This window comes from Sylvia atricapilla, chromosome 2 (assembly GCF_009819655.1).
Source record: "Sylvia atricapilla isolate bSylAtr1 chromosome 2, bSylAtr1.pri, whole genome shotgun sequence".
Classification (NCBI taxonomy): Eukaryota; Metazoa; Chordata; class Aves; order Passeriformes; family Sylviidae; genus Sylvia; species Sylvia atricapilla.
Window position 1 is genome coordinate 66,937,659 of NC_089141.1, and position 72,089 is coordinate 67,009,747.

Below are 72,089 nucleotides of genomic sequence, written 5' to 3' on the forward strand. Positions count from 1 at the left end.
GCCTTCTGTGCCACTATAAATTATTTTATTAATAACTTATCTAGGACCTGCCACTGTTTTTGTTGTATCTCTCAGACAAAGTAGTAAATTGGCTCCATGTTGTTCCATTCCCAAATCTGACATTTTTTATTTTTGAGTTGCGGTTGTATGAGTTGCATTCCTATGTTTCCTGTTTGGAAAGACTTATATTTCCATTCCTTTGGAATGTTATTAGTTTTGGCCCTCCAGTGAATGACATTTCCATCACTAGCTTCTCCCCTGCCTTTGAGTCTACAGAAGTAAATTAGACTTGCCCCCTAGAGCTTTCTGAGACAGAGGTAATCTTCTGGTATATTTCAAAGTGAGGTTCTTGTATCTGATGGAAGGCTTTAGTTGTGACAGCAAAACAAATAGTGAATAAGTATGCTTTTGGGCTTGTAAGTGGATGTCAAGGAAAACAACTAAGAAGCAAAATCACCTGCAATGACACTGTCCCTTTCATTTTTACTGGGAGACAGGGAATCAGAGAAGGGAAAACTCTGGAAGCAAAAAAGAGAGCTGAGCATCTGTAAAGACCTGCATCTGTGTTAACAGCTTGCCAAGGAAACCAACGCTTGTACATTAATCTGAATTATCACAGTCAGTTTTCCTTTTGTAACCAGCTCAGTCGCAGCATCATGATCTCATTCTTGAACTGGAGGTGAACTGAGCACAGCATGCTGACAGCGTTAGGAAACCTAGAGATGGAGACAATAAAATTTACTGATACTAGACAACTCAGAAACAGAAAAGACGGTGGGGACCTTACACAGCTTTCTCTTTGCCTAGGTATTAACATCATAATCCTGCATTCTTCAATTGTCCAAGTTCTCTTTTTTCCAAACAAAAACCTCTGCATCTTTGGAGTGTCTCTGTTATGTCAGTTTTTCCTGGCAATTAATGGTTATTTTCCTCTTTACGTGAGGGGTTCTTTTAAGATCCCTTTTATGAGCTTTCTAACTTATGAGTAGCAACTCACAAATCCTATCTTCCTAGTCATGTGTGTGAATGGTATATTGTGTTCAGCAAATATAATCCCTTGATATGGGATAAGCATCATAACAAATTATGAGCATTTTCAGAATCATCCAAAAGTTTTTGAGAAGACAGGAGACTATTTGACAGTGCAAATACTGAAGATTTTAATTGGGTTTTTTTTTCCTTTTGAACTGCTAAGACTCAGTGATTGGTCTTGAGCTATATCCAAAATGGAGGGATTTTATTCTTCCAGGATGAGTATGTAGTTGTCTACTCCTTTCTTTCTAAGTAAAATTGATAAACTGGCTACCCACAAAGTAGCAACTGGATTTGTTGGAAAACTATGTTGCATGGCTGAGCTTAGGTGCTAAAGGCCCATTGGGAAAAATAACAGATCTCAGATGATTTCTCAGTGCAGGGTAGAAATACTTTTTCCTGGTTTCAGAAATGCTTGGGGATTTTTTGTCTTTCTGTTTGTGTGAATGTTCAGGTCTCCTTTCCTTAGGCAGATACCTGGAAAAGCTGGAGAAGTGGGCCCATGGAAACCTCATTTGGTTCAAATCCAGGTGCAGGGTGCTGCAGCTGGCTCTGGGGTAATCCCTGGTGTCAGCACAGGCTGGGGCATGAACAGATGGAGAGCAGCCCTGCCCAGAAGGGCTTGGGGGTGCTGGTGGGTGAGAGGCTGGACATGACCCAGCCATGGGCACTCCCAGCCCAGAGAGCCAAACGTGTCCTGGGCTGCATCCAAAGCCCCGTGGGCAGCAGGGCCAGGGAGGGGATTCTGCCCCTCTGCTCTGCCCTGGTCAGACCCCACCTGCAGGGCTGCATCCAGCCCTGGGGTCCCAGCACAGGAAAGTAATGGACCTGTTGGAGTGAGTCCAGGGGAGGGCCACCAGCATGATTTAGAGGGATGGAGCACCTCTCCCATGAGGAAAGGCTGAGGAGAGAATTGAGATTGTTTTGCCTGGGAAAGGAAAGGCTTCATGGTGACTTAATTGAAGCCTTCCAGTACCTGAAGGGAGCCTACAAGAAAGATGGAGAGGGACAGCTTACAAGGACATGTAGACATAGGAGAAGGGGGAATGGATTCAAACTGAAAGAGAGTAGGTTTAAATAAGACATTAGGGAGAAATTCTTAATTGTGAGGTGTTAAGACAGTGGAACAGATTTTCCAGAGAAATTGTGGATGCCCCATCCTTGGAGGTGTTTGAGGGCAGGCTGGATGGATCTCTGAGCAACCTTACCTAATGAAAGGTGCTCCTGCCCTAGCCCAGGAATTAGATAATCTTTAAAGCCTATTGCAACTCAGAACATTCTATGATTCTATGACACTCAACAGAAAGGTTTTCAGCGTCAGCCACTGTGAAGTACCCAATCCCAAAATGTGCTGGGAAGGCTTGAGATGTTCCCTTCATCTCAGAGCTGTTAGGTAACTCTTCGCTGCCTATGTACATGTTTTTGCTTTGCTTTTGAGTTTTTCATTGTCCTGCACTATTGTACCGTCTGACCTCCTTCTGCACAGGTGAGCCAGCTTCTCAGCAGCATCTGCAGTTTTGAACTGTTTGGGTTGGTGGCAAATATTTTCCACTGACATATGCCAAAGGACTTTGTTAAGCATGGAAATGTACTTGCAAGAAGTACTTGCAGGCTGAGCTCAATAGCACAGGTGGTTGGGGTTTTGCAGAGATTTGGAGCTGGATTTTTAAAGGCACTTGGCACACACCTCATGCCTAGAGAGATTTGCCAAATCAACTTGAAGTAACAGAAACAGGTCATTTGTTTTTACCCAACTTTGGCTGTTAATCAGCTGGCTGACTGGACTTTCTCTGCAGAGACGTGTGAGGACTTGAAAAGAATGCTTGCTTGTCTCAAACACTGTTAAGACCACAGAAGGAGTTTGCCATGAGACAAGCACAGAAGGGAGTGGTGGGATGGTGCTGATTCCAGGCCTGGCAGAGGTGAGACCTGGTTAGCACAACGTGACAGCCAGACAAACATTCCCACTGTGGCAAAATTTGTAAAGAAGCAGCTGCTTATATGCATATCCCTGGTCAAACAAAGATCAAGCCAAAGTTATGGGACAGATGTTGTCTGTGACTACTACCAACCACTGAACTGTTCCCCCATCTCCCCACCCCTTCAAATATGCCCCTCTGGATACCTGGAACTTCGACTGTAAGATCAGATAGCACAGATAACATGAAGGTGATACAGTTGTCTGAGTTTTATCTCAGACCTAGGGGGAGGATAACGATACTCCAGGAGAAGAATGCATTACTGATAATGGACACAAAGAATGCAGAATTTATGGGCCATAAGGAAAGTCAGTTCAGCAACTGTGCTGAAATCAGATCAGAATGGGTAAAAAGTAATTCCAGCAGAGGGAGACCATGATCACCAACTCTTAATCCATCTACCCAAGAAGCCCACCAACTCCAAAGAAAAGAAAGACTGAACATGCAGACTGATTAGCGTTAGAGTCAAGGAAATAAATTAACCAATATCCAGAGAGAACTGTGTAGGCAAGGAGCATTAATTTCTTTGTTTGCTAAAATGTATAAGTAGTGAAAAGTTTTGAACAACCTTGGGGTGCCCCACCACTGAGAAGCACAGAGTGAAGAAGAGCCCATGGAATGCTGCTGAATCCACATATTGTGACTATCTTCTGCTTAATCTGTCTGTCTCTCCCTCTCTATCTCCTCTCTTTTCTATTTCTTTCTCTCTACCTCCCATTCATGGTTAACTTAAATCCATACTGTTGGCCTATGGCTGACTTGGGCCTACGGTCTTGTTTGCAGCTTATTTCAGGCAGAGGCATCTCTCAATAACTGTATCTTAACAAGAGACAAGAACTTCCAGATTTCATCCCAAGCAAAAATAGCTGCCTAAGATAAATGGGTTAGACCAGTCTCTCATATCCCACTGGGTGATGACAGTAAGAGAAAGTTAATTTGCAAAAAAACCACTTGTATTATTACTATCAAGACAAAACCACGGAATTATGGAATTGTGCAATTTGGAGATTATGGAAAGGGCTAAACTTGTTGAAATACATTTTCTGCCAAGCTGGTTTTTTTGTGGGTATTGACTCCGGCCTCTTGTTCTACTCCTAATGTTTACCAACCAAAATACTTGCTGCCATGCCTAATATCAATGAGTATTTCTAGTTGAAGGATAATACAAACAAATGTAAATTCAAATATTATGATTTTTTTGGGGTTGGTCTCATAAAACTGTACCAGACAAAAACCAAACACATTTTTTAAAAGCTGGCATATATTCAAGTTACATTTTGTGAAAACTCATTTTTTTCTTTTCTTTCACAATGACATATTATATCAAACTTTATTTATTTTGAGGTGATTGAACCAGCAAATAAAGCATGAATGCTTTGCAGAGATCTGTAACCCAGTTATAGACTACTTTTTTGAACTACTTACAGTAGCTTTGCAGGATGATAACTACTTTTAGTGTTTATGGGGGTTTCACTAGCCTGAAAAAATCCATTACATTTATTTCAAACATGAGCAAATTTTGTAAGTACTACATCTATGCTGCTAAATATCATTGGAAATCTTTCTGCTCATGGTTCTGGCCCGTGGTGAGTTATGGTATCTCAAACTGCTCCTGGGGATGATATGGGAGCTTATGAAGGACATCTCTGATTCCCAGCAGGCAGCTTGGATAAGAAGGCCACTTTGTTACAGTGAATAGTAGAGTTTGGAATTAAACATGGTCACCTGGGCTGTGTGCTGCAGGCTGACTGACCACAGTGCAAGTGAGTGCACCAGGGAGTATCTGATTGCTGATGGACCTGTGGCTGCACAGCAGTAAGTATTTAACACAAGCCAGAAAACAGAGAAGGAAAACCTCCCTAAACTGATATTCATTCTTGTAAGAACACAGATAGATACACAGATGAATCTGGTGGCAAGGTTATATACTTAGTCACAGTGATTGTAACCAGGGTTCCAACTCGTTCTATGGTTATAAGTGGCGTTTATTTGTTCATTTTTACTGCCATGTCCTGTTACAGATGACAAAATGCAAACAGACATTTTAGAAACCTATGTCCCAAGCTGCACTTCATGACAATTTCTCCTAATGATGACTGCCTTGGACTCAAAAAGACTCCCTTCTTTCTGGAGTTTCATGTTCTTCAGTTTCAGTGGTTTTGTGAGGGAACGTTGTTCAAGTCTGTCTAAATGCGTTTTGGCTGTGTTTCCTTTTTCTCTTGCATTCATATGGAATATTCTTTACACTGTTTAATATTGGCCCAGTAGTTTCAGTATATATTTCATTTTGTTTTAATTTTCACCTCATTTGAAATTTTTCAGTGTCTTCGGTTAAGCTCCTCATGTCTGGCAGGCTTAATGGATGACCTCATTCTTGTGCCAGACAAACTGGGTCTCTCACAAGCCCACCCAGTCTAAGTAATTACTTCCACTTTCAGACAACAAATTGAACTCTTTAACTTGCTACTGTACATACCCTTCAAGAGCAGCTATTGAGCTAAACATGTTCTTCTTACTTCTAAATGGCTTTAATATAGGAGGCAAAAGAGATTAAAACAAAAGGTTTTGTAGAATTAAGCAACTCTCCTCATATTTGCATTTAGGTAAGTAGGTAGGTAGGTAGGTGAAAAGTACTTTTAAATTAACAGGCTTGTTATTGTTCATTGCATAAACAAAAACTGTGTGGGTTAACGGAGAGCAGGAAGGAAGGAGTGAGATGGTGACTGCATTAAAAATTCTCCTGCTTGGAGCATCTTCTGTCTCTGGGTGTCTCCCACGCCTGTGTCCTCTGAGCCTGGAGCATCTCTCATCTGTTAACTTGCCACAGTCATTTTCACTCTGCTTACATAATGGTTTATGGTTACACCATAAATGTTCTCTGTCCAAAATACATTAGATTAAGAAATATACCATATCTCTGTAGTGGATGATATATTCTGAATTTGTTCAGGTAGGAGGTATTTTTAGTTTGAATACTGGTTCAATACCAAAGATCCTCCATCTTGAGCACAACCTGTAAAATCCGTGACTTTATTGTGAGATGAAATACTATACATTCAAGTGGGAATATGTCCTCTAGTAGGAAAAGAAAGTAAATGGAAATCTTGTTTTATTGTTAATTAGAATTAAAATGGTAAATACCTTATTGTCCTAGTTTGAAAACTTCATTTTAAAAATGCAGCCTCTGACCCATGACTGGTGCACACAGATTTTTTTTCTTTCTTTAGAAAAGGCTATTTTTAACGTTTTAGAAATCCATCACAACATGGGAGTTGTTTTGAGCTCTGTGGTGCTGCTGTTCCACTTACTTCTGTTTGAATGCAATCAGAAGAAAGGCCTTGGGTTCTTGGGTACAAATTGAGCTTGAAACTGAAGAGCAAAAGTATATATTAGGTCTTTGATCTTTTACATGTGTTTTTCAACCCCCTTTTCAATTTATTTGTTTTAAAGTCACGCTTTTTTTTTTTTTTTTTCTTTCTTCTTGGAAAGTTTGCTGAGTCAATTGCATGGCTTTCACAGCGATGGGCATTTATTTCCCAATTAGTCCCACTGAGCCAGCAGGACTATTTGCCTGAGAGCCCTCATCACCATGAAAAAACCCCAACCACCCAACACAAAACAATGAGATCACAATCTGGCCCTTTGCAATTAGCTCAACGCTGTCAGGGTTTCACTTTCCTGCTTAAATCCCATAATGAGGAGCCATCAGAAGAGGAGGTAAATAAAGCTGTCATGCATATTGACAGTAATACAATATCACTGCTCATTTTTTCTCCCAAAGTTAAAATTGCAGAATTACTGTGGCATATGATGTTCTCCCCTCTCCAGCAAAACCAGACCAGCTGCAGTCTTTTAAAGTCTCCTATCATTTTGTTAGCACGACTGCCTACGTGAGCAAAAAAACATGGAAACTGCATCCTACCACAGTTGACAAGATTTTTTATTTTCATGATTACTTCTCTGCCTTTTTTTATTTTGCCTGCAGGCAAAGGTTGGCATACATGTCAAGAGAACATTCTCCAGCTGGGGCCTGCAGTATAGAGAATTGTATACTCCAGAGGGCTCATGGGACCTTAGGCAGATTATTATGGTAATATTGGAGACTGCTGTCCTTTCCCTCCCACAGCTGGGCCGCCTCTCTCATTGTAAGTATTGAAGCAATATGTTTTGCAAATTATACATTGGGAACAACAGGGACCTGGGAAAGTGAGGGAGAAAGAGAAACATGGCAAAATGTTGCTTTTAATATGATATTTTTCTTGTTCATCAGGCAAAAATAAATTAGAGCTTTAATTTTTTTTAATTAAATGAGGATCATATATTGGGAAAAACCAGCTATAATAGTAAAAAGTTAATATTGATTTTATTGAGAGTTTTAAGAAAATATTGTTTATTAGAGGGAAATTTCACACAGTAATCTGATGCAAGAGAACTGGAGTAAGATTACATAATAGCTTTTATTACAGATTTCAGAAATCCTTTTGAGTCCAATGAAGCTGGATTAACAAAAACTGCACAAAAAAATATCATTTTAATTAGTGCTAATGTGATCTCGTCATGGTCCAGCTGTTTCACACAGGATGAAATCTGTGTTGCTTTATTAGCAATTCACCCTCCAAAATAATGTCACTTCTGATTTTTAACATTTCTTATTGATGTATATTTTAATAAAATAGCTGAATGATTTGGTGATTACTGTCATAAGACAATTGATGGTTCTTGACTTGCTTGTTTTTAAATAAAAAAGAGTTTAAAACATAACTGGTAGATAAAGAAATATTTCAATTTTTGGCCTTTTGCAGAAACATGACTGTAAAATCAAATTAAAGTTTTTATTGTAACATTTTAAAGATTATTTTGTATTTATAAAACTAATAAGAAAAGTAAATATTGCTAACTTGGTAACAAGTTGAAATTATGTCTTACATGGGCCACATGCTTTTCCTTAAAGGCTTGGTTTTCTCTCTTTTTGAAGTAAGTATGGGCTTCAAATCACAGTCTTTAACCCATATTCCACTATTCTGTTAACCAACAGTAACTTTAAATTTAGATCTCTGTTCATTTTTGACAGGACTGTTTCACAACTCAATTCCATTTGGAGGTAACTTCAATTTTAATCTAAATAATTTTCAAGTTACTGAAACTTACTGCTTCGTTTATATATGAAGCTGTAGTATATTGCCTTATATACCTGCCTGAATTCTACATTAAAAATAATAAAATGTAGAAAACCTCAGTACTCACAGCTCAATTTTCTTCTCCATTATTTTTATGTGCTTTATTACAGTGGAGACCTCTTGCATATACCATTGTAGAAAAAGTCATTTATATTTTAATAACTGTATTCATTTTCCCTATGTTACTTAAAATATTTCTTTATGCACTGTTGGTGATAATATATTTATCAGCTCTCTAATTTACCTTAGACTTTGCTAATGTGTATGAGGATTATTATTATATACAGTTCTTGTATTTTTTCTTAAACACTGTAGTTTCTTTTCTTCTTTTTAGACTGTGATTTTATATTAAGCACTTTATATGTGGAAACAGTTTGCAATCTGGTGGCAATTGTTGTAAATTAAAGTCGGATTAATCTATACCAGTGGTGGATTTTTAATTATAATTTTCAATTATTATAATAATAGAAAAGGTTACTAAAGAAAGCAGCACAAGGACTGTGTTGCACTGTATTGGTTGCTTGCATTGTAGAGTCTTAAAAAGCCACAGATAATACCATGACAGCATTTATCTTTCTCTCCTCTGTAGTCTAAAACAGCATTAGCAAAGCCACCCTTTGCAAAGAGGGAAATCCTCCAAATAACAAGGAGTTGGTTCTGTGTGTCTCTGGGAACCAGACACTTGCTACTCCTGAGCTTATACAAAGACTTGTATTTTAAAACATTTGATGCAAGGTTGTGTGCAGCAGGATGAGATGAAAAGGAAATTCTAAGGGTAAAGGATGTTGTTTCACAGGATAGAGAACTCAGTGCAGTGATGCATTTTCTATTTGGTTCTTTTGAAAGTCAGAGGACCCCCAAACCTGAGCTACCTTCCACATTTCCTTCTTCTTCCTACCCTGCATTCCTCCTTCCAGATAGCACATGCTGACTCCCACTTTTCTGGATTATGGTAACTCACCAGTTGAGGTATATTACTCCTGAAAATTGCAGCCTTCTCTTTTTTCCTCGTTATCTTTGTGTTGGGTAGTTTTGACCAATATACTTGAGGTTTCTCAGGTGTTTTCAACTGCTGTTCTTGCTTTCAGCATTGCTAACTGCAATAGATAGACTGCATTTTGCAACCCAGTGTACACAGTTTGCCTCACACCTTCCTAACAGAGAATTTTTCTTCATTTGTCACACGTGACCAAAGTGCGACATTTAAAAAGACAATCCAAACTGTCTGGCTTATTCCTATCTTTTCTCTGATGAAAAATCCCAGTGGAAGGAAGAATTGAAGAAATTCTGCTTTTCTCCATTGGAACTAGTATCTAAAGCTAAATCTCTGCTGCCAGTGCACACATCTTGGATAGAATACAAGGGACTTAGATATTGTCAAGGGTTGCTCTAAAAAGGCAAAATGGAAATAATTACTTTAAGGATAATATTAAACTGTGTTGTTGAGTGAAGGAAATTCTACATGTTTCAGCAGATCCCATGATTTAAACATGTCAAAAAATTAATTGGTGTGTAACTCTTCTGTCAAAGTGTCAAGACTTAACCAATATAAAATTGTAAAAGAGTAATCCCTCTACATAATACCAAAGTCCCGATTTGTATTTTCATCCAGGATTTAAGTAGTGAAATCCTAAATCTCTTCAGGTGAACTGGATTTTTCTTTCACGTATTTGCCTCACAGACAAGACTTAGTGAATCTTCTGGGGAAGTTCACTAGGCAGTGATGGATACACATGCTTTTCTGCTTGTGGTTGTCCAATGCATGTTCAGTATTTGTTGCAACTACCTTCTGCCTTGAATCTCCTTGTCCTTATCAGCAACCAGGCCCTGGCCAGTGAGATATGATAGGGAAGACTCATAATACACAGGTTTTGGTGGGGTATATATGAATGGTTTTTATTGTGATATTTTTATTCTTATACAGCTGAATAACCCCAAATCAACTGTGTGTCTCCAGACTTTTAATCTCTCATGAAATTAGAGTTATCTAACCTTTTAGCATGTGAGAAGCTAGAGGTACACAAAAGCTTTGACAGCAGATGTAGAGATGTCATCATCATCATAATCAAAATGTGAAGTGTAGCAGTCCGCTGTTTCTGCCACAGTGGAGGCTTTGGTATTTAGACATACAGCACGACTTCCACTTTGCTTTCATGAGTGGGTCGGGTCTTGTAACAGACGCATTGTACCAATATGGCAGACGGTTACAAAAGACGTTTATTAAATAAAGTTTTCAGGTTATATACCCTCGGGTCTACTACTACGTCAAACAGGATATTGCCACACTTCCTGGGTTAGTAGTTGGAGTGGAAAAGTACTGGCACATGTTAGTAGAGGGTCTACATTCCTTTCAGGGGTAGCTTATCTTGAGAGGGGGATGGGACTTGCTCTTTTCCTCTCCGTTACAGCCCGAAATCTTCCGCGCCGCCTGTCCCTATCTAACCACAGTGAAGGGATACTGTCTCTAACTCTTGTGAGCCCTTATGTATTGCATTCATAATTTCATTATGAACACACAGAACACACAGGAGCCAACGTATAATGGAAGTAAGGGCAGAACCATTTGTTCTGGAATAGGATTTTCTGTCCTGTCTACATCAGCTTTGTGATAAATTTATTTTTATTCCCAAATTCTCTTCCACTCAGGGAGAGACAATGGAGTACTTGGAAGCTTCTCCCCCACAGGCAGTTTTTATTAGGAGTTTAGTAAGCTTCTGTAGTAAGGAACTCCCTCTGCTGTCATGTGCACTTTTCCTCTGAAATCTGCTTCCTTAGTCTTCAAGCTTTGTGAAGGCCATTCCAAGAAAATCTTGATCACTTTTGTTTGATAAGATTCACAGCCTTACTAATTTAGAATAATGATATTTGTTTGGAGTTGCTTCTCCTTGTATTTGGAGGCAAGTTATTGGGATAATCTGAAGTGTGTTATGTTGTTAAATTTATTAGCAAAATTTCTTACATATTTTGGGATTTTGTGATGACATTTCCAGCTACTGTTACATGCTCTTTTTTTTTTTTCTCAGAATAAAAGGGTGGGTAGAGTTCATCTCACCTGATTTTAGAGAGGGAAAAACAACATAGAAATCTTATTCAAAGTTTTTAGAAATCTTATTTTAGAAAAAGAGAAGACCAAAAAGCAACTTGAACCCTTGGGTGTTGCTTCTGATAAAATGAGGCTTCACTGTTATTGATTTCTAGTTCCCAGTATAAAGGTTGATTATATTTCTGTTTCTTTGTGCTGGTTACTTCATTAATTATATTTAAAATGTAGATCTGAAAGCTGTTGTTACCCTTTTATGGTTTGAAAGTGGGAGCTAGTAGCCTATCTTCTTCAACCAATACTCTGTATTAAGGATTTCATCAACAAATATGAAGACCTACTGAATTAAACATGAAAATGCTGCTGTAGGTAATTTGCTTAAATTTTTTTTTGTGTATACATTGGAGCCTCCGCTGGAATATATATGAGGGATTTTGAGTATGGTAAAAGTCTGGAAACTGCTGTTGTAGAAAACCACATTCTCTAGATATTAATCTTTAAACTAGAGACAGGCCCATCTGTGTGCACCACTAAATTGGAACTGGGAGATATAACTCAAGTGTGGGCCTCATGATACTCCTCCAAAGTGTAAATTTCACTTGTTTTCACATTGTGAAAACAACATTTTGAACATTAAAGGAAAAAAGTGTTTTGTTCTATTGGAAGTCCAAAACTTCACAGGTACTAAATAAAACAGAAGTCAAAATACTGAATTTCAAGAGCTTTGTAACTTTAATATTCCATCTGCAGTATTTTAAATAATATTTTGGATGAAATACATGATAATTCTAATACATTTTCCTGTACGAAGATGCTTAAAATTACATATGTAGATAAGTATTCACTTAATATAGTGAGGCATTTTAATAATTTGTTACAAATCTTGCATTCCTGGAAAAAGGAAATATTATTTTTCGAAGAGAAAAATTAGCTCAACTATTTTTTGCATCTACTTTTGTAAGAAATTAATATCCTCTGAATGTGCTTGAATTTCTCCACTAATAATAGACCAAAGCCTGGAAAAGCATCTTAAACTAAACAGTGTTTTAGGTGAGATTCTAGTCTATTGCTATGGGCTCAAGTTGGTCATCGATATATCGATGCCTTCGTCCCCTGTAAGTGCTCTGAAGTATCTCAGACCTGTACATGGGGCTGGCAGACATGACACAGGAGTTGTGGGACACCGGTGACCCTCTGTAGTAGCAGCAGAAGTGCAGGTAGAGTGTTCTGGAGCATCTCAAATGTCTTCAGGTGCTTGCTTGAATCAAACTAAAGGGATCGTCTCAGTTTTAGTAATGTAAACTGATGACTGGCCATTCCCTGAAGTCCTGAACAAGTAGAAGTACTTTCTGAAATTTTGAGAGCACCAGTACTGTTGCTCACTGGTTCTTCAAGTCAACTCTTTCCTGGCATGCAATAAACCAGATTATATATTTAGGGTCCCTTTAAGTAATTCTAAATGTGTAAGTACCACCCCATATTCCCTATCATCCCAAGCTTGTGCCAGCAGCAATGGCTCCAAGGTCTGTTACCTGACAATGCCACAAGAGTATGGTATAACAACACTAGAAAACCTCTATAAGGCTATGAAGCATGTTTGGGTAGGCACTTGTTTAGAACCAAAAATCTATCAGAGAACAGATCTTGTTAAAGTTTCTTACGTGATCTTAAGCATAACTTTACTAATGCTGGATCTGAGTTAATGATCCTTCATAAGTGCTGACCATTAACTTGTTCTGGAAAAATCTGAAACTGCTTCATATCAGTTTGTCTTGTAATTTCAGAAGAAAGTGAATTTTTGTTTCCTGCTTCTCAAGCGTGGTGGTCTTGGAGGCAAGCTGGAAAGCAACTTTCACAGTGCATCTGCCAGCAATATTCCAGAAATCACAAACAGAGACATAAGGCCTTAATCAGGGATACTGAGGGAATTTTCATGCTCTATGAAGTCAAGTTCTTTCCACTGCTAACTAGCAGATTGTTTTGCAAGACCTTATGTTTGATGAGTGTCAGAAATAGTGGAGATGTTCAGCTTTGCTCACCTATCATTGCTGAAAGGGTGTATTTAAACATCTCTGTTTAAATTTGCAGCTTTAATGTTACATTAATGTTGCATTTCATTATGGATGCAGCAATGACTGAGGAAACAGAAAGGAAACTGTGAAGAGACTCCACTTCTTGGTAGCAGCCTAGGAATCAAAATGACAGCATTAATTATTTATGCTGTAAAACATCTTCATTGGCAGGTGGTGTGAGGAAAGGGGGGAGGTCAAAAAACACATCTCCTTATATTCTTATGGTGAAAAAGCTGAATAAATAAAAAGCAAGCAGTTAACAATTGCATGTATTTGAAATCAAGGTATGTAGTTGCAAATTGGTTACTGCAGTTTGTTGTCCCACACATAATAAAGTACTGTGATCCTAAATCTAAAGTGGTTGTATTTGAGGACAACTTTTAAGACAAAATAATAAAAAAAAGGCCTAATAATGACCTCCAGGAAGCAGCTTAGTGTTTAATAGATAGAAAACACAGGACGTCACTGGAGGTGGCTGGACTTCTACAGATTGCTTTTGTCCTTTGAACACTGACTGCCGTAATCTTTCAATCCATGGAGATGGATTCTTCAAACTGCCCTGTAAATGGTGAAAATGCATGCAGGTAATATACTCCATCTGTTATTACAGCTTTTGTTTCTTTTTTTGGAAAAGAGCCTCTGCTTTGTATGACTTAAAAATAAGACCGTGAGAAGATATTCTTAAGATATTTGGGTACATCTTTGGTAGATAAATAGATAGAAAATGTCATATAGATACAGACAATAAAAACGTAAGCTGTCAGTGCTAATGCAAACATTGCATTTCAGGGGAAGAATTATAACATTATAAGTTGTTTGGGAATAACATCTAATTTAAGGAATAACCATGAAGAATAGAAATACTTCAGAATACTATTATTTGCTCTTTGTATCACAGTAATGTCTAGTGGTTCCAACTGGAAGACACCATATCATACCAGACATTGAATAATACAGACAAAAGATAATCTCTTTCCAGAAAACTTAGTTTTCAAGCAGGCAGGCTAGAAATTGGTGGGAAGACAGGCTGCAACTTGTCTGGGGTCACAGAGCAGCAATTCCTTCATTGCAGGTCTAGTCAAGCATTCATAAAATTATATTGCCAACAAGTTGAACGTATCTGAATTGTCCCAGTCTCAGCATTGTGTGCAGTGATCTCGAAACAACTTTTGACCTGAAAAAGTGCTATTCTTTTCTTTAATGACAGAGGAGCTGGCCGTTGAATTATTTAATAGTTATTTTTATAGAGTCATAGAATGGCTTGGGTTGAAAAGGACATTTAAGGATCATCTAGTCCAAACTCCTAGTCACTCTCATCCTTGTCCCTGGCAGGCATATCATTAACTCAAGTTGCTCAAAACCCCTTTCAACCTGGCCTTGAACACTTCCAATACTACGTCATGTACAACTTTTCTGGCTAATGTGTTCCAGAATCTCACCAATATCATCCTAAAAATTTTCTTATCTTTCTTTCAATTTAAAACTATTATTGCTTGTCCTGTTACAACAGACCTTGGTAAGAAGCCTTTATCTTTTAAAAGGACCTTTAAGTTTCGAAAGACCTTAATTAAAGTCTTCCAGAGCCTTCTCTTCTTCAGGGTGAACAAGCCCAACTGTCTCAGATTGTCTTCATAGGAGCGGTGCTCCAGCCCTTTGATCATTTTTGTGGCCCTGGACCTCTTCCAGACCTGCTCAAATGTCTTTCTTCTGCTGGAAACCATGAGATTTCTTGTGCTCTCTATGTCTTTCCTGTGCTGGAAACCCTGAGGCTGAATGCAGCTCTTCGTGTGAGGTGTCACAAGGGTGGACAAGAGGGACAGAATTACCTCTCTTGACCCACTGGCTACACTGCTTCTGAAGCATCCTGAAGTTGCCTTTCTGGTCTGCAAGTGCACATTTCTGGCTCAGGTCAAGCTTCTGCCTCTCCAAAGAGTGATCCAAGCCAGGATCCAGATCCAGTACTCTAAGCCAGGTCCTTGCATTGGGTGTCCACAGCAAGGTTCTGGCAGTGGTGTTTTTCCTGAGAATACACCAGAAGCTGCCTTCAGTGGCAGGCAGAGCCAGTTCCAGCTGGCTCCAAGGGAGACCTATTGCTGGCCAAAGCTGAGCTGATCAGTTGATGGTGCCTCTGTGATAACGTATTTAAGAAAGGGTAAAAAAATCCTGCAGAACAGCAACTGTGAGAGAGGAGTGAGAAAATGTGAAACAACTCTGCAGACACCAAGGTCACTGAAAGATTAGGGGAAAGAAGTGCCCCACAGTGGGGCAGGTATCCTCTGCAGCCCTTAAAGAAAGCCATGGTGGACCAGATACCAAACTGCATTGTATAAAGACCCTGGGCCAGAGCAATCTCTTGGCAGGAACTTCACCTCATGGAGAGAAGCCCAGCCAGCAGCAGGTTTTCCGATGAGACCTGTGCCCTGTTGAGGGGACCCACAGTGGAGCAGTGTGTTCTTGAAGTACTGCACCTCATGGAAAGGACACAGAGTGGAGCAGTGCTGAAGTACTGTAGCCTAAAGGAAGGACCCAAGCTGGAGCAGAGGAACAAAGAGAGGAAGGGGCAGGAAATAGAAACTGTTATGGACTGAGCACAAGCCCCCTTCCCCATCACCCTGTACTACTTGGAGTGAGTGGAGTGGAGCAGTTGGGAATGACGGTGAAAACTTAAGCCTTGGAAGAAGAGGAAGGAGCAGGGTGGATTTTTTAATCTTCCAACTTAATTTCTATTTTAATTTTCCCTAATTGAGTTTGTAATGCCCATTAGGGTTATTTGTAAGTGATCTCTGTCTTTATTTCAATCCATGAAGCTCTCATCCTGTTTTGTCACTCATTCTGTTGAGGAGGAGTATGGGGAGAGCCTGGGTAGATGTTTCCCAACTGACCAAGGTAACATTACTACAGTGCTAAGACAGCAGTGCAGTTAGAACAGGAAATCAAATTCCCTTTTTATGATGCCCATCTCTCCATCCTCTATAGTACTCAGGTGGTATGTAAAATCCAGTTTCATGAGGTGTTTCTAATTTATTAATGAGCTCACCTGAGACATGAAAAAGAGCTAAATAAATTCCTTTGAAAAATATTTTGAAAACTCTTCCCCTTTTTTGAACAGATGGAAATGTACCTGTTCATGTACATATATGTCTGAATTTAACCTATATCCTTATCAATGTCAGCTATGCATGTACATTCTCATCTGCAGACACACCTATAAAAGTCTTCTGCATTCACAAAGAAGTTAACAGCCATGCAGAGTTAACCAGAAGAAGTGAAGCATTTTCTTGTTTAAAGAAAAGCTCAGCTCATGAGGATTCTGGGCATTGCTTACTCAGGCTTGGGTTATTATGACCTCTTCTCCAATAGAATAGGCTTCCATTCCATAGAAACAACTGCTAGTGCCACCAAACTGTACAGTTTACAGAATCTGAAACAACCTATGAATGCTGTGCTTCCTAAGATGTGGCCTTAGTTAAATTCTGTGTTTTTCCAGTTGTGCTATTTGTGCACAATTACCTATATAGAGGACATTTCAAAATCATTTGTCCGTGGCATAAGCCAGTTTCTTACTGGCAAAGTAATAAATAACTTTTTCATTTTATCATCTTGGTAAAAAATGGCATCATATTGTCTCAATTTGCAAATGAAAATTAATGGCCCATTACTCACAGTCAGTCTTACAGTCCCACACTGCCTATCTTTAGAAATGAGTGAGCTCTAAGGAGAAAATTTTTATGTCTTATTCACTCTCCTGGGATTTGGGAGGCCACTTTTTGCCTTTCTGTGGCAGGGGATGCCTCAACAGTTCCAGGTGTACTCCCCTTCCATTCTGATGATGTTGTGCAGATTGAGATGTTTGCACTTTTAGTTTTAGCTGGTAAAAAACATCATCACCAGTAAACTGAACAGGACCAAATTACAGATTCCAACACTGGCAAACACTGAGCCCTGCAATTAGTCATTGATTAATGCATGTAATTTTGAAGCTGTGCAGACTAGCCTTCTACAAACTAACCCTCTACCAGATGATGACTGAGTGTTGTTCAGGAGACAGATTTAGGAATGGTTACTAGTAGATGTTCTGGAAGGAAGAAAAAGGTGAGTTTTGGAATACAGGTACCCACTTTGCTCTACCATTTCAATCATAGCCTTGATTTTCTGTGTAAATATAACCTTAGCCATTTCTACTCTCCAGTGCTAGACTGAGGTTGTCAGTTGATATATTCCAACCCTTCTGATCTCTGCCTCAAAAAGGGAAGATAGACAACATTGTATCAGCCGCCTTCTTGGAAATGATGCAATCTAACTATAGCAAGTGACTGACTGTCCATCTAAAATATTTTGAATGAAGGGTACTAAGAAAATTTTGTCAAAGAAAGGGACTGTAGCATAAAACCAAGGAAAGAGACTCCAAAACACATAGTGGTCAGTAAATTCAATAATTTTACAAGCCTGGGTTGCCATACCATCCGAGTCAGCATGCAAAGGAAATTCATCATTCAACAGCTATTTGAGATGATTGCTGTTTTGTACAAAGAGGATTGAATTACCTACTAAAGGAGAGTTTTTATCCTGCATTTATCTGCATCCTGACTGAATCACATGGTGCTGATCAGCCCAGGCCTTATGAAGATGTTAGATACCTTTAAAGAGCAGGATTATATATTCAAACAAAGATGTATCTCTTCTGCCTTTTGTGCACAGTCTAAATATTTTAGAGTTTTCTATCAAAAACCAATTTTTTTCCTCCTAAAGGAGATGACAATAATAGGAGAGACTTTTTATATATATTTACCTCCTGCGCCTAATCAAATATATGTCATAGAATGTTAAGAGACTCACACTGCTGCATTTTGTAGACCTGCCATTCATATTAGCAACACTTTATTACCTGGAATAAGAAAGTCACATCTGCAAAAACCATGTATAACTACATCAATAAGGCATGGAAAATCAATTTAAATCCCTTAATCATGTCAATTTTCTGTAGAAAGGATATGTGGAGGACCAAACTGCTGAACAATTTTGTAACTTGTGTGTCAGGTGCCTGTATAAATAACAAGACAGAGTCAGGTAGAATAACTGTATTTCAAAAATCATGAAGAGAAATAAAAAGAAATGAGTGTTGAAGTGTGGCAAAAAGACTGGGATTAGAATTGGAGAAATTAAAGAGAGAATTTCTAACACAAATATGTTGAAACAAGCAGGAAAAAGAAAGAAAAATAATCATAAGATTCATAAGGTAAGTATACTATAAGCAAGAAAATAGACAATAACCATTTACTTAATGAAAATAGCCAAATCAGTAAATAATTATTTTAATTGATTTGAGAGATGACTAATGCCATGGAATCATGGAATCATGTGGTTGAAAGGGAGGGACCTTAAAAATAATCTAATTCTAAACTCTTGACATGGCCAGGGACACTTTCCACTGCAGAAGTGACAGACTGATTTTAGATTTGAGAGCAGAAAAAAAAAAGTTCCGAGAGTAAGCAACGTGAACTAAAAGAATTTAGAGGGATAGTCCTCAAGAAGGAAAAAAGAGATTAATGAGATGTAATTTAAGTGACACAGACCTGCTGAACTTGTGAAAGAGTCAAGACCCTTAAGTCAGAAATCATTCTGGGAAATGTAATTCTCTGTTCATTGTAACTGCAATCTGTGTATGAAGCATGAAGCTGGCTAAGAAATCTAAACCTAGGGTATTTTCTTCAGTCATTGTGGATGATGTAGCTGCTGCACCACTGGTACAGTTACCAGTTTCTACTCTTCAGTGCACTGCTAATCATTCCATGCTTGGTTGGCAGACTGAACGAACCAGCTGCCAAAGAGACATCTTTGCATTCCCTGTGCTTCCTGAGCAATGGTAGAGAGGGGAGTTTCTCCAGTGAGGGAGCTATTTAACCCAAGCACTTTCAGTTCTGCTAAACTTTGGATAAAACAAATTGAAGCTAGGAATTAGAAGCTGAGTTTGTTAAATATGCTGGCAGTTGTGTTAAGAGCCATTTCCTCAGCTGGTTTTTAAACATTTTTAAAGGAGGCACAAAAAAGAGCTTGTTTTTACTGCCATCAGGTGTGCAAGAATGCAAATATAGGCTGTTCTCACCTGCAACCTAACAAACTCAGTGGCAAGATTCCCTTTGCTCCCAGGGCAGCTTAGCCAAGGCCTCCTGACTTACCTGGTGTGGTTTGTCCATGCATTACATAGCCTGCTGCTTTCTCAGAACATCCTACAGAAATAGGTGGGCAAAGCAGAATAATCCTAGTAATCTCACACTGCATCCCCTACATTCTGTGTAACACAGAGATGTCTTTCCCTTTTCATTCCCATGCTCTAGTACTCCATAGGTGGTGGCTTGTGATTTACCAGCAAAAATGAAAATGGTGGGAAGGATGACCACACATTTGTGAAATTCATTTGTTCCAATGGTGCTGAACTTTTCTGTGCGACACTGACACAGTAATAGCTGAGAAAGAATATGGTGCAGGTATAGCTTTGCAACGGACTGTGGAACATCATGTCTTGTGTTCCTAAGCTTCCTAAAGCTCGGGGTGGTGGCACCCCTTAAATTTGATACTATGTTTGGATGTATTTCACTGTATTAGCTGTGCCAGTACTAAGAATGCCGAATCTTCCCTAAAAAACTTAAGAGAGCAGCAATATTAGTGCAGATGAGGCATCTCTCTTGCATGTTTCCAGTGACGCATAGAAAAAAGCTTGAAAAATTAGAAGCTTTTGCGAACTAGTAATAAAAAATACTGATGCCTATATATTTATTAACAGATCTAAATATATTTGAACAGACTGTTTTTGTCAGAATAACATTTGACAAATCACACATACCCTGTAAACAATTCTATTCTAGATAGATGATGGAGAAAAAAAAATAATTGTTTCTTTAAACTAAATAAATCTGTTCTTGTGCCAAAGCTATAAAAGACAAATCTTTATTCAAATATGTAGTGAAATAATAAACCTGTTTAAGAGATAAATTTAATGGGGTTTTGGTGACTATATATTTTCAATAATTGTTTATATTTTTATTTTAGTAGCGGTTTTACAAAGAAGAAGTTTGTCCCTTAAAATAATCTTGTTAATTCCAACAACAAGGTAAAGAATTACAGTAGCATTCCTTGTGGGACTGTTCTTCATATTTGTTTTTGTTTCAGAATCAAGAACAACACAGTATGAAATTATGCAGCAAGGACCATAAGCAGCAAAAGAGAGGGAAGAACTATTTAATTTGATCCGGGCATAAATTTCTAGAAGTAACGGTGAAAGTCATACCATTTGCTGGCATTTGCAAAAAGAGAACCAGGACTATCCTATTATGTTATCTTTGTACTACCTTGAACATAATACCAGCTTGATTAATAGCTGGCTCTTGTAGGCGCAGTCATGTTGCAATTAAGCATGAAACATCTTATTATTAACTTTCAAAAATAATTAGCCACCTTAGTCCCAGTTAGAAAAAATTACTTTAGTAGTTGGACAGTAAAACATTAATTCTGTAACTTGTGTTCTCTGAATCACCACACATTCAGTGTGTGAAAGATTATCATAGTCTGTTAATTCTAGGAGTTCAGAATCCTATCTGGTTAGGGGTTTTATGGGGTCTAAAGTAGATTGCTCTGCACTGACAACTGCATTCCTTCAGGAGCCTGGCTGGACACAGGGTAGAAGCATCATTCTTTGTTCCCTCTGCAGAGAGTAGGAAAGAGTAGGAACCAACAGCAGGCAGGCTTTTAGATAACAAAGAGTGTACATCATCATTTAAAGGTAAAGATTAATATGGTCTTTCTGTATCTGATACAAAACTGAAATATGCTAATCCAAAGTATCTCATTGTTTTCCACATCTTCTGCCCAGGTTATCAGTGGACCCTCACTTTTCTTGGCCTTACTTTTGTAACTAATATACCAGAAGAATCCCTTCTGGCTGCCTTTCATGTCACTGCCAGATTCAGTTCCAGGTAGGTATTTCTTTCCTTGTTCCATTCACCCTTGCCACCCTAGCCAGTCATACTTAAGGAGTTTTTATTCATCCATTGAAGTACTGCAGCTGTGTGTGCTATGCCACTGTATCTGTATTTCAATAATATTGTTACTCTACAACTGCACACACCTCTTCTTTCTGTTTTTTTTCCTCATGCTATGCACACTGTGTGCACATACTGCAGTTATACTTTCCTATAGATTTCCCAGAAAAGACATGAGAACTTCTCCCGTGATGCTGTCCTATAGTCACGCCTGTCTTTACGTACATGTGGATGAAGTGTCACTCTAAAGCCCTGTTTTGATGACTGAAGTTTCTTCTGCTTACTCTTTGCCATTTCTTGCCATCCCCATCACTTGATTGTGATTTTTTTCCTATTTTTCATAATAATTTCATATTTTTCCTTGTTTGTCAATGAACCAAAAAGAATCATTCGAACAGCATCAGAAGAAAAAGGTAAAATACCAACCCTGCAGTAGCCTATATAGCATTTTCTGGAAATGGTGGTTTGGTGACTCCCTTTCTCCTGTCTCCCTTTCCTCACTGTCACCTTCTTTTCCTCCCATTTTGTACCTTGCTCACTTCCTTTTTTCTCTTCTTCTTTTAACAAATTGTATTATTTTTCTGTAAGTACTAGAAACAATGTTTGTCTGACCAGTATTCAGTCTGAGGTTTTGTCCTGGAGTGGAAATTATCAAAATAATGCCTCTCTGGCTAGTATGGAAAGAGACTGGAGACAATCATGCATGGGGAAAACAACAGCATTATGAACTGGAATAAGCAGTTCTCCAAATATTTAATGCAGGAAGCTTCTTCAAAGTCACTCAGCACTCCATAGGCAAGGAAACAAAAGACTGTTCTTTGAAATTACAAATGCAGTTGATTAATGCCATTGATTTTTGATTTAAACTGATTCAGTAACTTGTGAGAAAAATGAATTGCTTCCTTGGTATTACTTTCATGCATAATGCTGTAGATAGCACGATATCTGAGTAATAGGCACCAGAAACAGATATCACTGATGGCATAATTATGCATTTACTGTAGTTTCAGATTTATCAGCCTATAAAATACATGGATTACTGCATGTTCTACAGTGTTAATGCAGTTAGGGCAATTTGATTTCATCTAAACATATTAAAATCAATGCTTAGTGTTTGGTTTAATTTTGAGCATAAATACTACCCAGGGTTCTCAAGATGTGGAAAGCAGTTTCTTAGTGAAATGCATATTTCATAGCATGTGTCACTTATCCATTATTTGGCTGCAAAGAGATATATCAATTGAGAAAGCTGGTAACAAACCACAAGTCACTCAATGAAGCATCAAATAATGGTAAATGAGAATTTTTTGCTGTCAATTCAAATTCAATCAAAAGCAGCTCACTTTATTATTTTGTACAAAGTTGTGAAAGAACATTTGGAATTTATTCTCTTTCCTATGACCTTTAGTGTTATTTTTTTCTTTTCAAATGTAAATTACTGTAAATGCCGCTTCCAGTTTCAGGAGTATTTAACTGAATGCTAGTATTCTAGCTACATCAGAAGATTTTTTTTTTTAATGCAAATCCTTAATATCTTCCATGATGATGGCTTTTAGAGTAAGTTCTATCTATTGCAGATCTTTCCTGCTCTGATTTTTGTTATTTCCACAACAACTGTAATTTTCTCTCCCTGGTGTTTCTAAATGCCCTTCTGGTAATCTCCATGCCTTTCTTCTATCTTTATAATTTTCAGCTCTTACGTGCCATTGACCAATCTTACCTTCCATCTTATGTGTCACTATCAATGCACGTATGTCCCCATCTGCTCCTTGAAATAGTTGCAGTGACATACATTTTTGTCTGCTCAAATATTGCCCATACACAGAAAGCATTTTATAAAGTCCTCATCTGTTATGTCCTTCTGGCTCAGGTATGTGTCATTTACATGAATCTTTTTTACATTATTTCACATCTATATGTGATATATGGGTATGCATTATTTCACATCTGTATGCTGAATATAGGTGGATTTCCACATCTGTAATGTGAAGAAGCAAAGTGGATGATGTTCCTACTGTTACTAGAGGCAGAGTTAGCTCTGATGTCTTAAAAGATTTGAAGCTTGGAAAAGAAACAAATAGTGGCAGTTAGAATGCAGGTGTTTGGGATTAAGTCACATGTTTATGATATTTAACCCTTTATAAAATAATTGTTGTATAAAGAGGCTCTCTTTCAAAACATTTTTCATTTTTAGAAGCCTTTGGTGACTATGGCTGTTGTGACTTGGAAATCACTGATAAATTTTGGTATTAAAAGTACTTTAAGCAAATAGCATTTGAGTAGGTCAGAGCAAGTAGAAAAGAACTACTGTATACAGCAGTTTAATATCTTATTTTGTAATGGTTGGTTAAGCATTCATGAAGGTCTCTGTTTAGAGAGAGAAGAAATTTTATAGTTGTTTTGAAGCTTTGATGCAATTAATATTCTCTAAATGAAGTTTAAAGTGATTAATGAAAAAATGGCAGTGGTAGGAGCTGCATGGGCAGAAGTACTGTAAGGAATTAATGACACCAATTCACCCACCACCTCTCAAGTTTAACATATGGGGAACCGGGGACTGTACAGGTCATGGTTTGAGTACTATGGTTTTATGTCTGGAATATGTAATGATATTCTTCAACTCCTTTCTGTTCACACAATAGAGGAGCAACCCAAGTTGGAGGGGGTGCTCTGGTCCCACTCAAAGCAGTTTAGCAACATCAGACTGTTTGGGGCTGTGCTCACACAGCGTGAGTAAACCGTGTCAGCCTCCTCCTTGTATTGTCATCTCCAGGCCTTCAGCTACCTTGTTGGTCCCTCACTGGACTTGGTCCAACATGTCAATATCTTTCTCTTACTGTGAAGTCCAAAGCTGAAGATTATTTCAAGTGCAGGCAGAGAGGTGTCTAATGGTGAGAAATAATCATGTCTTTTGACTTTCTGGCTATAATTGTGTCAATACATCTCAGTATGTGTGGTGGTGTATTTTGCTCAGGTTTCTGTATGATTTGTTCGATAAGATTTTACATAATGGTTTGTTCTGTAACCCCCTGTGTTTCCCCCTGTATGGTTTACCCCATGTTCGGTTTTCTGTCAGTCATTGGTTATATAACCTCCTGGTCCTGTCTGTCACTCTGGGGCCTCTCCCTGTGTCCAGAAATTTCCAGGGAAGGCGTCGAGTGATTGGGCAGGATCCAGACTTTCCCCTCCTATTGTGTTTGTATGGTTGTTGCACATGTCTATTATGTTAAGAGCCACACCCTTACTGTACCCCATTGGTCCCTGACTGAACCCTCCCCTGTGTCACACCCCCTGTTAAAAGTCACAGCACAGAGGGGTTCGTGGTCTCTCTGAGGCTGGTGTCCCGAGGCGAGGACTCCACGTCCGGAGCCGCCAATAAACTCGGTTGGATTTACCCCTCGAGAGTCCCTCCTTTCATTTCCTTTGCCATAGCCATGCTGCACTCCTGACAAGCCAAGAACCACTGTGTTGCTGTGGTGCCAGGGCTGGCTGGACAGGCGACACAGGCACCCCTGCAGAGGCAGGCGCCCCCGCAAGTATGCATTTGGTCACATCTCTGCAAGAGCATGGTGTTTGACGAATGTTCAACGTATTTTGTTCCAGAATCTAGGCTATCTTTGCAAAGCTGCTTTCTAATGCTAGCACTCTATACAGATCCGTGGAGTTATTCTGACACAGGAATGGGACTTAGCAGTTTTCTTTACTGAATTTTGTGATATTTCCTTAAGCTCTTCTCTCTAGCTGATTGAAATCCCTCTGAATGGCTGCCCTCAATAACGACTGTGCTTCCAGTCTTGTGGTCATTCGTGAACTTGCTGAGCATGTTTTCCACCTCAATGTCTGGGTTGACAATCAAGGTGTAATTTGGCATAGCATGAAGCCTTCAGGAATGCTACTTGTAACCAGATAGTCCTTGGATATTGCACTTCTGGTCACTGCTCCTTGAGTCAGGCCATGCTTTAATGTCCAGTCATATTTTCGTGACCAGGTGAGTACCATACCCATTGTACTTCACACTTCTGATTTGAAAATATTGGCATACAGCATTCGGCATTTGTAGGCTTTTGGCTGAGATTCTTCAAAGCTGTCACATGATTACCGAAGGGAAAAAGCTTATGTATGGATAGCAGCCCCACCTCAGAACAAGGCAAATTCACTCTATAGCACTGAAAATGTAGTGTAATTCCAATGAATGACCATGCTGTGGGGGAATTAAAGAGGAAAAAGTATTTTGTTTGCACTTCTGCCATAGTATGCTGTGCATCACAACAGTCACTTTCTTCAAATTATCAGAGACAAAGTTGTTACTGCTTTTATTACTCTGAAAATTAGTATCTGACTTTTCTTCATTTTTTTCATTTGTGTAAATTTTCTGAAAATTGTGTTAATGTTAGAAGAAGCACTTCTATAACACTATAATGTTGAGCTGTTTTCTGTACAGCAACTGTTCATAGCACTTAAGCTTTTTTCCTTGTTTTTGATGTAGTAAGTAGCCATATTTATAGTATTTATGTTAATGATAAATTATTTTTTGTTTATTTTGCAGTTTTGCAAAATATTTTCATGTACGTATTCTGTAGTGTTTCAGTCTACATGGTTTTAACTCAGATTTGTTAAAGTCAGACACAAAAAAATCTTTACAAGACAAGGAACTAAGGGACTTACACATGAATGCCAGGCTGAGCACCAGGATGGCCTTTTGAGCTCTCTCTCAAACCATGTGTGCAGCACATTCATGCAGTGAATCCGAGGGCAAGGTGCTGAAGCCCGGGTGCAAAGCACAGGCCAGGCTTCTGCCTATGCAAGTACAGAAGCTTGGGAAGGGGCAAGGCACCAGTGGCTGGTTTTATACCTGCTCTGCCAGCTGAGGGGTTCTGGGGAGCACCTAGCCCATTGCTGTGCTTGAGAGTCCCTGTGGATGGCCCTATAGCAAAAGTCCATAGGAGGAGCTCGAAACTGCAGTGGCCTCACTGTTGTTCCTTGCAGGTGGTAGAGATTGTCATCTACCTTTAATACGCAGCGTATAGAGAAGAAAGGGATATTATTTATCTTCAGTTTCTGAGCTCCATACTCTGTGATTTTTCTCATTTTTCAATGGGCAACTCTTCACATCCTGCCAGGGATGTGTTGGCTAAATACTTTATTCAAAACGAATTTTGTGGAGATTTTTCCTTTTGGGTTAATGAGGGAAACATGAGGGAGATCCAGATTCTACCATTTTTAAAGTACTAGTACTTAGAAGAGACAGTACATCTGTGCTGTATTATTTATTAAATTACATTTTATGATTCTTTTGTGTGAACAAATCAAAATTGACTGTTTTGCCAATATTAATCCCCCACTGGTGCATCTCACAATGCAGTCTCTTCCAGAGACAGGCCCAGTTCCTCAGGGAAGTAAATAACTCAGTGATTTACTGATAAAGCCACCCAGTGCATATATCACCTATGTCTCATACATCACTGTCACAGGCAACAGCTTGCCTTGCTAAGTGATTCCGTGTTGCTCTTTTTGGACTTCTTTCTCAGGTAATCAGGTCATTCTACAAACTCCTCATAATTTTTCTCATGCTTGTATGTATGAGTGAACTTAGTTTTAAAGTGCAATTCTATAAACTTGATTATAATATTTTTTTTGTGAATTTATAGATGGCTTATTTATAAGCCATGTGGTAAATGTGGAAAAAATGTTGATGACTACCACTGTGACATGGATTCTTCTCATGAATTTCAGGACAGTTCTCCAAATCCCTTGGAAAATTTTAAGGTTTCTGGTCTGATGAGATGGTTTCAAATTCAAGGAGTAGTACTTACATTTTAAAGATTAGGAATAAAGCATGGATGACCTGAGACTACATATAAATTACAGACGAAAAAAGGCCAGGTATTCCAAATGCATAAACAGTTTCAATTTTTGAGACTGCTCTTGAAAAACTCCATGGTCCAGCCAAAGGTCCTTGGGCTCCATCTCTTCAATAGCTCTTGCAGTAAAAGCTATAATCAAGTTCAGAGAGATTTCCACATTATTTATAGTTCAGATTTGCTTCAAAGAAATGTTGCCCTAAATTTTAAAGGGATTACAATTGCTGATCTCAGCTATAAGGTTTGGAATCATAACACCTGAAGGCATTACACTGACCTACAGCAAGAACAACCTAATCAAAATCCAGGATCTGAACCTACTTATCTTGAATTCTGCCCTCTGAAAACAGCAAGGATGAAGGGGGAGTGTTTTCTACTTAATTGAATGCATTCAGCGTTCTTAATTCAATGTGTCCAGGAATGGTATCCCATCTACTCCCAGGTATTCCCTTAAAATGCCTCAACTGAGGGTGTAGTCAGAGAATTTTTACACTGTGAGTGGGGAGATGAGGCCCCCGCAGGATAATCAGATTTATGGTTATGGCCATATAGGCTCAGGACCATTGGGGTAAAGGCCTCTTCAAGACTTGCACACTCTTGTCTTCATTGGGAATAAGAGTGCCTGGATTGCCTAAATCAACTTGCTTTTTTTACAGCCTCAAGGAACAGTGCTGTAATCTGGGAGGGACACTACAAAAGATAATCAGGGCCTGTCTTTTCAGGTAAACATATCAAACATCCTAAATAATCCGTGTTTACCTGATTTTACCTCTTGTGATCCTCATATATCATTGCCTGAAACTTGAAGAGGGGAAGTTTTGCTTTTACACTATAGTAAATCCTTTATGCTGCCTACCTCATCCTTTGAGAGACCCTTTAAGGTACCCAAACTACTTGACATTTCTCCTGAGCTGCGTAAGTTCTAGGGCTGCTCTAGGTCTTTAATACCAGATGTTTTGGCACCTCTTTGGATATCAGAGTCATAAAAGATAAATGAAGGCTGAGAGACCAGGCTAAGTGCAGTGCCCCCCTTGTCCACCCTGCTGGATTGCTGGTGTGTTCCACAGGTGTATTTTGGGCTCGTTGGGTGAGGTCTCTCTAGCCTTCTGTTCCAAGGCACTGTGTGTGAGCGATATGGGGCTGCAATCTCTTGGTGTCATCTGACCTTGAACCATGGATTGCTCCTTGGTCTCTTTTTTTTTTTTTTGCAGTAGCAGTGATATGTGTGTAGCTACTTACAAAATATTACACATACATGAAATTCAGGCTTTCTTCCTTCCCTAGCCCTGATAATTATCCTCAGAATGGAAACCCTTTATCTGCACATGCATCAGTGTAGCACCCAGGTGACCTGTCACTTGCTATGCTGGCTCAGAGCCACCTAGACCTTCAGTGGAGTAGCATCCCCATGAAGCCAGTGTCAACAGAGCAGAAAATAGGAACATTTGATGGGGAATATATTTGTCCTTCAGTTGACATTTAACCTGCTTTTAAGGAGGAAATGTTCGATTTTATTATTTTTAAAAGACTATCAGCTGAAACGCAGATTTCAACAGGGTGGTAGAGGTTTCCTGAGTGTAGCTTAGTTTTGAAGTCACTTATTAAACTGTTTGTGAGTCATTTATGGTGCTTTCTCTTGTGCAGGAACATGTTGACCATGGATGATTTCACTGATGTCAGAATGAAATAAGGAGGCGTAAGTGAGAGCAAATAACACAGCAGTTTTTGTTCCCAGTCAAAAACTTTCACTTCTACGTACTCTGCTGCCTAAAATCAATGACACCTCTAAATCAACAACAACAAAAAAAAGGGAGCAAAACTAATATGTTGCTTGATGAAGATTACACAGAGCAAGTAGTAAATCCTAAAGGGATGCTTCCCATTTGACTGGCTGTTGGATAAAGAGAAAGCTTTCAGTCTTCATTAAGAAACCAAAAATAAAAAAAACCTCAAAAACACCCCACCACCAAAAAAGCCACAATGTAAAAAGCCCCAGACGATTTCAACTGAGTGAGTGAATACTGGTTGGTGTCAGATGTAAGCTGATACTGGAAATGCGTTTGGAAGGACAAACAGAAGGGCACATCTCTTGAAATAGGAAAAGGAGATGAAGTTTGTTTTTTCCTCATAAGATTTTTTTAAAAAAACAAGATATCTAGAGATGCTTAAAAAATATATTTATAGTTTGAGTTCCTGTGAGATCCATTCCTAAATATGTCAGAAAATGTATTTTTTTTAAGATACGTATCTTTCAGACAGGAATTATATTTGCAGCATATTTTTCTTTAAAGGGTTTTTCATTTCTGCATAAAAAGCTTATTAATTATTTGTAACTGCTTGCCATCATATTCTGATAATAGAGGCCTGGTTATGGATAATAAGTACCACATCCTATTTTGGGTCATATAGATTATATATATATACATATATACGTATACAATTCCTGGTGCAATATTACCCAAAGCATCTCCTTTCTCCCTGTACACAGGACCAAAAGTGCAGGCACATCATTTATTGATAAGACAAAAAGAATGTAATGAAATTATCAATGTTCTTGAATTAATTATGAACATGATTAAGAAAGCTAAAATCTCAGGAGCCAGGATCTCATTACCCATTCAGTCTTAGGGATTGCTTTCATTCAGCAAGGCAAAAAGGCTTTGAGCAGTCCCACAATTGCCTTAGTCTCATTTATTTGTGGTAGTATTAAGGTTTATTTGTTTTCTGGTTTGCACTTCTTCTGAAATTATTTCTCTTAGTTTATTCATTTAACAAAATGTTCCTTCCTGTGCCACAGAAGAAAGTCCCTATAAGGCCTACACAGGTTCTTCAGTCTGCAAACCTCCCTTTGAGAACATTTCTTTCAACTCACATTGCTGGAGCTCCTAAATATCTTTCAAGGTAAGTCTGAGAATGTAGCCAAAAAAGTTCTTTCAGATTTATGTCTGCAGCTGTACTATGGCACTGTCTGATTCCCATTCAGCTCGGAGCCTTAATGACATCATTATTACGCTGTCTGAACCAGATTTAACTTGGAGCCTGCACTATATTGTTACTTATCTTCCTTCCTATGTGGGAGATTCAATATTACTTTGTTTAAAAAAGAAAAAAATCAGCAGGTGATGGTGTTGCAGTGTTTCCGATACCAAACTTTCAAAAAGTGGGGAGATCGAATCAGTGTTGGATACATGCAAGCATGTCTATTTTAAATTAATTTCTGTGTCTAAACGATTACAATCAGGTAATGCTTTTCTTGCACAATTGTCTGAATGAGAAATGTGATGTGGAGCTGCCTTATTTAGTGAGTTATAATGCCCTGTATTACTTAGCAATTTTGTCTTTTTCTCTTTACAAGGCCCTTCTGAATTTCTTGATATTGCAGGGTTTGCCCCCAAATAAATGTTGGAATGATGAGGCATAGTGATTAAATTCTGGAAGCAGCCCTGCAAAAGTAATCCACTTAAGATTTTTGAAAATAGAAATAAAATCTAGTTAGCTGAGAAGCAGAGATCTAACAGACTACAGGGTTTTGGTGGGGCTTTTTTGTTGTTGTTGCCCTATTATTAGAAGTTTGATATGTCTTTTTTTTTTTTTCTTTCCTTCTTTTTATTGTTTCTGTTTTTTTATGTTCACAAAGAAGAGAGGATTCTGTAGCCCTATATTTGGTACAAGCTATTATTTACCAGAATAGACCAAGGACAGCAAAGAACATATTTTAGATTTAAATAAGTGGTGTCTGTGACAAACGAAAAAGATTGATTCTGGCTGTTTTCTCCATAATGCTTTGATATAGTGTTTTACTGTCTTTCCTAATCTCAGTTAATAAATATAAGTAAAATTCAAAGCAATTAATTTGCTCAGAGTATGTACATCACCTAAATGGGACAGTCAGACTGAAAAAACAATGATAATGCCTTCCCTTCCTCTTGGTAACCTTGAAATGCAGGATTACATTTGCAGCCTGGAACAAATAGCCTGTACAAATACTACTGTTCTTCTGTTCCTGTAGGTCTGCAGACCTACCAAATGGCAGTGTCTTTAAAGAAACAAATGTAGAGGGACTTTAGTTAAAACTGACATCTGAAAATCATTCATACTACTGACATATATATTCTGTGTCAATTAGAAAACAATATTCCTGTGGGTTTTTTTTTAATATTCAGGGATGTAGGTTTTTTAAAATTTATGTGTAAGTGAAAGATTTTGCCCTCAATACAATTCCTTGCTGTCTGTTTCAAGATTTTATATTTTATTTAAAAAATGGCTATTGAAGATAATTTGACACTCTTAAAATTATACTCTATTGCTCTGGGCCTGGTTTTAGCTTTCATTTTGAAAATGTTAAAGCAATATATGATATAAAAGGCATAAATTTTATTCCTGAATCAGACAGAGGAAAAAAGAATTTTTATACTTTTTAAGATTTTCTTTTGAAAGATACTGAATTTAGAGCTTTTTAATTTCATCTCTTTCTGAAGAACTGAAAACATCAGCCTGTTTAGATATTTCTCTCCCATACCAGCCTTAAAAAGCAATATTCTGTAGATGCAAGAAATTGATCAAGTTACAGAATAGCTTCCAGTGTTATCAAGAGAGAGAACTTCAGCAGCATATTTTAGGTGCCATCTCTCCCTTTAGCACTTGGATATTTTCTGATGCTCAAGCAAAATAGTTTGGAAGATCAAATTTATTATCTAATAAGAAATATACAGCTACCAGTAAAAGCAGGAGTAAATAAATAGTTTGTCACCTGTATGGTATGAATCTTGGAAAAAACCCTATTTCTTTAAACTGTATTATCATAAGAAAACACACTGTTTTGTTTTATTAATGTTGCAATATATTTCTAATACAAAATTCATGCTGATTTTGTTATCTCAAAGAGTTCACGTTTGCATAAAGTACTACAAAAGCACATACTGAACTAAAATTACACAGTTTAATAGGAATTGTTTAAATCAAAGAATCAGTAAGAGTGTAACCTTTTGCATTCGTGGAGAATACTAAATTACACTAATTAAAATATGTGTAAGGGGTTTCATTTGGTCTGTGAACCTTTGTAAGGTAGACAGGAACAGAAATGCAGACTTTTTGTGTGTGTTTACCCTATCCAAGATTTTTTTAAAAAATTCTGCTAGGGAGTGGATTTAGACTAAGGGTAGGCAAGTGTGTCACTGGGGAAGGCTTATGTGAAGATTGCAAGATCAGGCTCTAAACAAGCTCCAAGAAAATTGGGGTGAGAAACAAGCGGCTTGTTTGCCGGAATCCAAATTTCTTTTTCTTTCTTATTATTATTCAGAAGGATAGTTCAGAAATAAAGGCAATGTCTCCAAAATAAGTCAGGAGGGAATCCAAGAAGTTCGAGCTCCTCAAATTACGCATGCTGATTATATGTCACTTCGATCCCATTAACTCCTAAGACACGAGGGACTAACTGTTGCAATCAATAATTTAGCTCAGACTGACTTTGGGAAGAGCATGATCAGGCCCAGGATAATGGTGAAGGTGACCATTTAGTGTGTCCAAGTGCTTGAGCTGGAGTTAGCTGGTAGTGAGAGGGTGTCTATCGTGTGTGTTGTTTTTGTGCTCGTAATCTCTGCGAGTGCCGTGTTTGTCTGCCGGGCCTCTCCCGGCCAGCAGCGCATGGGCATTTCCCAGCTCTGCCAAACTGTGCGCAGTGGGCTTCTTGTCTCTCTAAACACTAATCATCTAATTACTGGCCAAATTACAAATCATAATTTAAACAAATTGTATTTGGAATGTTTAAAAACTTTCTTAAGACATATGAAAAAATATAAACAAGGCTTTTAAGGATTTTTAATGAAGACTTGGGAGGGACTCTCCATTGACATTAAGTGAAAACACTAGAAATTAAAATAGCTGTGACTTGCTAAACTGCTGACTGATAGCAATGTTTTAATTTTATTTTTTGGAAATTCAAGAAAAGTTACAATTACGTTTTCCATTGCAAAGAATAAAAATATCTTTACAAGCAAATAGAATCTGAAGACTACCTTCCAATAAATGTTTTGGTAGAAAAATGTGGTGAACAGTGTTTAAATGTTGCCTTTTATTAAAAAAAAAAATTTTCAGACAAATTGACAGCAAGATGATTTTAGACAGGCTCAGTTAAATTAATTCCTTCTGCATACAGTATCCTAGTTTAGTTCAAATCAGAATTTTGAAGAATATTAAACTGTACCACTGTGAAGTATTGTATCTTTGCAGAGTGACAAGGGTTTAATACAAGATTTTTTTTTTTAAGTGGCTTGTGGCATGTGGTGTTTGGTCCACACTTCTGCTGCTACTACTTCTTAGATTCAGTGCATGTAACACCTGGCAGCATAGAAACAGTTTGCATTACTTTCAGAAGAAATAATCTTGCAAGGAGGTCAGCTTTGTTCTGAATGGGTTAATCAGAACTACCTGCTTTAGATTGATTTAAATCAGTAATGGATCTGCTCATAAAGCTGCTGTTACTAGATATTACACTGCTATCTTAGTCCTTTGATAGCCCTGATAAGAAGTGCTTACCACAGAGGATGCTCCTAAAGGACAGATATTGTTTCCTGTACCTCAGGGAGTAAAGCGCCATACTGCTGGATCAGGAACTTTTACTAACAGCAAGTAAATCCAGGCCTTATCAAGTTACAGCACAAACTGCACTCATGTTTTATTATTCTCATTAGAGATTTAAGGACTAATTCCAGTTGTTAGCACTTAGCAGTTTAATGTTTTCCATAGATAAGAATTAAGATTCTTCTGGGGGAATTTTTTTGTTGTTTGCTAAAGCTTGCAAAATATAATGCAGTAATGCACTTAATTTGAGGTAAACTAGATTTTCTAGTGTTTTTAGGATAGGGTTAAAAATTTTAAATCTAATAACTGATTTTTTTAACTATAAAATACATTCCTTTTCAATAAAATAGGTGTTTAGAGAGCTAAAAAAGGCAGATTTTGCTTTGAAAAAATATGGTACCAATATTGTTAGTACTTCAGCTTTTCTATGCATTAATAATGCTGATGCAGATCAACAAAGTTAAGAATTTCAGTATGCAGAAAATTATGTTTTGGGCCAGCTTATTACAATCCCTTCTTCACAAGCAATGAAGTTGTTTTATTGAGTCAGAAAAGGAGGAAATAAGGGTTAACTAGATTCCTAATGAAATGACTTGTTCAAAGAGATAGTAAATCTTAAATTTTGCATCCATTAATTTCTCGAGAGATTCATGAAGACATGAAATTGAATTATGTGAAGCAAATAGTGATATATTTGCATTAGGTCCATGAAGGTAATAATGTCAGAGGAATGAATCTGTGTTTTTGTTCATTAAGGTGACTTGAAACTGAAGCTGGAGCTTCATTACCTAAACTTTCTAAGTTTAATTTGGTCAGAGAAACTAAGATTTGGGATTTTGCAGGAGTTTTTCAGAGCTGTACAGTGGCACTAATCCCAGCCATAGTAATGGCAAAGTTTTTGCTCACAAAACTCTGATGCATCTAGCCAGCTTTTGGAAGTTAAGCATTGGCTCCCCCATGACTTGCCAGTCTCCATGTCTCCCAGTCATTCTCTCAGATCATAGATATTGCAAGTACGGCAGGCAAAGTTAAAGTAACCTTGCATTTTAGGAAATTCTGTTTGGGTAATTAAGTCTACTTGTCTAAATAATTAATATAATTAACTATAATCCTCCTGGATCCAATAATCATAATTTCAAGACCTCACATGTTGCAAAATTTTGGTGTGCATTTTTCCATTTGCTGTATTCTGTCTGAGCATGTTTCTGTTTGATTCCTCTTTAAATTCCCTCTCCAACTCATTGGATGCATCCTATTTGAAACGTTTTCCTTGGTTGATATCACCTCATAAAGGCAGGCCCTGTGATGCTGGTAAGAGCATCACAGCTGATCAATAATTGCTGTTAGTAATCAATTGGCTATGACATTACATTTGGAAGACATTTTTCACAGAGTAGCAATACTAGGAATAATAGGATAAATCCCTTTGACTCAGAGGCTTGTTTCTAGAAAAACTCCTAAGTAGGAGTCTTTCTGTATTGTTTTCAGCTGGGCTATACAAAAGCCAATTTCTTGAATAGTTTACTTTCTATAGCAACGTGAAGCTTGCTATTGGTACACTTCACTACCATGCAAAATTGTTTTCCTCTGGTGGTTTCCTTTTGAAGTTTAAGGTTGTACTTCTTGCAGTCATGTTATTGGGTGTAATCCTTCCCCATATAAAAAATAAATTTATTATGAGGATTTCCCACTAGATATCTTGGAAAACTTACATATAGCTGTTCTGTGTCCAAAATGCTGTTCAGTAGATTTTCCAAAGCACCCAGGTAACAGCTGGCGCAGGCCATGTGCCAGCCTTGACAGCCCATATGCTCTCTTTAGTGCTGTAATTATCTCAACACAAAACTCTGATAACCCAGTCTACAGGGTCCAGTTTCACTAGGTTAAATTGACTCAGTGGCTTTGTTAGTAAGTTCCTTTGGCACGGTAAGAACTTCATCAAGACTTTAAGTATTGTGGCAGGCTTGGAAAACCAATATGACTGCTAGTTTCAAGACAGGTGTCTTATTAACCCTAGGAGATCGTAGGTTTCAGTTCATTATAGTGGCACCCAGCAGCACTGCTACAGTTAAAGGTCTGTTGTTGTTCCCATTATATGCCCTCCTTTTTCCAGAAGACTTTCTGATTCCTTTGGTTTAACTCACTTTGGTCTATACTTTGGCATATGACTCCTCAGCCTAAAGGCATTTTTATTTTTCAACAAAATTTGATCAAATTTGCTTTATTTGTTGGGTTATTTTGTTGGCTGTTTTGTTGTTTGGTTTGTTTAGTTTTTAATTAGGATGAGAGTAAAAAAACTTTTTTCTTTTTAGTTTTTATGCTGTTTAAAGCTTGTGGAGATTATGAATATTTCGCTTTCTAAAATAAGCACTCTGAATGTCATGATTTTGTGCAAATTTCTTAGGCCAAAAAAGATCATAAAAAATAAATTAGATTCTACTCTGTTCCAAATTGTAAGGAAGAAAACTGTGAAGGCCAACTCAACAACTGTTTTTCTCTTCAATTATTCTATATAGACCAGAGGAGAATATGTTCAGTTGCACGAAGTTGTCCAAAGTTCCTTCCAATACTTTTGCAGTGCCTAAGCCGAAGTGCATGAAGAGACAGTAACAGACCTATGATTTATGTCTGACTTGTGTGCTACCTGTACTGATTCAGTTCCTTGTGGACAGGTGCTAATGTCGCCACTGGATCTTGGATAGTCCACTTGGATAGTCCCCTTTTTGGTTTGGCATTTAGTGATTAACTAGGCGTGGTCCCTGTGAATCAAAAAGCTGAGAGGTGAGCATGAAGAAAGCTAAACTATTGCCTGCATAGTGCAAAGCGAGGTCAAAAACTACTTGCCTTGTGAATTCAGAGCCCTTATTGATTCTCCCGGGGTGAAGAATCTTCTTTACACTGGTGAGATAAATTACAGCTCACAGGCTTGGTAGATGATAGCTGTCTGCAGTCCTCTGCTTAGCAGGCTGACCTTTTTCATTAGTGCAGGAGCAGAGAACAACTTTTAAAGATCTGTGAATTGTTTGCTACCAGTTGCTGAAAGGATGTTGTTGAAGTTAGGAAGTGATCAGACTCTGGCTTCACTCTGCTGGAAAAGAGACACAAGGACTCTCGTTATCGGGCTGTCTTCCACAGGTAGTCAGGCAACTTAAGTCATCATTTATGTGTTGTCGAGAGAACTTACCAAATTTATTGACTTGAACATTATTCTCTGCAAATAAGTTCTAGCTGCTCTCTTCATATTATAATTAAAACGGCAAAGACTTTAATCATTTATGAAATTTTAAACTACATACTGAATATAAATGTATCATTCAATGTGATAGAATGAATTAAATTCATCACTGTCAAATAAATGTATGAAAGATGAAATATCTCTCATCCCACATCATTATCCAATGAAAAGGTCTGTTTTCCAAGATTGTAGTATAGCATATGGTTTGTATCATCTTTAGTGCATTTCCAGCAAATGAAGGTTCCAAAATACCTTTAAAAAGTACATTTTCAAGAATTGTGTTTTTAATAACAGCTAGCCTAAGCCAAAGCCTCATATTAAAATCTGATCATATAAGGAAGTATTTGTTCTTTATTAGTACTAAGAGAAGTATCAACCATCAGGTGAGTTGGGTGGAGCATTTCTTTCATTACCTAATGGAGAGGTTTCTGTCAGTCTCATGTCTTTTATGTGAAAAAAGAGGTGATTGGTTCTCAGCCTTTTGCTCTGCTGTCCCACTGAAATTATGTCCTACTGCAGAAACTTAGAAGCTGTTGCAAGTAGAGGACGGGTTTTGCTTGAGGGGAAGCTCCAGCACCAGTGATGGAAAAGAGGACCCAGCACGGCAGCTCCCATGCAGTCACAGTGCTATGACACTGGGAAGAATATCTCTGAGGGAAGTTTCCTCTGCTTTCTGTTGGTTTTATGTGGTCATAGGATTTGGAAGTGAGTCTAGAGCTCATTCCGTGAGGTTATGCTCTTGTCAGAAAAAATCAGTCTGAGGAATAAAATATGGCAAAATAGCTCATTTGCCTCATGGAGCTGTCTGTGATGAAGCCTCATCCAACTTCTATTTGCTTTCCCATATTTTCACAAAAACTGCTGAAGACCAAAGACAGGAAAACTGTCTTTTTAAAGACCTGACTGGTACATACTCTTCTTGGAACTGCCATTTTTTATGTGGAACTTTTCCTTTCCTGACACATTATATTTAAAATTTTGCTTGGAATCAGTTTATTGCTCTGCATCTGACTCCCATAAACTCCTCTGAGTGCCTCCTGTCTTCTCTGTTTTCCCAGTGACTCCTGCAAATTGTCTTGTCATTACAAACAATCAAATGGTGGGGTTCAATCTTGAAAAATGAAGCAGCAGTTCTGGAATCTTGTGTTCCAAAAGTGTATAAAGTACCAATATCAGAGAGCCCCTCCCTACACCAGCATCATTCAATGGATGGGCAGCTCTCTTGGGGAGATGGACTGCGACAGAGTAATTTTTTTTTTTTCATGATTTTAGATCAATCATGCTGGACACCCATCTTTATAGAGGAGCTCAAGATGTAGAGATCATTGAACAATCATCAGATGGTGTAATTTGGACGACTCCTTGAAACTCTAAATTGTCAAAATGATTCTGCAGAGGCTAGATATAGTCTCAGTTCATTTCAGATGTAGATTGTATTCAAATCAGTGACCTACAATTTATTCTGAGTTGACAAATACTTAAATTAATGAAGCAATCACTCTCTTGAATAACACCAACAATATATTCTGAATTCACGGTTAATATGCTAGTAGAAAGAAACTAAGAAAATAGAATGTATTTAATGTTTCTCATTTGTGTTAGAGGCATCACCCTCCTTTTTCATAAGTAGCATAAATTAGATGCTTTTCACTGTATGCATTATTTGTATAGTATTTGGCCATATATCAGGATGAAATACAGTTCTCTAATTAGCTCCTTCCAAGTACTTACAGTTACCCCAGGCTGGTGATCATCCATGAAAGCAAATGTGGCCCTGGTGATTGTTTGCACACTCAAATGCACAGCCATAGTAAAATTCTTTCTAAAGCTTTGTTGTGGCTCACAACCACTGTGGGAACAGTAATTGTGGGAGACAATTCACAAGGGTCAGGCAGTTTGCTTGTTTTGGTGGAGCACGTACCTTGAAAAAAGGCATTTGAGGTCTAGTCTTGGCTTTCTAATAGCTTTATGGTGGGGTTCCCTTATACTGAAAGATTTTACTGGCTTGGAGATATAATTTTCATGAAGCCTCAAAATAAAGAAAAGAGTAGAAGTAAAGTACATTTTCTAAACCCTTAAAATTCTTTTTCTCTTGCTTCCTAGTATTGTTTCAAAGACTGGAAGGTGATGTTGTATTCCTTAGTGTGCTGTTTAAAGTCAGGAGCGGCAATATTTAGCACATGCTTGGGCAGCCGCGTTTGAAATCCATGCTTCCTCTCTCTGGTGTTCTGATGTGCCTTTAGGGGATGCTTGCCTGTTTGTAGTTTGTTTTCTTTTGTTTAAGGTTTCAGCTACTGCATTGACTAATGATTATATAGCAGTAAACTCTCGTCCCTGCTAAATTCAGAGGTAATGCCTCAAAAGCATTTTTCCCCTGTGTGACATAAAACAATAAAAGAACTTGACAAACCCCTTTTGAGAAAGAATAATCCTTTGTTTAAAGAAAAAAAAAAAAAAAAAAAAAAAAGGAAACAAGCGTCTTCTTGATGCCAGAGGGTATAGAATTCAAATCAAAGATTAGGCTAATTGATAAAAATAAAACAAAGTTCTCACAGTATAATCCTCTTTAGGCAGAGCTAAATTTTTTGCATTAACCAGTCTCCAATATTAATCACCTATGCTATTTTAGTGTTACATTATACTTGATTTTGAGCTGTTCTATATCTATTTGATACAGAAATAACACAGAACACACTGAATCTGAATTTCATTTTACTTGTAACCCAAAAATAACCAAAAATTTCTGTCCTTCAGTAATATCACCTCAGTAAAGAACTGATGGGACCTTAGAATTCAGAGAAAAAAGTCAACTCATTGATCAACTCCTTGCTAGTAATTTACCTATATATGTTATTTAATATAACATATTAGAAATATATATTTATAATTTTAAGAGAATTTTGTAAAAAAACCTGAAATACCCTTACTGAGGTATTAATTTCTGCATTCTGCTGACCTATTGAAGAATTTATAGAAAAGCTCTAATTGTTCTAATTAGCCAGTCACTTAAAGTGAGAAAGAAAGAAAGAAAGGAAGAAAGAAAGAAAGGAAGAAAGAAAGAAAGGAAGAAAGGAAGAAAGGAAGAAAGGAAGAAAGGAAGAAAGGAAGAAAGAGTCAATGTACTTCTTGATTATGTACTGCCAGGAGGTTCTGAGATTTTGTATAATGTGTAATAAATTCAACACTGCCAATTGAGTTCAGTTTTTTTCCTAAAATATTAGCAGCTAACTATAAAGAAGAGACACTTCAAGTTGGAAGAAAAGCTTACAGCTAAGAGAGGAAAGTGCAACATGCTTACATACACTATGACTTCAGCCACAGTCTGCAATTGTTGGATACATTTGTAGTGGACATTATTTTCATTAGTAGCAGTTTGACAGCAATAATTATTCATAGCTTCATTTTTATCTAAGTAATATCAGAGCTTTCAGGGATAAGTTTTATATTTAGCTTTCAGTAGACTTTTTTTTCCTCTCTGTTTCTATTTTTTTTCCTTCTGCCTGCACTTCTGGGCTTGCAGTCAATTACTAACATAAAACTGAGGGGGCAATTATCCCCTGATGCAGATGCTATTGCTGACATATCTAAATAAATACAGAGTAATTATAGACTAGATATCTAGGATTGCAGTCTGTCACTCCTTTCTTATTCAGATGGGTTTGTGGAAGTGGCATCACTGCCACAGTGGTAAATGTGAACCCTAATAAAAACTAGACAGTTTGTGTTTGCAGGCTGGAGCCTAGTCTGCTCTTTTGCAATTGATTATGTCCTGATTTGACAATGAACACAAATACAATGACTGGGTTGATTCTCATGATAATCTGATCCATTGCATGAGCCTAATCCAAGAGACAGACCAGACATCAGCCAAAAAAGGGCACCAAAACCAGATATTCCCAGTCTGGGCATCATGTTTAGCCTTGTTCACAGTGAAACAAAATAAACTGCTTCAGACACAGGTGCAGAATTATGGCACTGCTAAGGGCAAGGGCTTCAGTGTGTGCTGTGTGTGCAGCCCAAAGCCATGGCTCCCCTGTCTGCTTTCAGCATATAAACCCTGCTGTCCACGGGAGCACCTGTGTCAGCACCAATGAGGGAGAGGGATGCATGCTGCAAACGCTGTCTGCTGTTTGTTGCTCACTGTGAGCATCACCCAGATTGGCCCAAACATGCAAGAATGACTGACCATAAAGTTACTTAAGAAGAACTGCCCGGTGTCCATTAGCCTAATGTTTTGTGGGGCGACTGAAGTCTATAAAAATGTTCATATTCACAGAAATTAAGCATCGAAGCTGCCACTACATTTTCTCTGCAATGAGTTTTTAACATTTTGGAGGTTTGCTCTTTTGCAAAACCACACTCTCCACAAAGGTATAAAATATAGCACTTAATGGCAATAGTACATTTACTCAAGTGCATTAGACAGTTCTTCCTTCTCCTTCTTTTCCTGCTTGATTGGCAGCCAGAGATCCTAGATGCAGCACTACAGGAGATGTTGTTTATAGCCAAAGCAGCAGGATCTGGCACCAGAGAGGATTCCACAGGCATTTGTATTGATGGTGGCTTTGCAGTTGCCTCTGGGTCTTTCATGTGGCTGGGCTGATGAAAGTTATCTGGGCAGTTATATGCTCTTGGAAACCATTTATTTTTCCACTGACATTTTAAATGGTTGTGGTGATTAACTGTTTGTATGCAGAGAATTTTAAAACCTTCACCACGGTAAGCCTCTGCAGAGGTCTCTGGCACATGGTGTATGTCTATATTTCTCTTTTCTGCCTAAAACCCCTTTCATGTATTGATGTGAACAATTGTTTAACTGCAGTCCTGCGTGGAACTCCATGGAAGGAAATCTGAAGCTCTAGGTACAGCATGGTGTGAGGTTTCAGTCCTGGCTTCAGGACCCTCTCCTGAAATTGCTTGGGGACTCCATTCTGCACATCTCAAGATGAAAAAGTGTAGTACAAGAACATCCAGAAAGCCAAGTCCATGTTTTGTAGCAGATGAGTAAAGTTGTGGATAGGCCCTGAGCTTTTTTCTCAGCCTCTTCTTGTATCTTGTTACACAGAGTGCTGAGTGAGGGAGAGAAAAGGGCCCACAGTGGTGTTCCATTGAGTAGTCCATCCAAACAACTGGCAACACACTGCTGCATGGTGTTACCTGAGATTCTCTGCTGATCCAAGCACATGCATTGTCTTGGGTAAAAAGCACAAGGGATTTCATATTTGGGAATTGAAAAAAACCCCAGACCCAGAGCTTTTATTAATTTTCAAAGTACCATGAGTTCCAGCCTGCATTGTACTTTGATCTCAAGGAATGTATTTCTCTGTTTTTCTGTTAACATATGCATAACTTTGCGTAGAATTAAAGAGTATATCTGTTAAATGAAATGGTCAGCCAGTAAAATAATGTCATATAAATCAAATATTTTGGTTCCCTTTAGACAAAAAATTGTTTTGTGTGTGATTGTATTCTAAAGGATGACTTCAGTAATTTACCATTATTTACAATATTCTGGGACTGTTACAGAAGAAATGACCAAATCTCTACAGCTTATTCTTCAGATAAATATTTAGCTTATGTACATTGGATTTTACAGCCATGTGAGCAAAATTTAGAGCAATATTTAGTCACACTTTCTGCCTTTGCCCAAGTTGTATCAAAGCTATCAGTCAAGTATTTAATCTTCAAGAGTCTAGAGATTTTCTTATACAAATGTAAGTTTTGTTTTGAAATTATGTACTATATATTTTAATGCTAGCTTATGTATTACTAAAACTGAATTCCATTTAGTGTTATTATTTCTCATTGTTTTGGTTTTTAACAATTAAAAATATTTTTTTATAAAATGTAAAATATGTAGGATTTCAAATCCACAAATTAAAGCAGTTAAAATACGTTTTCAGTTCACTGATGTTTCTGAAACTTTGGACAAACTCTATGTAGTCTTGAAGTTATGCTTTTGAAACTGAAGTCATACATGAAGATACACATTTTGATTTCACTAGAATCATGATGAGGGCTTAAATCATGTCTAAAGTTATCATAAAGCATTCTGTACTTGTCAGTGAGGAAGGTAATTTTAATGTGCATATCCTGGAAGTTTTTTAAAAGTTAAGTTCCTGTCACAAAACTGGGGAAAAGATTTAAAGAAAAAAAAAAAAGAAAACAAAGGAAAAAGAGGGGAGTTCCACATACCTGTGAACAACTGTTCCTCCATTAAAATCACCATAGGATGTTCAAGACAAACGTTTCACTGTATGTTACTGGCTTGCATTGGCTCTGAATAATCCTGGAAAAAATCCTGGTTTCTCTATGTGGTAGATGGTTTATGGCAAGCATCTTGAATTCTTCCTGTGTACCTGCTGCTATCCTTCCATCTCACTGGAAACCAAGGCTGCTTCATCTCCGTTAGAAGGGATATAATGGAAGGAAAGGACGAGGAAAACATTGGCAGACAAACACATTGAGAATAAAACACAGGAAAATCACATTTAATTATATAATTATTTCTCTGTACAAAATCACATTTTGCTAGGGCAGATCTCTTAATTTCCTCTTGAGCAGACTTAAATGCAATTAAAGTGTGGGATATGTACTGATCTATGAAGGGAAGGTTGGAGATTTGCAGGGGACAGATTTATTTTATAAGTATAAAGTGGTCATTTACCTTGCTGGCATTTTGCTAAGTTACCTCATTATTATTCTTCTTTTAAAAGTGCTTCCTTTTAAAGAGAGTAGCTTTTCCACCTCTTAAGTATGGTGACATTTAATAGCAACAAAACAACTAACAATTTTTTGTTGTTGTTGTTAATTTTTATTAGAACCCTTTTACAAATTCCATTGAATCATTAAAACTTCATTATGCTGGATCAGGCTTCTCTTCTCAATTTGAACAAAACTCCTGCTAGCTTGATTGTGTATTATGACTCAGAAAAGTCTTGCACTTTGGCTTACTAAAACTCAATCAACACCTTATAAATTATCCTGATACCAAAATATCACCGATATGATTCCCATGAAAGACCTATAGGAGAGAATAACCTTGCTGAAAAAGCCTGAATTCATCAAACAAGTGTATTGGTTACAGTGATATCTTGCTCTGAAAAATAGTATGAATGATTTAATTTTAAAAAAATCATCAAGGCCTATTTATTTATTAAGTAAAATATAGTCTATTTTTATTTGTTTTTACGCTTTGTTTCAAAGGTGTTGCATTTTATATTTTCCTAATAATTTCTATTGTATTGTGTTATGTGAAGGCTTATATATTTTATTTTGCTATTCCAATTACTCTTAAATAATATAAACTGTATAAAATCAAAACACAAGCTGTGAAAACTGTGATTTCGTACCTCTCACAGTGGAAACTCCTGAGAAAATCAAAGCATTGAAGCTTTCTTTTTAAGCTGCTAATGTTTAGTTTAGTTTAGTTTAGTTTAGTTTAGTTTAGTTTAGTTTAGTTAAAGGTACGTTTAAACTTTTAAATTTAAAATTCAGAGATTCAGCCATTTATATTTTTGTCTGGGATATAATGTCAATCCACCTAGACAGGGTAATCCATCATGGAAGAGGAGAGACATAGGAAAAGCACTAAGATTTCTGAGCATTTCTTTAGCTGTCCAAGACTTAATAAATAACTCTTCTTATTGAGATATTTTTATAACTTTGCCTTAACTTTTCCTTTGGTGGTAGCAAAGTCTCACTCCAAGCACACTTCCACTGTCCATCCAACCTATAATTTCTTGATTTTAAGCAGAGCCCTTGGATCTGAGGTGATTTTTGAATTTTCTTTACTACTGAATATTTTGTCTGTATAACTTTATTTAAAAGTTATGGAGAGATGAAAATTTTTCTGTTTTACCAGTTTCTACTGAATTAGGTTCAAGAATTTCTCCTTGTTTGCAAATATGTGCTGGGAGTGGCTTTTCATGCTTCATGGAGATTTGAATGTGTTTTTGAAGTTCTGTGTTCCATCAAATAGAGTGATACTGAAATTCAGCTATATATACATTCATTCTATCCCCAGGAAGTCTGATGGTTCCATCCAGACAGATGCGGAGATGTAGCTAAATGATTCTTTAATGGAACTCATATACTAACTTCTTTAGTATATACCTGATGTGTTTAAACTTAAAATTTTAACATGAGGTGTTCCAAACCTACCTAGACTTTGTCAAACTCCACTTTTGTGTAAGACAATGGAATGTGGTCAAAACTTGCCTACAGTCTTGGTTCAAGTGCTTCCTGCTGCCCTGCCATGGAAACTACTACTGTGTTAACAAGCTGTGTAACATGTATCGTGTGAGTAACTCTAGGGGAAATTATTATTGGATACACACAAAAGTGTGATAACTCTTTTTAGTAAAAAAATCACGGAATTTCGGAATCAGATAAACAGGTAATAACTCTTTTTTTTGGTGGAAATACATTGTTACAGACAACATACTGTGTCATAAAGTGTTAGGCTTGCAGTTTGTTCTTAGTGAGTTTTTCACAAGGTTAAAGGACATTCCTTTGCAGTTTTGAATATGTTACTTAGATATGGTACAGTTCAATTTTCCTGATCTTTCAAGTGGAGGGGATAGCATGAAAAAAAAGAAGTCACCACAAAATCCTAAAAGGAAAGAAAAGCCAAATTCTCACATTGTGGAACATTACAGGAAGCTCAGGTATCACTACAGTTGATGTGGTTGAACTTGTTATCAATGGTCTGTAGTTAACTAGGCTCCTGTTATAGACATATTATTTCAAAGTGGTCCAGTTGAAATGTCCACTATCCTGATCTACTTTCAAAAGTTCCTATTTTATTAGTTGTGACTAGTGAGCCATTCTAGAGACACAAAGAGCATTTGTGATCATGATTTAATTTATAGTCGATGAAAAAAGGCACAAGCTCAATGTTAGAATCGAAAATAATCAGTCTCAGCACAGGCAGTTTCCTCTTCACCGGTGTAATTTTGCTAATTAGAACTGTGCCTCAGAACTGAGTGGATCCTTTTACATTCACAAACATTTTGGTCATAGGTAGTGACCAGGTGATCCTAAATAGGGTGGAAAACAACGTCAATTTATTGTATACTGATTTAAAGTGTTTATGATATATTCATTTAAAATACCAGAGTGAACTGATGGGATCTAACCACATGGGTCTGAACTTGTTTGCCTCATCTCTAAGCTGAAGTTCACATGCTTACCTAATTACATCTACAGCTGACCTAAAAATGACTAAAGTATTATTGCAGATTCACCCCATGTTTAGAGGGCTAACTCAGAAAAGCACAGTAGTTATAGTTAATTAAGCTGTATACTATTTCAAAGTGTTCCTGTCTAGATAATGCCAAATTAAAATAAACTTCTGAACATTGTTTTCAGTTTGTTTTACTCCTGCACAGTAGTTATTCTTCCACCATGCTTTCTCTCCTTTTAATGTTTTCTGACTCTATCTCATGAGCATTTCTTGGATTTGCTGCAGTTAAACCTGAGTGAGTTGGAAAACAGGAACTCAGTTTTTACCTGTGGAGAACCAAACCTCACTGTTAGGAAGAATGAAGTGGGACATCAATGTGTGAGAGAAGAAGACTGGGGCTGTGTTTCTGATTTGCACACTTGATGCTGCTTTCTCCAAACAGCCAAAAAGTCACAGGAGTAGAACTCATTTTGCCTACTCCAGCCATTTAAAATCTAAGGCTGATCTCATCTTTCTGGGCTTTATGGATTACCAATAAGGAGTAGCAACACCTTCAGAGAACAATTAACCTCCTCCTAAGAGGCAGACCTGAGCTGTCTGGGTTTGCTTTTGGAAGTCGATTAATTTTTCCCTGATGATTCTAAAGTACCATACATCACTGGTTTTACTTAGGTATTCAACATGTGGGCATCCTGCCTGAAAAGTCCATCAGAAGTAGTTTTACTGCACATGATATGCTCACAATGACATATATATATATATAATCATATACCACCATGAAAAACAAAATATATCCCACCTCTGAATATATATATATATATTTTCTGAGTGGCATAGGATTCAGTTTTGGATCTTTCACTACAAGAAAGGCATTGAGATGCTGGAGAGTCCAGAGAAGGGATACAGAGCTGGTGAAGGGTCTGGAGCACAATGATGAGGAACAGCTGAGGGAGCTGGGGATATTTAGCCTGGAAAAAAGGAGCCTCAGGGGGCATCTAATCATTTTCTACAACTACCTGCAAGGGGGTTGTAACAAAGTGGAGATTGGTCTCTTCTCCAAGGTAACAAGAAATAAGACAAGAGAAAATGGACTCAAGTTGCACTAGGGAGTTCAGATTGGATATTAGGGAACAAACTGTTTATGGAAAGGGTTATCAAACATTGGAACAGACTGCCCAGGGAAGTGGTTGAATCACTATCTCTGGATGTGTTTAAAAGATTAAAAGATGTGTAGACGTGGCACTTAGGGACATGGGTTAGTAGTAGTGGACTTGACAGTGTTATTGTTGGACTGGACAATACTTCAGGTCTTTTCCAGCAGAAAGAATTCTATGAATTTTATAAATTTTACCCCTGTGGTGTCTGTATATGCTGTCTTTTAGACTACATCAGCTTTAGGAGCAAGGAACCTAAAGACTATACCAGTAAGCTTAGTGGGTTAGTGGTTTTTCTCCAATCCCCTGAACAAGTGGCAGAGCACAGGTAGTTCCCCTTACAGCAGGGAGAGAGCAGTCTTGGGCTGGAGCTGTTCCCTGAATTGTGTTCAGGCATTGCATTGGCAGGAAGCACAGCAACATTTGTACAGAACCAGTGGTTCAACCAACCATCCAGAGACCTACACTTTTATGGTTTATAGGCTGTGTTATTTTCCAGAAAGGCCCTATTGTATGTAGGCTCTCCTGTTTTTTCCAGTAACTTGGAATTTCCTGAAATTTTGAAGGTCTAAATATCTTACAAGAGGGATTTAGGCAGAAGTATCCTTAACCTTCTTTCACAAGATTGAGGTTAGACACTTCTTTTGTATTCTCCAGCTGCACATAAAAGAGCTGTTAAGTCCCCAGATCCTCAGCCAAGCTTTAGCTATTTTAGCTATGCTCATTCCTGATTCTCTAATGGGGTTTGATTTCTCAGTGGAGAACAGGAATAATTGATTGCACTCCTCAGAGAATAAACTGCTGAAAATCTCTCCTGGTTTTTCAGACCATCAGTATTTCAGAGTGGCTGCTCTGGGCCTTCCAGAGAAGAAGAGAACACTCTGGTCCGTGGTCACCTGGCAGTTCTTGATGTTCTTGGTTTTTTTAGCATTGTGATGCTTTGGCTCTTGAAGCTTCTGCAAAGTAGCCCAGCTGTAGGTGTGTTCACTCAGTAGGTGTGTGATCACTTCCCTCTCCCATCTTTTGCAAGCTCCTCTCTGTTCATGCAAATACTTGTTTTCAATACCCAGAGCTCTTGTTTGACTCTGCTTATTTCCAGTTTCAGATTTATTTGTCTCCTCCATTTTGTCTCCCACCTTCTCAAGGATGCTCTTATTCCCCCTACTCTTAAATATTTCTCTAAGTCTTGCTTCTCCTGATTTTATTCTGGCGCAGTATAATTTTTAATTTGGCTAATTTTATTCTAGGATTGCAGAGCAGCAGGTTCTTTACTGCTGTCTCTATTCTCATCTTACCTTTACAGGGCTTTTGATGCTGTTGAATAATTAATATTTCCTAAAGTCCACATTGTTAATGCTGAAAAAAGGTTAAAATATGTTAACAAACCTGGGAAAAGTACAGAGGAAAGCATACTGAAATGAGCTATGTTAAAAAGTCATTCATATATCATGAAGTACTCGCCTAAAGAAAGTAGGTTTAAATGGAGATAGATACATAAAACTGATTGTCAGTTTTATGCCTAAATATTCTGTGGTTGAACCTCTTATTCATCCCAGTTTAAAAATGTTATAAGTTTTCTTAGAAGATGTAAAAAGATTATTTTTGAATGCTGTTTTTATTACATCTGATTTATAGCCAAGTGAATACGATTATAGTCTTCAGTAGGAATAAAATTAAATTCTTATTCTGTGTTCTGGTGATGCAGATGGTGATATCATCTACCACTAATTTGGTAATTAAGAGTTTTTACACTGTTAACGCAGGACTTTCTATCCTTGATAAAACCATTTTTAGACTATTTCTTTCTGTTTCCAGTTGAGGCACAGTTTGCTAAGGTACTGCCAGAATCCATTGTCTCTGTGACTGATTAAATGAGCTTCCTAAATATAATTTAAGGCATTAATGATAAATGAGTACTATTTCTATCTGTTCTTTCAGAAGTTTAAGTTGTTTTAAACAACTAAGGTGCCTAAAAAGTCTACCTGGATCCTCCTAGGATCTAAAGTCCCTAAATCACCAAGTGAGTTTTTCATTTCTTATGTTGCACATATCCTAATGACCTTCCCTGTTTTTTTATTAACTAATTTCTGTCTAAAAGACAGGCTCTTTTTCAGAACATTTCAATATGAATAGGCAGCCATCAAACAACATCTGTGCTTTGACAAAAGCTGTGTCCTCTGCAATTTTTCTGCTATGGTTTTTTAGGCAGTCCTAAATCACATGTTCTCACCTGGATTAACAGGCTTTATGACACGGATTTGGGATTGTGCAGGTCTCTTGTATAAAGTTTCGCTGTGGAATGAGAATAGTGAGAAACATGTCATTTTCTACAAAGATATGATTTAAGGGAATTGACAGCTCCTTCTGTGGCAAACCACCTTAGCTTTTGCCTCTCATTTACCAAAAGCATCTTCTCAGCCAGTAACAATTTGACTAACACCTACTTTTTAATTAAATGTTGTAGCATTTAGGAAGATGCATGCTAATCTGGGCCCCAGATCTGCAGCCCTCAGCTTTACAAGATGCTGCTCCAGCAGGGGCCGTAAAGCTCTCGATAAGAGGGGTAAGGAGCAAGGTGCAAGTCCCACAGCGATAACCTCCTGACTCCAACATTATAGGTCTTTCTGCTGGAATTGAGTTCTACATCTTCCTCGATTGGTTATTGTCACAAATGAGTAATGGATGCACCCTGCCTGCGTCCCCAGGTACACGAGCCAGTCCATCAGGCCATCGGGAAGCGCAGCTGCCGGCCGCGGGGGCAGGCAGATAACAGGCAGCCCCCGGGAGGGATGTTAAAGGCGCCGGCACCGCGGGGACAGTGGCCTTCAGCGCTCCTGCCGCCTGCGGCCGCCCCTCGCACGGCCCTGCCCGGGCATCAATCACCCTGCCGCCGGGACCGCGCGGGGCAGCGGATAAAGTGCACCAAACGGATCAAAAGCGGGGAAGCGGCTGGAAAATGCACAGCGTTCAGGCCATGCTTAGTGAATTTTGGTCTGTTATTCAGAGGGGGAGGATGTTTGAGATGCCTTGTTCACACTGGGAATTAGAAGTGTATATACATGCATGCACATGTGTATATATAATTACACACTAAAATATAGTCTACACTTATCACGCATTTATAGTACTATATATTTCTTATTGCGCATTATTATATGAGAATATGTACATAACACACACACACATAAATATAATATATTTAAAATTAAGACTTGCAAAATTGTCTAGCTACCTGCTGAGCTGCAAAATGTACTTGTCTTTTTTTTTTTTTTTTTTTTTTTTTTTTTCCTGTCAGTGATGATAGCAAAACAAGTAAGCGGTGTTTTAGTAAACCTGTCAGGGAATCGACTCATGCTGACTGAGAAGTGAGTAAGTAGGTAAATAAGGCTCGTGTTTTAATTTATTAAGCATGTTGCTTTGAAAGTGGTGTGATTTGCATTACTATCACTTTTGTAAAGGCTTGACTGGAGGTTTCCTAGAGCATACATGATAAAGTGGGTTTTTGTTTAACCTATCAGGTAAATTTGAAGGTCAGCTCAGTTTCTAAACACATCTCACTTAGACAAATGGGCATGCGTCCCTTCACAGGAGGACATTTGCAGTATTACCCTACCTAGCATAATAATAACATTAATTCAGGAAATTCCATTTTGTTATCATATTATTTGTTGGAATAATAACAATTTGTAATGAAAAGCTCCAGAAATATCCCTTCAAAAGTGCGTAAATAGAACCTGCATTGAGGACAGATTTTCTAAAGTACAGAACTTCTGATTAGCCAACTCAGTAGATGTTGGAACAGTTTCCAAAACTGGTTGGAAGTCAGTGTCACAGAGAAAAGCAACAGGACCTGTGATGTACTGAGCTCCTTCAATACCTGGTCCTAACTATTTCTGTGACTATACATGAAAATATATATGCAATTCTATATTTCTGTAGACTTTGATTCATTCCATTTGGCAATGCTCAAATTTAATAGAAAGTCTTACATAAGACTTTGCACTTTGTCACACAAGAAAACAGATCTATTATATCACAGAAAACACATTTGGTATTCCTCTGGATGAAAATGGCAGGAGGAGTTTTGGAATACAAGGAGGAAACACCCAAATTTTCAGGGCTGTATGCATCACAGATTTAGCAGTTACATACTCTGCGAGGGAGAAGGGGTAGTGAGAGTGAAGATGGAACAAAAAACAGAAATTGTAAAAGTTCCATAATAGAAAAGTATTGCTCCTAGAAATTTCAGAATTACAAAGTACTTTACTTATGTCTTTTTTCTTTCTGTGGTAACTCAGAGCAATTCTGCACTTAGATATTTTCTTGAAGCATTGTTTCAGAATAGCTAAAGGAAAAGAATGTAATTTTCAAAGCTCCATAGCTCTTTCAAAGTAAGTAATTCGGGATGGAGCTCTCATGAACATATACATCAAATTCTGTGCCATTTTCCCTTATGAAAATCTTTGTTCAGTTTGTTTTAATTCAGCTGCTTTTTGACTATTTGGACTATAATTTTCTATGTCATATTTTTGCCTGAAACCAAATTGGTTTAGAAAAAAAAATTGGAAAAGATTGTTCAGCATTTTTGGGACTAAGTTTGATGATAAAAAAATAGTATCTTGCTAGAAACAATATTTTTTCTACCTTTTATTTAAAAGGTCAGGCACCTTAGAAAAAGGAGATGCTGCTGAAACCACAGATAATACTTTCTCACCATCCCTATTCAAACCTCCCCAGTCTCAGCCAAATTATAAATCCATGGCTTGCTTTATTTTCACTTGCTTGGTAGAGATTGGTTGGGCCTCAGAGAATTGCTGGGAAAGGGGACTGATGTTTGAAGTCAGCTCCAAAGGCTCTAGATCCTCCTCTTTCTCACTATCAGAACCTGTAGCAGGCATAGAGACAAGACTTCCCCCCCACAGCACTCTCTTAGCCTGTTACAAAACTTTCCCATTTTATCAGCCAAGGAACCACAGAGAATCTTGCTTACGTTTGTTTTCATACTTTTGCCTAGTGATGCTAAGACTGCAAGAAAAGAAGGAGCAGTTTATCTAGGAACATGAGTGAAGAGGAGGCAGCAGTCCATAGAGCCAGGTGAAATTTTAGAAGAGAGGCTGGATATAGGCTGTAGGAAGGGAGAAAAACATGGAATGAATACACAGCAAGGGAAACTTACATACCAAAGACCACGTATATAAACTCCCATTGCCTTGAGCTTCCACCTAGGAGTGTCAAGTGCAAACCTTAATCCATACACTATGGTGACCTATATGTATGGATTGTACTGAATTAATGGACCATCTCACCTTCCAAATTTTCCTTGGTTAAGCACCTGGGTGCATCAAGCCTCGGGCATGCTGAGGTGAGCAACATGAAATAAGAATTGATACTTAGTCCCAGAGGTGTCCATCTCCCCATCAGTTCACCTGCAGTGACCACACTTCTTTCGAAGGTATTCATTGAAAAAGTGAGGCTTGAAGAATAAAGTGTGTTCTCAGATGTGGTTGGTACCTCCACTGCAGAAGTGGAGAGAGAACCCAGTGTGCTACTCTTCTCTACCTTATTACTGGAACAATGTGAATTCCTTCTCACCATCACTTGAGTCATTTCCTGCCCATGTCCCTTCCCACTTCTGCAACAAGAGACACAGAATCTCTGCAAATAGCACCTTCCTTCAGGGCATATTCCTTTTTTGACCACCAGCTGTTGCTGAGCATTGAAAAATCTGGCTGGTCCAGGCTTGGTGAAATAGCCTCGAATTTTGTGAATCAAATTTATCTTCACTCAAATTTTCAGCTGTTTACGCTTTTCAGGATGCTGCTGGGTGTTCTTCATCTCGGCCCTTGTCCACAGTAAGTCACAACACTGGGGAAAATAAAATCAATGCTGCTAAGGATCTAGGCTTGGGGATTGATCCTGCTCCCAGGGGCATCCACAGGAATATTACTTTAAAATTACTAGGCTGCTGGTCAAAGTACAGACAAAAAAGACAGCATGGCAAATGATTTAGGGGGGACACCTACTATTTTTAAAGAGTAGTTAAGCACATTTAAGACAAAAGATATTACAATAGACCATAATTAAGGAAAATAAATAAAGGGAAGAATGAATCATGTCATATCCAGCTTTATTTTCTAGGAGCTTGTGTGATCATACTGAGATTGATCCAAAACTTTCTGAGGGTCTTTTCCTTAATGCAGCCATTTTTAAATTTGTGTTTTAAACAAAATACACAAACCTCAACCCCCCTCCCAAACCAATCCTTCTAAAATCAATCCAGTGAACTGAGTCTTGGAAAAGAAACCTCAGAAAACCAGCAACAGGCTTAGAAAACTTGGAGTACTTCCCATTTTTTCCAAGTAGTGGAAGCTGATCACTTACTGGACCTAAGAGTTGATTTGTGGCTAAGGCTTAGATTCTTTAGAATATGTTACCTTTCAAACTGAAGGGAAAATAACTACAAGGGGAAAACAGAGAATGAACCCTGTTCTGCAAGAACCCTGTTTTTTGCCTTCCTCATTGGAAAGGTATTAACAGATGAAATGCTATTTTCTGCAGAAGGCTGAAGAAATTATTTTTCTCAGCATATGGAATTTTGTTCTGTGTATTGTCTCTTCAAAGTGTGTTTGCTTTAATGTTTGACATATGCGAAATTCAGCCTTGGTGGTTATATTACAATCTTAAAATAATAATAATGTTTACCCCTACCATGAATTCACTTTTTAGAGTTTGCAGTTGCCTAGGTACTAACCTCTCTGTTGTGCTTGAAGTGCAGCCCCAAAGAAAGTTCTTGTTAGAATTTAAGACGTGAAGATCCATTTCTGCCTAACAATCTTCTACTCCTGCATTCCCTGAAGTGTATCCCATCTGCTTTTGGGAGCTCTCATTGCAATATGCAGTGATTGCAGGATAAGCACACCATTTTCCTGTCAATACTTTCCTATTAGCCTCCTGGATCCATACATCATCGTCTTGCTGGCCTGCAGTTTGCTTATCTTTGTCTCTGAGGCTGCCTTTGATTTATCTAACACCCAGGTTAATGAGGCATGGAGCCCAGGGTGGCTCCAAGGATAATGCACTCCTGTATAAAAATGCTTAAGGAAGGATCAAGTGATAATCCATTCTAGACTAAAAGGCCTAGCTCTTCAACAAATGTTGTATTTCTTAATCACTAAGCTAAGACTGTAATAGCTCCCTGTTAAGCTACTGCCATCAGTAAAACTAAACCCGCTAACTATATGAATTTACAAAAGAACTGAAAATTAGATTTTAATTTGTGTTCCAAAAAATACAAAAAAAAAAAGTTCATTTCTTAGGAATAGTTATCACCATTATTTGACAGTGTTCTTATGCAAAAATAAGTTAGCTTTAATATTTAATTTACAGTAATAGTTTTATATTCCCTCACTGGGACCTATGTTTTTCTAAAGACAAAAATAACAGAAGCTAGAATGTTACTGTGGCAAGGATAAATCAAACTAGCTATTTCAATAATGGAGGTAATTACAAAGTGTATATATCTGAGACGTACTGAGTGGTTAGGGGTTGTTTAATTAACATAAAAATTTCAATATCATCAGCAAGAGTGTTGGTATCACAAAAGCATTGTTAAAAATGCATCTTAAAATAGTTATGCCTTTCTCTCTTCCTAGCTTGTACATAAGACTAATATACATTAACTTCCCATTTCTGCTAATTACCATCTTACACAGAAACATCTTAATGAAAGCAAGGTAAAGATCCAAATAAGCTTTCAAAGCTTTATTTATTTGCTTATTTTAAAGCACTCTACTGCATATTACTTTGATGTCTGTTTTGGCTTCCTTTTTTAGTTGTTGTTTTGTTTTGTTATGCTTGGTTGACCTTCATATTACGAATCTGCTGCAGGCTCCCGAAATATGTGTAACGTATAACCATTTAGAAAATGACATAGCATCAAATAATGGGATCATTCCTATGGGATGATGTACTCCTGTTTTGAAGCAAAAGCCACACACAAGGAAGGCGGTCACCAGTTGGCCCACCATAGCCCCCAAGGACTTGACCCAGGTAATAAGTCCTTCACTGGTCACTAACCTACATTATTGAAATTTAGTCTGGATTTTGATGACATGACATTGTTAAGGGTTGTTATTGAGGTGTAAATGATCTTCCACTGGGTTATTTAAGACACATGAAGGACCTAGTTTAGAATGAAAATTGGTTATTGATTATTCCAGCAATTAACCAAATAAATTTTAGCACTTACATTAACATTTTTGGAAGCCTTAAATTATTTTTTGCTCAAACTGACCTAAGCAGCTAGGTTGATTCCTCAGCAATCTTTTAGATGTTTTCAAAAAGGAAAACAAAGATAAACAAATATTGTTTTTATAGTATTCTGTTTTAGGTCTATTTTTTCATCTTATGTCTACTAGAGACCAGCAGTATGTGATGCAGTTGCCTATACAGTTGTACAGTGTGCTCCACAGATTCTCAGGTATTAAAGACAAATTTTGAGTACCTACAAAACTGTTCCACCTCTTTGTTCCATCTTCTTTTTTTGAAACTTCTATCATTAGATTAACATAATTAGTCAATTTCAGAGTTCATTTTTCTCTAATTGCATTTCTTTTATTAGTACTTCGAGTCTCCAGACATAAAACATCCTGAGTTAGGGGGCAGTCCTTTCAGATGCCTAGTGTTTGTAAGCACCTTGTAATGCTACTGATAGCACAAGTATTAACAAAAAACATTTCCCTATCTCACTTAAAAGTGGAAAGTGTATTACTTTACCCCTAGGTATTTTAACTGGAAAATGGATTTCTTGCATTTTTCAGAGGGAGTAGTGCTGAGAAAGCTTTAGGGGCCGTTACACCCACCACAAGGTCACATGGCATGTGCTACTACATATTTGGTTTGGTGGCAAAAAATCAGAGACTATTATAATATGAATATATGTTATAACTAACTCAGCTTAATCTTCTCTCTTTCTGTGCTGCAAGATCCAGCAAATGAAAGATATTAGGCACTAAAGAGAGACACATACTTTCTTGTTATAATTTCACTGTTGGCGTCCCAGTGATACTTTTATATATAAAATATTTAGGTAGGGAAATGGCACAAGCAGCTTGACTGGACTGCTAGAACTCATTACTTAATGTGCTGTCTGTAGATGGTACTACTGAACTTACTGAAACTAATACTGTGGTCATGTGCTCTCTTTTGTGTTGCTGTATCGTCTCAGGATCCTCCACACCTCAGATAATATTACATGGAAAATTAGCTGCCTCCCCACTGCAGTTTGAACAAGGCTTTCAGAAAACTCTTCCACACAGAGATACTTCAGTTTAAAAGTCCCTTTCAAAATTAGCAGCTAATAGCAGAGGGCTGGTATTTTCTAACATTGACTTTCCTTAAATAATTCTGTCTGTATCTCTTCTTTCCTGCTGTCTCAGTTCTGCTGGTCAGATACAGGCAAAGTACCCACAAATTAAAATGAGTTTTATGCCCTCTTATGGTCCCTGTCATCATTTCAGTGTCTGTATCATCAGAAATTATACTCAGCTACTCTTTAACATGACAGAATGCATTACATCTGATCATAGTGGAGGATTTGATGAATGGGTATTTACAACAGCTTTCACATCAGTCTCTACACCCACTAAACATATAATGCCAGCTTGGGTATTTTTGGTTCGTTTGGATTTATGCTGGCTGATCACTTGAATTAGAGATAAGCAGCAACTCCTAGCATATGACTTTTTTTAGCTTTTCTAATAAAGAGGTTAAATATTAGTTTCCACTGTTAATATTCTGATACACAGAGAAAATCTAATGGTACCAATAGATGTTAATACACAACAACGATCAAAATATAAACATGAAAACTTTGCCTTTATTGGACTTGAAGAGTATTTGTCTTCTAGATCTAAAAAAGCAATATCTGCCAAAACATATATTCAGATATTAACCATTAAAAAATCCTTTAAAGAATAAGCAATAACATACAGCTATAACTCCTATGAAATAACAAAGCAACGAAAATAAAACAAATATCTTCTGTTTTCACCCAGTAACTACTGATTATTTCAAATGCTCTCTTTCATACACAGCTCTCCAAGTATATCTTCTGAACAGCAACAGAGCTGTTTTCTGATTTAGTTTCCATCCAACTACCTGTGAGTTTTTCAATAAATCACCTGGGTGAGAAGTAATCACCTGTACAGTGAGTGCAAACAGATATCCAGCTTAACAGGTGAATAATTCTCTGGAAGTGACTATTTTTGTCCATTAATTCATAGGATTGTATACTCCTAGGTGCTGATGCGAAGATGAGATTTCTGTGCCTGTCAGCTGAACTCCCCAGCACGTCTATCACTGCTTCACTTATAGAGGTCCCAGGTCAAATGCCTGTGCCAAGCGCAACCAGGGCAGAAATAATATCCTCAAACTAAATGCAGTTAATCAAGAAAAGATCATAAAATGTGTCCAAACAGATTGTATATACATCCAGCAAGAGAACAGCCATTCAAATTCACTGGCCTTCTTTCCCTTATGTCACTGTAGCTGGGGTCACATTTCATAAGTGTGGATCACTGTAAGGGCATTTTTTCCTTTCAGTGGAGGTTTTCTCCTGTTTTAGGACTTTACATTTCTCTAGACAGATTTCCTAACAGGGTCAACACTGTTCTATAGGCAGCACAGAATCCCAACTCCATCCAGGCTCCCTTTCTTTCCAGGCATGCATTGCCATCACCAGCAGACCACATAAATGGTCTTCAAAAGCATACTCTAGTGTGTTTATTGACCTTTGACTGCAAGTAAAGATTACTCCCCTTTGACATTCCCATGATGGGGATGTGTATGGTATGCTGTTTGCATATAGGAATGTGTGAATCTGGAAATAGGAATATATTCATAAATGCACTTTCATGACTCCAGAAGCAAGGTCCATAGATGAGCATGTATTATGAAATACTTGTGCCAGCTTTCTGTTGAGATACCAGCCTGTGGACTGTGAGGGAAACATTATCTGTGTCCCTTTTTTGAAAAAACATGTGCTAAACAAAACAATTGCACCTGCAAATATCACCTGATACAACAGTTTTAAGAGAGATTGGTGTATCTTGCATTAATAATAAATGTGAAGCACAGCCTGATATTTTATTTTGTAAAGATAAAACACAAGACTGTATACTCAAGAAACATTCATAATAAATGTCATTTTTAGGGGGAAAAAGCTGTAATATTGTTTAAAGTATTAAAGGTGTGTTTTGCTTTAGGAACTGCAAAAAAATTCTAACCACTTTTGATCCATAGTTGCTCTCATGGACATGCTTAGCTTGAAATCGAGCAATTCAACAGAACTCACAATATGCTTTACTATTTTTTAATATGATAGGATGTGGATAACTGGCTGTCATGACTGAAGACATTTAGGAAAGTGTCTAAGGAAAAGATGGTGGAATAGATCTGAGTGGCTCAGGTGCCTCAGGCCATTTGGGTGCCTCCTCCTTGTGATGCCACTGAAGAGCTGGATGCAGAAACCCTGGCTTCTTGTGGAGAGTGACCCAGATGGCTCTGCAGGCAGGTAATTAATATAAGTGTAATATACACCTCTCCTATCTTACCTACCCTTAGGTAAGCAAGAGGTGCCATTGTCGCTGCTTACATTTCTATGCTCTGTTGTGTTTTGTGAGTAGCACAGTCACAAAACCTCACTAGATTTCTTTTTTAATTATAACTGGGCAGATTTATATAAAATATTGTTAGTGAGTAATTGCACATTTGTTCATCCATTCCACACAGTGTGCAAGCAGATGATTCTTCATGCAAAACAGTGAAATGCAGTGCGTAATCAGGTAATTAATTAGAATTTGGCCTAAATTAAATACACTGAGAATAACAGACTTAAATCCTTACAAGAGGAGAGACTATCTAGTGGTAATCTAATACAACTTCTTGTAGCTCTTATTGCTCCATTTATAAAGTAGTTTGGAAGCAAGGGCACCACTTGGAAAGGGAGAAAGTAATTTAAGAAGTCCAGATCTTTAATAGGCCATTTCAAAGAGAAATTGCTCAGTTCCCTAGGCAGTTCAAGTCCTGCTTTTAGGGAAAAGTGCTGAACTCTCTTCTGCAACTGTCATACACTGGGATTACCCTCTGATCCTCTATTCCTTGGCTTAGGGAGCTCCTAGGCAGACACAGTCAAATGCAAAATGTCAATCCTGGAGAAATAAAGGCTGAAGAATTCCTTCACTAGCAATTAAAGCCCATGGGATCATGGAACAGGAAAAGAAGAGTTTGCACCACAGCCTTACTTCAGTTGGTATTTGTCTTGTCTGACAACACAGCAAGCAGTACTGTGGTGAGGAAAGGGTTAAAGACATGGGATTTTTTTGTTGTTGTTAATGTGAATAAACACATTTGCTGACATATACAGCTGAGCTCTATGAAGGGAAGTGTGGGTCTAAATGGTGGGATTTGGATGTGCACACAGATTTTGTGGTATGTGCACATAGATTTTGTGGTAGCATAACAGTTTCTGAAGTGGGGATATGGGGGTTTTGGTGAATTCTTCCTTGGAAAACACAATAGTTTTCTGATATGTCACTGTTCTTTTCTCACCTTTTCTGTTTCCCACGTGTCTGGTTTGACCTTTCTTTAGCCATAATTATCTGCACTTTAAGGACAGAAGGGTAGGACCTACTCTATTAGAGGCTGAGCTCTCCACCTACACAGAAGGATACATAAATCTAAATTATTGAAAAATACACTTTAGCCAAGAACATAAAATCACACAATAGATGAAATCCTGAAATCTTTATTCAGTCCTTTCTCAAAAACAACCAGTATGCGAGTCATAAAGAGATTTCACTGTGGTATGACTTACACTTGGTGATCAAGGTTGTTTTTTCAGAGCAAGACAAGGGGGATGAGAATAGTGGGAAGAGAAAAGCTAGGTCACTTTTCTTGTTTCTCTTTAATCAGCTAAAGCTGACAAATAAACTGAATAGTTGAACCAAAAGAGTTCCAAATAGCTTTCTTGGCAATGAAAACAGCATTTTTCAGAAACAGATGATGTTTGAAATTATTTTTCGTTTTCTAGTTAAAAAATTATCATAGTTAACATTTAACATTTTTGTTAAGTGGAAATTATGTACAAGAACTTCAGGTGACTGGTCATAAAACATATTTGTACTTCTACATAATTTTCTCTTTTCCCCTTTTTGACAAAATCAAAAACAAGAAAGAGTGATGAGATTTCAGAGATTAGGCGAGAATGAAAACTAAAAGAAAAAAAGAATTAGTTTATTCATGAAAAATATTTTCACAAAAATTTTGGTTGAATGCAATTTGGTTGCATCATTTATTTACTGCATGAAAGTTTTGCATGGTAAAAGGTGGCATCTCTTCCCAGAAGTCTTAAGACTAGAATGGAAAATGTCTAGTCAAAGCACTGGGGAACATTTTCTCTTCTGCTGCATACCCTGTGCCCTGTGTGCTAATTATAGACCCAATGTGTATGAAAGAGGGTTTTCAAAGCCTGCAAAAGCACACTGATGTGGCTTGTTGCTACACTGGTTCTGAATCTCTCTCTTCAAATACCAGGCAGTTTCTAAGGGTTTCTTGCTCTGTTGTAATATTGGATTGTATTAATGCAGAGGGCTAAACCTCTGCTGTGTCATCGGACTCTGTGGGTTCAAAGCCAGACTGTGCCATTGAGTTATGCTGAGCAACTCTGTTAGCCCAGTGGCCAGGGGTCTAAGCAATCAGGTGAAAATACCATTGTGGAAAACACTGGGCTCAGCAGTCATAAATGTGTATTATGATGTAAAAGCTAAGCATTTCCCCCATTCTAAAAAATTTGATCCTTCCTTCTCCAGTATCAGGAAAAAAGAAAATTCAATTTCACCCCCAGTTTGATAGTGCCTGGCTTTCTTGAAACCACTTGTAAACAGAGAATTTGATAAGCAGACATTTGAAATCTTTTGAAAAGCAGCACTGTCAAATCGTTCTTTATTTTATTTCCCCTTTCCCCTTTCTATTTAGCACAACATCGCTAAAGGGGTGTGCTCTTGCTTTTTCCCTTCTGATCCTCTTCTCTACTTTCTTTATAAGACTTTAGAACAAGTATGATTTTAGAGGCTTTAAATAGTCTGGTTTTAGTTATTAAAAACAACAAAAATTGGATGTATCAAATTTATCCTTTTTTAGGATATTTCTAACTGGTTTAATTGTTATTTCTTTCAGCTAAAAGTAGATCCACATAACAAAATTTTTAAGCAGAAAGGGGTGTTTTCTTTTTTTTTTTCTAGGAGCTATTAGGACTCAAAATGTTAATATCCACAGTAGGCATAATTTGAAATATAAAAACTGTGTCTAGATTAAATGGTTTGTGTCCTGGCAAATTTTACAGTTAGAACAGGTCAGGAGCTGGAGCCATTATGCAGAAACACAAGCTAGCATAATGCAATGTATGTTATCTGTAGCACTGTATTATCTTAATATTCCCACCAGTTAAGATATCCATCTGATTATTCCGAAGATGCCACATTACCTAGTGATGCCAAATATACATTAAAATGGGGAAAGCTATGGGCGTGATTGAACTGTGATAGCATATGGTTTGTACAGTCATTGGCCTCTTAAGAACTTACCTTCCAGCTGGGATCTGTGTAACATAAGAAACAAGGATATCACATTTTCCCCCCTCTCTGCTTCTGGCAGGTGTGTGCTAGAGACTGACTGCTAAATACTTTGTAATTAGTATGCCTTGGAGCAGTGGCTGTCATCTTACATCTGTAACTGGAGTGAGGGCACTGTTAGCATGACTGTGTTCATTTCTTTAGTGTCCCAAGCCTATAGACCTATACAAGGCAGCCTGAAGGATCAGTGTTTGATGCATGAACCATAGGCAGACCTCAGAAATGTATCTAATTATACTAGTATCTGACTGCACTATTGTAGCAAGATGTATTATTCATAGATAAAGATGAACTGCTATTCAAGGATAGATCTTGTATATTCTGCCAGTTCTAAAGTTCAATATCTAATTGAAGATTAAATAGTTTGAGACAATCAATAGCTGTATTTTAGATTTTCAAAACTATTCCTGCACAACCTGAACTATTGTCATATTTCTCAGGGTACATTAAATTGTTGGTATCATCTTTCAAGGTGGGTGAGAAAGAGACAGAGAGAGAAAGGAGAATTATTGCTAAGATATAAAGTTAAACAATTTTCTGAAAATGTGTAGGAGTACCTGTAATAATATCTGAAATATTTACTGGATGCCAAGCTTGTTTTTTTGCTTGTCTGTTTGTGTGTATGTGTGTGCATGTGTTTCTGATAATGTTATAGTTTATTAAAAAAAGACAATTCTCCCTTGTGGTGGGAGGACAACTCAAAGCCATAATAACTGCTTTTGGCACACTGATAGGCTTTATTTTCTCTCTGTTTAATCCACAGTACCTATTTTAAAACCATCCATATTAATCAGAAGTTACATGCCTCAAATACATATGAGCATTCAGACAGCAGCCATCCCTCATGAAAAATCCAGAGGAAAGGTCCCCACCCACAACTTCAGGAGCTCTGATCATGAGGGGACCTTGGTTCTGTTTGGAGATCGTGGTAACTACAGGTAACTGTAGAACAGAGAGGATTTAGTTTCCACTCCAGAGTCAGACACATAGAAAGAGGATCTCTGAAGGAAATGGGTCCAACTGGGCATTTCAAATATACCTTAAAATTCTACCCTCAAATATATTGGTAGCACTTAAGAACTGATATTGTGTGTGACTTGACAAGATGCACATCTTAGTAGGTAAATCACCACTTCCTTTGCTCTTTGTAAATGTTTTATATCCAGCTGAAGATGCATCTTGTGTTATCTCCTAATCACAACTAGACAGGGAATTTCACCTTGGGATCTTTCCATCACACCTAATAGCTGAGGTTATCCTCTTAGAACCACTTCCAAACATAGAAGTTCTTTCTTTCAATGTCTGATAAAACTGTAGCTGTTATCCAGGAGGTAATCCAACTAAAAAAAAAAAATATTTTGGGGAAAATCTTGTCTACCTAAATTTTTCTTAAGTTTTTGGTGTTTAAAGAAGCAGACTTCTTAATTAAATTCCAACATAAATCTTAAAAAACTGACCTAAAGCAAACAGAAGTCCCAGATGTTTCTCACAGTATTTGAAGCACTCACCCACAATTGGAGAGTCCAAATTGTTCCTAAAATGTAATCATTTTGTTTAGATGTGAAAACACCTCATTTTAATATCTAACTTGGATAAGATTTAGTTTTTTAAAAAGGTAGGGTAAGTTTCCATTAGGAGTATCAGTTTGCTAGATATCTCAAATCTGATAACTGGAATAATATACATGCAATTCTTGAGCTTTAGTTAGTTCAATAGACCAGATCCTGCTTTTACTCCTGAACATACTTACCTCTAGCTCTGAGAAACTGCTACGCTTTTGTTTACACATAAAGGATCTGCTATCAGAAATCTTTTCCCTATACTTGCACTTTTATACTTGTTAAATAACTTAAGCTTCACTGTGATATACTAAATGAAAGGAGTATCTTTGGTCTCTAGGGCAGGTTTTCCAGGCCCTGGATGTCTGCTGCTGAGACAAGGTGAGTGCTTTAACACTGAGAGCTGGAAATCCTTGCCATGTCTCAAGAGGTAGCCTTTTTCAAAAAGATTCCTTTAATGGTCCTTAAATGCTTCACATCTAAGAGTTCATTTACCTTCTTAAGAGGAGCTGGCATATGTGCCTGTATATTTAAAGAATGCTTTGCATTGAATAGTCAATATTTATGTAAATGTCTGAGACAATATCTGACATTAACTTGACTGTTCTTAGGCTGGTAAAATTGAGATGGATGACAGACTGTTTTTGAAGTTACGAAAAAAAATCTAGTAAACACAATAAATGATAAAATAGTTCAAAGAAATCTCTGAATCTGTGCAATATCCTTCAAAGAATTATGAATTGTGGCATGTGGGATAGGGAAAGATAAAAGCAAATAGGGTTTAGCCACCACATTTTTACAATATAGCTACTTGAAGATATTTCTGGGAGAAGAAAGACAGTATCTCTCCTCCAGTCTGGATTGAATTTGCTATTCAAAGGTCTAGCTTAGGGAAGTATTCCCACAAGTTTATGGGAGAGGTGAAGAGTCAGAGGAGGAATGTTGCCTCAAGTTTTCCTGCCTTTCACTGTTTGCATTTTGTTCTCACGCAGCTTCAAGTAAACTATGTATATTTTTAGAATTGTTTAAATTCTTCTCCTCTGGGAGGAGAAAGATGATTGATGGTGATGTTCACCAACGAGGTTGAAGAGGTGGATACCTGTGTAGCCAATCTTGACCTGTCTATAAAATTGTATATAATATGGAGTCAGAAAAATAAAGTAGAGCTTTCCTGCTTGACCTCCTGCTGCCTGCTTTGTCCTTTCATGCTCCTAACAGCAGACACAAGCGTGACCCTCCGTCCCAGAGGAACCTGTCCCAAGCTACTCTGCACTGCCCAGTCAGGAACCTTGTCTGTCTGTACTGGCCATAGAAATAAGCTATGGAGACGGATCTGCTCTGAATAATCATAAAAAAAAAAATACTCTTGTTATTCATTAGTGGATAGGCTGGTGATTGACCACCAGTCTATGTAAAGGACATTACAGAGTTGTGCTGCCTGAGGCTACACTAAAAGACACTACTGCATCCACTAGACAGAATCCCTCTCAGATTTTCTTCCTATCTGTGTCCTCAAGATGCTGTTTCAGCCTGTATTCATCCCAGGTACTTTAGGGAGGAAGCTATGTTCCCCTCCAGTCATCCCTCTGTACTTCATGGTGGGAAGCAGGAATTGCTGGTGGGGACACGGAACTTGTGTCTTCCCAGGGGAAATGGGGTGACTTGATTCCATCTCTCTATTCTGTCCTCTCCAGACAAGTGAGGATCCTGCTCTGAAACACTTTCTCAGGGAGATCACTTTGGCAAAGTAACATCAAACCAGCTGATAGAACACCGAATACCAAGCACTGAAGTGTTATAATTTTCAGAGTCACATTTGCATTCAAGTACTGACAGTTTCACTGTTTGCATATCTGATACTCAAATCAGCTCTATCATATATCTGGGAAAGAAAAAGATCTCCACTGCATGGGACACAAACCCTTAAAGAAAAAATGTCTTATGTAGTAAAAAAGGCTTGTTGATAATATCATGGACATGTTCACCAAGCAACATTTTCATCTGGGAGATAAATGAAAAACTTGGCAAGTTTATATTAGTTATTCTTTCATTTCTTCTTTCTCTGATTTCTTGCTATTATTTTCTTCTTTCTCTGTAGCTCCTGCTTTTAAACTGTCTTTAATTCCTGACACTTTTTGCTCATGGGAGTCCCTGCACTTTGAGAATACTTGACATTCAGGAAAATACACTTTCTATATTAAAAATCAATGGTGACACAATATTTACAGCCCAAAGGCCAAACATTTGTGCTTCTTTATAGGGAGTAAGTGCTTGGAGACCAGCTTTTTGCTGCTAAGCTATAGACATCAAAGAATAATTATACCACAGTTTTAAACTCAATGGCTTGAGTGGGTTCCAGCACAGTTAAGTGAGGGGCTAGCTGATTTTATGGATTTCCTTAATACAGAGATGGATATAAGCATTATAATTTTTTCCCTGAACTGTGAACCAACTCTCTATGTCTAAGAGAAGGTCATCTGTTCTCTGCTAAAATATTCATATGAAATCTAAAATTATAGGACAATACTTCCTCCTTCTTGTGAAAAGGATGGTTTCAAAAAAGGTATTTTTGTTGAAGTTGCAGTTAATTCCTGCAAAAAAATTAATTCCTCTTGCAAAAGAAAGGTCATAATGTGATAATGCCTCCTCTCTTTCCCACTATTTGTATAATAAATATGCAACATTTCTGAAACCTTGATTTTTGAACTGAAATAAAAGCTACTTTAGATATTCAGCTTGTCTAACACAAGAGGTAGTTTGTCATTTTAGAACTGTTTATAAAGATTTGTTTTCTATTCCAGACAAGTACTGTAAGGTTTTCAACTGGCATATTTTACTCTAATAGGCTTAATTTTGGTGCGTGAGACATAAACACTTCGAGGCATTTATGACATCATTAGAAACTGCACTGTGTACCCAGGGAACGCAGTGTCGTTTGGTTTGTACATTTGACCCCTGCTTGTTATTAGGTGCACTTTACTAAATCAGCAGAAGGAGATAGGTCACTAACGACTATTACCAAGCTAATAATAATTATAAGGGGAAAGAACTGTTATTGATGTTCCAGACACTGTTCCATATATGCTGTTCCTGAGACACTGAATTTTGATTTGCATTGTTAGGGATGAACTTTCTTTGACCTGAACCTTTCATTTGACATAAGTTAGACTGTTCTGATAGTTACATACCATCCTTTCTATTGGTGAAATTTTTGTGTTTAAATGTTTTACTGGGTATTTAAATTTTTTTTTGATTTCATGATATGTCTACAATAAATTAAAGAGAGGGGAGGAATTAGAAATAGTACACATAAAAAAAAATCTTGACAAGTAATAGGGGTGACCAACAGTATTTAGACCATATGTTGAACGACTGAAAGTTGTGTTAATATTGAGTAATTCACATCACAGGAGTTTATCTATCATCATGTCCCCCTCACTCTTACTCCATGTGTGTAACATATTAGGAAATGCAATGAGATCAGCAAGGCTTGTGCTTAAGATCAGATTGTCTGACCTGTGCAACTGGTGTCTGTTTAATGATTGTGATGGTCCCAATAAACCTGATTACGCCGAATTGTGAGAAGGGGAATAGGTTGTACAGGTTTGCATGTTTGCACATACAAACTTGTTTCATTCTACCTTGTGGTACTATTACGTCAATAGAAAACACATCTTTTCTAAAATGGCTTTGCAATATAGACTTTGTTGTTATTTTTGCTGTATCTGGAAAAATTTAAATTCTCAGTCAGAGGTCAGTCCTTCAGGTTCGTGACATGGGACATAAGTGAAGCAGAAGGTTTCTGTTTGCTTGACACAACAGTGTGAATTTCTATTTGCCCACTAGCAAGAGGTAGGTTTAAAGAGAGAAAAAAGGTGCTTATTAGCTGTGGAACTACTCAGTGGATCTCGTATAAGTGTCATTGTTTAAAAAAATGTATGAAAGAACGGAAAAAAAAATCTACCCTGGGCCATCAGAAAGACCTCCATTAAGAAATTTAGTGGTGACTGAGAGACCATTCTGAAGAAGTTCTATCAGCTGTTGATCCAGTTATAACATGGTTATACACTTCTTAGGTCACCAGTACTGACCATCTTGGGAAATAAGATCCTAGGCTAAGTGGGATTTTGATCCAGCAGATGCTACTATTCTCCTGTTCTCATGATGATTTGTGTCATAAAGAAAACCTTACAAAGCCATTCTGTAAATTTTCAAATTTCTATTGTGTTCACTTTTTCCTTCTGTCTTTTTCCACCTCCCCCCAGTTTCTTTAAAGGTGCCAGTGCCTTTCATTCTGGTGTGACACCACATGCAAGTGTGTATGTCTGAATATATCATGCTGGTTTCTCATGGTTTGTCTTCTCTAGGAAAAAAGCAGACAAGCAGGTTATTTCTCCCACATGTTTATAGTCGTGAAAGTCCAATGACAATGAATGAGATTTCAGAGAGCAGCAGTGCTTCTACTGCCATACCAAGAAAAAAAGATGTATTCTCAGCATGTTAGTGAATATGCAGTAAAATCCTAGGGAGACAAAGGCAAATCTCAGCAGAATTGAAGTATTTCTGTTTAATACTTTACATTCTAGCACATTTTCAATCCAGAGACGGCTGTGTATTTCACAACATTTCAGTGGACATATGATGAAAAGACAGAGGAATGCAGTCCCCAGTACACAGATAAGAGGTCTGTGCAAAGCTGTGACTTACCATGCTGGATATAAAAGATAATGCAGATAAAGAATCATAATGCACAACATGGGTTTGATGGCGACTAGCAAGGGGAAAAGAGAAATGCCAGAACTGAGTGAAATTCCACTTAATTTACACAGCAAAATTCCACATGCAGGTATAATTTTTTGCTTGTTTTGTATCATCCTAGGCTTGATATCATTCTCTGTGACAGGTTGCATCATTATAGTGTACCTTAAGGTTCACGTCAGAGGGAACAAGTGAAAGTGAAGAGTGCTATCTGTGTTTCACATAGACAGCGGATTTTTTGTTTTCCATTCTGATGTGTGAAAAATGCATCTTTCTGCTGAGAGGAGAGGGAAAGGAATTTTAGTTAATTTACTTGACAATCTCAATGTATTTTGTTTCAGCAGAATAAAAGTTTTCCTGGAAAGAAAAGAACATTTCTTTCAAAGTTCAAAAGCTAGTGGACAAACACTTTGAAAAAGTAATAAACTCATTCTTACTAGAGACGTAAAATCCTGGGCTATTTCAGGAAGGCCCATAGCTGGAAACGGATGGAGATTAAGAGAGGACTAGGGAAAGGACCCTGTGTGCTCTTACACTTTGTCATTACAGTCTTTCATAAGCACCCATTTTTGGACGTTAGTGGAGTCCAAAACTGTGCTGTCGAGCAGCTACAGGATGAAGCATCAGGATGAAGCTCCTGGGTTGGTCCATTTGGGCCTTTCCTCATGCAATTCCCTCCCTACCACGGGAGATATTACAACTTGTGGAAGGGTTCAAGAAACACTTCCCATAATAGATTAATGAGGGGAAAACAAAGCAGTTTAAGCACAGGGTCACCTTCTCAGTGGTACCCAGTCTGTGCTCAGTAGGAGCAGAATTTGCAAGGCTGACTTCAGCATATCTGCTCTGAACCCACTGAATGGAGGAAGTGTTCAGGAAGATGCTGATGTGGGTCCATTAGATGAAGATCTTCTAGGGATGATGCAGGCAATAGTATGAGGCACATGTGCCAGACCCCATCTGTCTCCTGCCTCACACTTCTGTCAAACTGGGATTTGAAATTTGACACAGGTACATGAAATTAAGTGACCAGATGGGATGGGGAGTCTCCAGGGTTAATTGCAAGACATCATGTGAAAAACTTCCCATTCCTCAGGGCATGAACCAACATTTGTATCTGCTCAATCTCAGGTGAACATGCTGCCACTGGCCCCCACATACTCATCTGCTTGTTTTCCTCCACCTTTTTGCCATTTCCATGCAGTGACTTCCCTTCTCTCCTGCCACAGTTCCTGAGGACCATAAAATATGCTCCCTAGAAATACACTGGCACTCTCTCCCAACAGGATTCCTCTGCAGCAGGGCAGTATAAGATTGCAGCCACCTGAAGCTGCACCCTGGGTGTATCTTTCTGGCAGGAGACCTCTAACCACCAGGCTATTCTGCAAAAACACATGCTGTACCACAGTGAGTTAAAAATGGTTGATGCAAGCCTAGCAAGTGAGATTTCCCAGAGGTATGAGCAGTGCACACGCTCTGGTACTGAGGAGCCACAGGTAGGTCACAGACAGACAGCTCCCTTAGTCATCCTAGAGGAAAGGACACTACTCAGCGTTTCAAGAAACTCAGGTGCCCTAGATGAGGCAGGAATTTCACAAATACCTCTCCTCTGTTTAAACATTATCAAGTGATTAGTTGTTTGTTGCCAGGGTCAATTAAGCTTGTTGCATAGAGTGTTTTCTCATTTTGAAGTATTTTTTAATTATTTTCTTTTTTCTTAATTCATCCTGCCTTTTATCCTCCTTCTGGTGCACACTCATGTTATCCTCTCTTCTTGCAGTTAATTTGGGGCCTAATGGACTCATTTCTGGTCTCCAGCTTCTCTTTCCTCCCCACAGCAAGTGCAGGAGCTGGCTGAGGCCTCGAGTATGCCAGAACTGAAACTTGGCTGATGTGCAATTAATGCTGGGAACCTAATTAAAATTCACAAGAGCCAGGGGCTTAAAAGGCCAGCTTCCCAGCTGCCTCCAAGCCTGCTTTTGAATTCACCCACATTAACTTTATATTTACAAGGTGAAAAGGAATTTGTGTACAACACACAGACAGATGCAGCATTAAGAAAATTGTTGCTGAGTATATAGATAATATATTTCATTTACCAAAGTTGTTTTGCATATTGTTGATCACAAACTGATTGTGCTCTAGGTTATACATTAAAACCTCCCTCCCAAACATGCAGACACGTTTTAGTATTTTTCATAATAGAAAAAACTTAGTACTCTGCTTCTTAATGAGTGGTGCTGATGGGAAATGACCCCTGCTTTCCCTAAACACACAGCAATCTAATTTGAACCTGTGTGCCAATTACTGGACTCTGTGGAGCACTTTGCTGTGAAACAATCAAGTCACAATAGGATTAGAAAGCGTTGCAGGGAGACCACAAGGAAAGCAAACACAGGCGTAACTGCAGGTTTATTCCTTTAAATTGTCTGTAAATAGCACTGATAACTTCCTCAGTGCCACCTAGGTATTGTTTCTATAAATCCCTCTGTAGGTACAATCTAAATGAATATAGACAAGGAGTCTTTTATAGCACACAAACCTACTCACTGAGCTGGTCTGGCCTTAGGAAAAATTGTGGCTGTTTACCTAAGGAAAGGTATCCCCAGAAGATAAAGTAGAAAAAAGCTGGACAGACATCTTAGATCCCTCAAAAAAAATTAATTCAGAGAATATATTTTAATTTTCTTGTTGCTAAATGAAAACTGTCATTCCTGTGAGAGCAGCCATACGTCTATCTACATGTGCATGCATAGATCTGGCAGATGGACAAGATGCCTTCAGTTCACCTAAATTAATACTTTGTTCCAATCCTGAACCAACAGTTTAATACGTGGCCAATCCTGCATAGCTCAGCAGAGGCAATGCCCTGCCCAGGTGTCATGAACAGGCTGGCTTACCTTGCTAAAATGGGAATGGAGCTACATCCCCTCTCACGTGATGTGGATGTGCTCCTTGGTGCTACTTCTCTTGCACAGTGGCCTCAAGCTCATTTTTTGTAGAAACTTTTTTTCTCTAAAATTGTGCTAACAAACATGTGGGATTGTTGGCACATAACAGCACTTACAGTTATTTTAAAATGGTCTCTGTAGGTGAGGCTACTTGATATGAAATCATGAGGCCACCTATCGCTACCAACTGTTAGATGTGTCAGTTTCTGGTGTCTGTCAGAGAATAAGATCAAGCTGACTGTAGTTGCTAAAATTGTCTATGAATAACAGACAATTAGACAATAGACAATGTAGGTGGCATGAGCTGTGGCTGTCTCAGTGGGGAGGTTTCTTCAGTCCACATATGCATAACCAGCTGTGCTGGACTGTGTCGTGTTTGGAGTAACCATGCTTTCTGACTCGATATATGCCAAAATAACGAAAACATGGCCCCAGAACATATCTTTCATAATCTTTCCACCACTGCACTTTAGGTCTTACACCAAACCACTTTCTACCATATGTCCATGGCAGCTCCCTTTTGAAGCTTCATAGCTGTTCTGTCAGAAGCACAGGCCATAGTCCTGGTTGAATCCTGTGAAAAACCTTTTCAGTTCCAGGTAAGTCAGGGAAGGGAGCTCTGACAGATACAGCAACTAACTGCTGTGTAAGTTCCAAAACTTACAAGGATGTTGTGAAGAAGACAGAGCAAAGCTCTTCATGGTGTGGGATGATGAGAGGACAAAATACAATGGGCATAAGCTGAAGAAAAGGAGCACCTCAAACTTCATGTAAGGAAG

At 37.9% G+C, this 72,089-nt stretch overlaps 1 long non-coding RNA gene across 3 annotated transcripts; it reads left to right on the forward strand.

The window, feature by feature from the left end:
- The first annotated feature begins 27,562 nt into the window (after positions 1-27,562).
- Positions 27,563-55,852, forward strand: LOC136374323 (uncharacterized). Of its 3 annotated transcripts, none has more exons than XR_010745876.1 (5): positions 27,563-27,639; positions 27,854-27,919; positions 29,995-30,098; positions 55,240-55,401; positions 55,770-55,852. It is a non-coding gene; the product is annotated as an uncharacterized lncRNA (long non-coding RNA). The 3 variants fall into 3 exon arrangements; XR_010745877.1 differs by lacking the exon at positions 27,563-27,639 and adding an exon at positions 27,719-27,765; XR_010745878.1 differs by lacking the exons at positions 55,240-55,401; positions 55,770-55,852 and adding an exon at positions 30,835-31,291.
- Positions 55,853-72,089: the final 16,237 nt, after the last annotated feature.